General features: G+C 46.0%; 1 protein-coding gene and 1 long non-coding RNA gene across 2 annotated transcripts; one reads left to right on the forward strand and one right to left on the reverse strand.

Moving 5' to 3' along the window:
• Positions 1–18,430: 18,430 nt before the first annotated feature.
• Positions 18,431–37,619, forward strand: LOC134486750 (uncharacterized). The gene is made up of 3 exons (XR_015686454.1): positions 18,431–18,619; positions 36,620–36,726; positions 37,544–37,619. It is a non-coding gene; the product is annotated as an uncharacterized LOC134486750 (long non-coding RNA).
• Positions 37,620–37,945: 326 nt separating this feature from the next.
• Positions 37,946–52,048, reverse strand: Akr1b1 (aldo-keto reductase family 1 member B1). The gene is made up of 10 exons (NM_012498.1): positions 51,945–52,048; positions 47,003–47,170; positions 46,286–46,402; positions 45,267–45,344; positions 44,856–44,978; positions 44,352–44,458; positions 43,959–44,040; positions 43,363–43,446; positions 40,903–40,985; positions 37,946–38,338 (listed from the first exon to the last, which is right to left on the reverse strand). Exons 1-10 carry the CDS (start codon positions 52,008–52,010, stop codon positions 38,296–38,298), a joined length of 951 nt encoding a protein of 316 aa, NP_036630.1. The 5' UTR covers positions 52,011–52,048; the 3' UTR covers positions 37,946–38,295.
• Between the last annotated feature and the right edge of the window lie 19,846 nt (positions 52,049–71,894).

A 71,894-nucleotide genomic window follows, 5' to 3' on the forward strand; every position in this document is an offset into this window, starting at 1 on the left:
TGAGCCCTGCAATAGTCCTGTGGGATAGTTATAATTGGAATTATTGTTCATTTTAGGGGTTTAAAAAAAAGCTCTATAACTATGGAAACTTACGCCTTTTCCATATTCATTTTTAAAACCACTAACCTTTCCATTGTCTCAAAATCCAAGAAGGGGGCTGGAGAGGAGGTCCAGGAGGTAGGGGTACATGCCGGTCTTGCTGAAGATCTGCGTTAGGTTTCCAGCACCCACAGTCCATCCTGTGACCTAGTACCAGAGGAACCCCAACACCTCGGACCTCCATGAGCACCTTCAGTTATAACCCACATACCCACACCCATATGCACATAGCAGTTTAAAAGACAAATAACTTTTTAAAATGTTGGAGATTTGGGGGGGGTCTGGTGAGATGGCTCAGTAGTTAAGAGCACTGACTGCCATTACAGAGGATCAGGGGTTAGTCCCCAACACTCGGATGGGTATGGTGACTCACAACCGTCTATGGCTCAAATTTCAGGGTATCTGATACCCTCCTCTGCTGGCCTACCATAGTCCCTTATAGAAATTCATACAAGCACATGTACATTAAAGGAATAAATAATTTCTTAAAATCCAAGAAGGATAAATGAAGCGTAAAGGCAAGCAGAGAATGCCCACGCTCAAATCCACCTGTTTTCTAACATTTTCCCCATCTCTGAATTCACAATGCAAGAGTTAAGACATCGATATTAAGCGGCCACCAAGCAGAAGCACACGGAGACTGTCCACTTCCAGGCAGGTAGTTAGGGGTCAGTAATAAAAAGTAAAATAAAATCATAGATTGTGTGCGGCTAGCACTCCAGTGGGTTGCTATAAACTAGGCACAGGACTGGCAAACACAAGGGAGAAATGGTCCCATTTGACGAGGGTTCAGGGGAACCCAGTTGCAGCAGGCTTTCCCAGAAGAGGCCCTGGGAGAGCCTATTCCTCAGAAGTAACATCCCCTCAAGCAGGTGGGACCTCGGGCCTAACATTAATCCTGAGCCTACTGTGCTCCCTGCAAGCTAGCCAAAATGAAGGCCGGAACATCCACTAAGTGGCTGCTGCATCCAGATTAGCCTTTGGCTCTCAGCCTGCTCCTTAGATGCCAGCCGGCCAACTGAACAGCCCATGGCAGCCTGCTCTTTCCTTGGTCCAATTTCTAACCGAATATTGCGTCCTCGATGCTTGTACTGGATTCGGTAGGACTGGGTTAGAATAATGTCTAACTTTAGTTTTCCTTGTAGGAAGAGACTCCTTCAGCTGGGCTCTGCCAGGGTCTCGGGGAGAGAGCCTCTGCTGTGTTCCGTTCTGCACCGACTCAACCATCCTGTGTGCACCCAAGAGAGACAGCAGGCCTTTGAACAACGTGGTTCTTTTCGTAGTTGTCTGTCTTATGTTTTTGTTCCTCTCCTGGGTGGAGTATTACCAAAAGGATTAATGAACAAAAATTATCAGTACCGTGAATACGGAAACATGGATTCTCCAGGAGTGCGATTTATCGTTCGTTGCCTTCAGAAAGCAAAGTCATGGGACATCACCTGTCGCATGACTGCTTTTCATCCTGCCAAGAAGAAAGCAATGTTTTGCACACATCTGGGGCTCCCATCATCACTTTTAGGGGTGCAGATGAAGGAGGAGGTGCTAATCCTGGGAGCTTAAATAAACTCCACAGGGCCAGTGGCACTTAACATAGGATTTTCTGTTCAGGCCTGGACTTGGAACTTTTCTCTCTTGTGTAAAGCTGACATTTGAAGGTACACTTGCTCTACTGCTGGGAAAGTCATTAACTGAAACTTGAAAGTGAAATTTCTTCCAAAAGATAAGGATCTTTTACAGATCTTTGGATTGTCTGGAGAGCTGCCTAAACTCTGCTTGTAATGAAAGTGTGGGGTTGGGGTTTGAAAAGTGTGGGGGCTGGACAGGACGAGGTGATAACTTGAGATAAATGTGGCAGGCAGGCCTTTGGGTGGATGGTATGTTTCCAGACTTGACTATTTTGAGGAATTATTTGCTAAATGAGTGCATGCACAATTTCTGGGGTGGGGGAGTCAGTCCTTGAAGCATCCTGAGGTCCAGCGGAGACGCTCTGGACAGCAGTTAAGATCTCGAGTCCTAGCTTTGAAACTACCATCTCCGTGACCATGGGTATCTTAGGGTTTTATTATTGTGAAGAGACGCCATGACCAAGGCAACTCTTATTAAAAACCAAAACATTTAATTGGGGGTTGGCTTACAGTTTCAGAGGATTAGTCCATTATCATCATGGTGGAAATCATGCAGACGGATATGGTGCTGGAGGAGCCAAGAGCTTTACATCTGGATCCACAGCCATCAAAAGGGGACTGGGAGCCACACTGGTAGTAGTAGCTTAAACATAGAAGCCCTCAAAGTCTGCCCCAACAGCGACACACTTCCTCCAACAAGGCTATGCCTAATCCACCAAGGCCCTGCTTCCTAATAGTCCCACTCCCTTGGGGCCAAGCATTCAAACACATATGCCTATGGGGCCAAACCTATTCAACCTACCACAGTGGTAACCCTTCTGTCACCTCTGGCCCTCTGTTCCCTTATCAATCAAATGAGAAGACATGAGACCTGATAGGCATTTTCGTTCCCTCTGTGATGTGGAGATAATCCAGATTAGACCAGATTGAAAGTAAATAAAGGCAGGTTTATTAGGAGGCAACTCTTCACTGGGTTCGCCAATCTCACAGGTAAAGGTTAGTGAAGTCACAAGCCCCGGGTTCCGAAAGGGGATTTTATGGGCCTTAGACGTCAGCTAGCAGCTGGGACCGTGCTCATATATGGCTAAAAACTGAATCCTTGGCTGACACTCTTAGGGGGGGTTGCCAAAAACGCAAAGATGGGGCAGGGTGGTGGCGGTGATGACTTGTTAGTCTGGAGTTTTCTCTGTGCGAGTGGGATTGGGGGAAGGAGGACAGACGGGGTTCCCAGCTTGTTCCGGGAATGGGAAAGGGTTCCAGCCTAATGCTCTGTCTCTGGAGTAGCTCAAGATTTTACAAATGAGTTTATTTAGGAATCACAACTTTATAAAGGATGTCATTGCTAATGCCTTCTGTGGCATCCCCTAAAGTGTGAGGGAAACATGCCCTTCCTATGGACCATTCTTCATCTAAAAGGGGAACCTGGACACTCAGAGAGCCAGGCAACATCATCAGGATCCCCCACATTTCCCAAGGAGGACAGTAAGAGGAGAGGTAAGATGTCCCAGGAGTCAGTTAGGCACTGCCAACCAAATGTCACTTTTTTTTCCTGATTTCTCCCATCCTCTCTCTTGCCTTTTCTTATTAAGACTCCCCTCTTAGCAAAAGCTTTTGTTTAAGATAAAATATCTCTGAGGGACAGAGGCATACTAAAAGGAACTGGTGTTGAGACCCAGCTGGGAAACATGCATGTGTAAAGCTGTAACAGGAGAGAAAAGCCAACACACCTCTTCACTGTAAACAAGAGAGGGAAGTCAATCAACCTCTTCAGGGTGGTGGACAGAGACAGAAACAAGGCCTAGTGGGATAGCAGTAAAAATTCCAGACTGACATGATATCAGCTATAGGGACCAGCCTTCCCAGGTAGCCCTAAGATGTCTGTTTTTTTTTTCAGAGGATCTGAAAAAGGGAATAAAGTTATAAGCACTGACCTACCCCTGCTGCTGAAGAGGCCAAGAGTGGTTAAGATATGTTCCCCCCAAAAGGATTCAGTTCCCTCAGAACCCATTTATACCATGGAAAGAAATGAGCTCATGTCCCACATCCATCCATCCCTCCATCCATCCATCCATCCATCCATCCATCATCCATCCACCCATCCATCCACCCACCCATCCATTCATCCACCCACCCATCTATCCACCCACCCATCCATCCATTCATCCATCCATCCATCCATCCATCCACCCACCCACCCATCCACCCACCCATCCATCTACCCATCCATCCACCCATCCATCCATCCACCCATCCATCCATCCATCCATCCATCCATCCATCCATCCATCCACAAACAGCTTCCAAGAGTATGCTGTGTGGGTGAATCCTCATAGATCCAACAGAGAGCACAGGGCTTGAAGCTTCCTGGCTTCAGAAAGCCTGAGTTCTACTGAGACAGACACTCCATAGATATATATATATAAAAAAAAAAAAAAGCTGAGTCAGGAGCAAGTGGTGAGACCTGTTGGGAAGAGAGCAGAGCCCAGTGCTGGAGCATATGGGAAAGGCTGGTTTCATCCTGGGATGAGATGTGACATCTAAATTGACATTGATGTAAGAGTAAAGGATAAGACCTGGGCATCTCAGACGGAAAACTTATCCCAGTGCTGTGGGAACAGACCTCAGAAGGCCTGAAGCAGGAGTGTACCTTCTGGGTTCCAGGCTAGCCATCGTGTGGTTCCTCCAAAGGAAGGGAGGATTGACAAGGAGGAAGAGAAGGAGAAACAGAGAGAAACAGATATTTAGAAAGCAAAGTTTTAGGGGCCACTAGACTAGTCCCTGGGTCACACTGAGACCTTCGTTTCATTCTAGATGCTGGAGAGGGTGTGTGTTCTACACTGTCCAAGAGTCAGTCTGGCTAGTGTGTAGAAAAAACCATTGGAGGGAAGGCATGGGAACTCGAGATCCTCTGGTTCTTTCAGTGCTCCAGGCCCGAGACACCAGCAGTAAGGGGCTGGCTGGCAGCAGCAGAGGTATTAAACATGTCCACTTCCTAGAAACAGTTTTGCAGATGAAGCCAGCAGTCCTCATTCACCAGTGAGTTAGCTTTGGATTGTGAGAGAGGAAGTCGGCCATGGCTCCAGTGCTGGGCCAGGGCAACTGGTCAAAAGCAGGAGCCGTTCAAGTGAGCCATTCTTTGAGTTAGAGGAGACTGGAGACAGCAGTTCAGAGGGAGATGGAGGGAGCGATTGGGCATGAGAGTCCTGGGGTGGCTTAAGCCTCCGAGAGGAGGAGCTATGCAGCGGGTGAGAGTCCTGGGATTTTACAAAGAGAATCATAACTGATATAAATGATCACCCTAGGGCATAAAGATTTTAATGTTTATGCTTTTTGGGTACACTCACTCATACTGAAAGGTCAATCAATGTGGCTGTGTCTGTAGGTGGCTTTGGACCGGCGCACTCCGCTTTGTGAATACATGCCGGCATTTCTGCGTGAGAGGATAACCGGATCAGTCATTCTCAGCACTTTGACCAGATATGAGCCTCTGTATTCACTATCACCCTTTCCAAAAAAGAAGTGTCTCTACAGTCTGCTAAAATCACCACTCCCCAGGAGTTAAGGGTGCCCGCAAACCCTGACATGAGCGCCATGAACTAGGCAGCCATGCTCCCAATAACGCTAGTACTCTCTGGGTTTTATACACATTGGTATGTGTTGTCAGTTCAGCCTCGCCCTTTGTGGGCATGGAAGGGCTATGGTCATCGATCAGTATGCACTAGCTGATTGATTGAGTCCCTCTCAGGCTGTTCCTAGCTACATCACTCATTAGCTAGTGTCCTTGCGTGAGGCTGTTAGTCGTTCTGATGCCCAGTTCCATGAAAATAGCTCATGATCTTTCTGTGCTTCATTCTCTTTTCTTTCTTTCTTTTCTTTTTTGCTTATTTGGGAGACCAGCTCTCTCCCAGCCAGCCAGATCTGGGTACCGAAAGCTGTGGCACAGGGTCAGTTCCAGGTGCAGACGGAAACCGGAAGGTTTCTTGCTTATTTGAAACAAGGATTCATGTAGCCTAGGCTGGCCTCAAATTCACTGTATAGCTGAGGATGACCTTGAACTCTCAACCTCCTGATTTCAACTCACAAGTTCTAGGATCACAGCATCACACCTAGACATAATTAATAACAGTAATGGTCCCTTCCAGCTTTAAGTTAATATGAAGTATCTTTTCCTACCATTAGAACAGCCATAGGAGTCCTGCTGCCTTTGACTTGAAAATACCCCAGTCTTCCATGTACAGGGAGTGCAGATAAAGGCAGTATAAGAAAAGGAAATAGTAGCAGTTTTGCAGAGTCAAGGAGGAAGAAGGCCCAGGAGATGGTGGCTCAATTCCCCAGCAAACAACTCATATAAATGGGCTGATGATCGCTCTTGATTGCCCATGTCGAAATTAATAGACTTTAAAGAGACTTCAGAAATATGTTCTCTTGAGTTGTTCAAGAAAATCCATGCACAGAGGGAAGCAGAAATCTAGAAAGTCAATAGGCGTTATTGTCCTTGTTTCTATTTTCTTTCTCCTGCTTTTCGAAAATAAAGACCCAAGAGGGGATCGTTAAACAGGGTCTGATGGCTTCATTTATCATTAAGAAGCCATCTTGGTCCTCTCTCCTTGGCCTTCCTTTCAGTCTCTTTTCTTCCCTTGTTTATGTCCGTTGTTCTTTCGTCCATTTCTGTGGGTTATGGTAGGAAAATGCAGGGCCCAGCTCAAAGGATGGCTAAGGAAGGGCTCTTGGTGGCGTAGTGAATAGGTTAACACAATTCTCACGTGACATAGGAACATAGGATTGGACCAAGTGAAGAACTTCCAACAGTCTGAAGAAGCTTTCCCCAATATGTGAACACATGCATATGATCGGGCATGCACACACAGACACACACAGACACACACACACACACACATTCACATGCACACACACAAACATGTGCACACACATGGTCATGCACACATGCACACACAGGCATTCACACAAACACACATGAGCATACATACATGCACACACACACACACAGACACACACACACACACACACACAGACACTGTGAGTGCACACATACACCTGCATGCACACAAACACACAGGAGCACACACACACATATGCACACATTCACATGCACACACACAAACAAACATGTGTACACACATGGGCATGCACACTCTCACACACAGGCATTCACACAAACACACATGAGCATACACACATGCACACACAGACACACACACATGCACACACACACACACACCTGCCTGCACACTAATAATAAACAGATTAGATTAGGTACGAGAATACCTGGCTACATAAACAGGATCAATGCTTCTTGTTCTTCACTCAGAGGCGTCAACATCTACCTATCACAGTGCCAACTCAGATGTCCTCCTTCCCTTCTTACCCTGCCCCTGTGAAGTTGAACATACAGCTCTCTAGTTCTAGTTGTGTCTGTGTGTCTTCACCTCTCTGGGGCTCTGTTCTACCCGTGCCCTCACTGAGCGTAAGCAAGGAGAAAGAGCCAGGCCTTTTCATGTTTCCTGTATGGTGTGTGGCTGCAGCTGCATGTCCCTCCTGCAGCTTTGGAGTCACAGCGGAAGTCTGCAGATGTGAGAGGGACAGTCGATGTCCTTAGGAAACTGAAGATGTGAATTTCTAAGCCCGGGGGACCTTCGTTCTGGGTTTGCTCAAAGTCTATTTTTACTTCAATGATTTTAGCTACAGCTGGGACTACGTTTACCCATTCACTTAAAAATGCTTCATTTCCCTTCCTCTCCTTTATGTCTTTCTCTGTTCTGTCCTTGGAAGTGGAAGTGAGTTATGTCGCCTCTGCTGCTCAGCACGGAGGCCCCAAGCGCCTTCCTTCCTGGGTACAGACAGGTGTTGTAGAACCCACTGGCCTGCCCCCAGGGAACCACTAGGAAATTTGCTGTGAATGCTGACCAGTGAATAGCATTGTCTGCTGAAAGCATGGAAGTTTTTTGTCTTGAATAAATGATTGTGGTAAGAATTAAATAAGAGGTCTGGAGAGTTGGATCAACGCTTAAGAGCCCTTACTGCTCTTGTAGCCAACTCAGGTTCCCAGGATCGGTTCCCAGCTCACAGCTGATTGTTACTCCAGCCCCACGGGATCCTGCCACCTCTTTGGGCCTCCACGGACACCGGGGATGCATATGGTGTGCATATAGACACATAGGTGAAATACTCATACATATAAAGTAAAACATAAATAAAACCTTTTACAAAGATTTTTTAAAATAATCAAATGAAAAGGTTTGGCACCGAGGAGGTAATCAGTAAATTATAGATCTCTCTCTTCCGTTGTCTGTAAAATCTGTTTTAAGTCCTGGCCAGAAAGCAGGCAAATGACTTCTTGTAACCTAGACATTTCCAGGCTCTCCTAACTTGCCTTTCATCCTCCTCCTTGTCCATGCCTGGAAGCCAGTACAAAAACTATCCCCAAAACCCGCGGTGATAGTGAGAACACGCCCAGCCCCTATTGCAGGCAACCTAATCCTCACGGTGTCACCGTCTGTCTAAATTACACAAAGTTACAGAGGATGAAAAGCAGATCAAAATGAAATTCACCCCGAACCGGCAGCGCGAGTCCAAACTCCCAGCCTCCCCTGGACACAAAAGAAAGCAGAGCAATGCTGCCCCCAAGTGTTCATACTCTGAATGACAGTTTTTAACTGCTGGGTTTTTTTCGTTAACTCCCTAAATCTAATGTGTAGCTTCAAACTGATCCAAGCCCGCCCGCCCCCTCCCCCAGTCATGAAAGTACAGGGTTGACAGAAACAGGTAGCGGCAGCCTAGTCTCATATATCTGATGCATGCACTGAAGTGAAGGAGATGCTCAGATGCAAGTGGGCCTTCCTTTGAATGGGCTCCCTTCGGCCCCTTCCTGGGAGGAGGTCACAGCACCATGGGATCTTAGCTTATTCCCTGTGAAGTGTGGCTGGTGAACAGCCACCGTGGAATGGGAGCCTCAAGGCACCCTGAAGGCTGCTCAGGTGTGGTCCTGGCATCCATTGTGGACCTGTTGGTGGATGGGAAATAAAAAGAAAATAGATAAAGATGTCCATTGGTGACATTGCCCTATTCCCGTGGTTATATATCCCCCGAGTGGCCCATTTTAAGATACAATGTAGCATCCCTGAACATTCACAACCAGTTTCAACCTCAAACAATGCCCTAAGCTTAGACAATGGGAGCATATAATAAAACCATTAAAAATGGATCGTCTGTTTCTAATATAATATATTGAATTATAAAAATATATGAACTTCATTTTTAAACCCAATCATGCCTTTTGCAAGTTTCCCATAACTATGAAAATCAGCTCTTGTGAGCTGGTAGGAGCTGGTTTTGGTATTCCATCAACCTGAGCTAATAATCATTCTGTCATTAACTTGAGGCCAATGAGAGAAGCCATGAGCGATCTTGGGGAAGAGGCCATTGATGGAGCTGCTGAGAACAGCACTCCTCTTGGCTGGCTCTGAGGCCACCACTGGGTGACAACAGAGTTCCACCTTACTGAGCCCCAACTCTTGACCTGGTTTTGCCTTTTCCATTTTTGGGTTAGGTCTACTCTGGCTTCTCTGAGGGACTCAGAGATACAGAACAGCCTGCCCAGTGTAGTCCTGGGCCCTGGGGAGTATATCCATTTAATGGTGATTGTTGAAAGAATCAGATAGTAGAGAAGGCTGTGGCCAAAGCATGGAAAGACCTGGCTTCTGGTCTTCATGACGCCATTACTAAGTTGTTCAACTTTGAAGTCTCTGGGCCTCTGTGTCCTCATCTGGGAGACAGAGTAGTGGAGACATTTGAATCTGAAGTCTCCATCTTTGAGATCTGACTTCCCTGTTGGGTCACAGGGTAAAGGAATGTTCTAACCCACATGAAGAGGCTCTAATCAATGGAAAACTCTACTGGGAGCCCAACTTGTCTATTCATGGCAGGAGTCCAGGGGCATGCATAGGACACCCTGGAAATTCCAGAGAGGGGCACGTCTATGCCAGGTGACCACAGCCTTGGATTGCTTAGGAAACATGTCAGGGAGAGTTCCAGCCAAGTCCTTTCTCATCTCTCCTGGGAGATGACCTTGGGATAGGAAGTCACGGGGAAGAGACGATGGTGTAAATACCACAGAATGTTACTTTTAAATGGCAAGCTTTATCAGGGGTGAATTACACTTCATCCTTTAAAAGCAAGGGGATATTTAACAAGTCAAGAATAAAGAGAAGGCTCTTAGGGACAAAGAGGGGATGAAAGAATGTTCTAGAAGTCTCTATACTTAGTCCTAATAGAAAGTCTCCTCTTTGGAATAGGAATTGTAACAGAATGCATTTCTTTATTTCTTGATCAGCGCTCCAGTGAAACTTGGCTATCCCATGATAGAAGAGCAAGAGGAGGAACGTGGAACTCCATCCTTGTCCTAAGGGAAGGGGAATGGGAAGGGAGGGGTGGATCCCGATGGCTCTTGCTCCAGACCTGACTTCCTTTCCATAGGACCCCAGCTCCTGGTTCTTTAGGCGGTGTCTGGCCGGGTTCTGGGCCTCTTCCCCCAGCGACCTGTGGCCCCTGTAGGAAAATTCCCTTTCCCTTTTGTTGAGCTGGGGCTGAGATGGAAGTTTCCAGAGGAATTTTTTTCCCTCAGAACCCAAGGGGTGGAAAATAAGCACAAAGTTCTTAGAGCAACCCTATTCTGGTGGGTTTCCACAGTGGTGGAAGCACAGGCCCAGGCTAAAGGGAGGGCTAGTGGGCTCTTTCTCTGGTCTTAAACCTCAGCAGTGTCCCGGTTGCTGCCAACCCCTCACTGCGTTCCCCATACCACTTTTGGGCTGGGGCTATGGGGCATGTTCCTGAAGTACAGGCAGAGCCTTTGCTCCTAACACCATTCAAGTGGGTTTCAGAATCTCGGGGGTGGGGAACAGATCCAGCCAACACCATGTCTACCGTCTGCTCCAACTCATCCATCCTGTGTGTTCTTCTTCCAATGAAGACCTTTGCTAGTAGGCTCTTGTGTGTGGCCTGTAGGCTAGTCCAAGGCATAAGGCGTCTTGGAAACTTAACAAGTGTTCCCATGGCTTCTCAGGACTGGGGACTCAGAATGGACTCTTTTGGGTCAGAGGGTCAGGCTTGTTCATCTCTTGGCCAACTGAGTAGAACCCAGGCTTTGGAAGGCAAGGAGAGGCAGCCCACAGCACCTTGTCTTTGCATGCTCACTGACATCTCCTTGAAGAAGTTGTAGGGGGTGGTGTGGTTCAGGTGGGGCTGGTCCAGGAGAGAGAGGACCTAGGAGTCTAAGCACTGGTTGGCTCTCACAAGCAGAAATTCATAGGGTCACCCCTGGGCCCAAGCTTTCGTTGGGCAGAAATTATAGAGCAGCTAAGCCATTGTGGACACTGCAGGAGGGGAATCTAGATTTTCATGGAGTTTCCCAGTTCCACATACATCTCAGCCCCCAGGATCTCTGATACTCCTGACTCAGTCCTGGAAGTCACTCGCTAACTGCACTACTCAAGCATCAGCAGACCTAGGCCCAGCAAGGCACTGCCTACCAAGGCCTCTACCCAGTGGCCTCAGGACAAACATCTTAGGTCTTCTTGGCAGCACCAGTCCTGTGGCGGGGTAACAGGAGACAGGATGAGCACGTTCACTTCCTCTGTGAAACCTCCCCTCAGGGGCTTCCTTCTGCCAGGTTCAAAAAGCACCGTTGTGCTCAGTGACTAGATTTTTCAGGGTCCTCCCCGCCCCTCTCTCTCCCATCATTTTTTCCAAAGGATGTTCCAGAGAACTGGGATCAAGATACTGAACAGTCCACTGTACCCTGAGTTCTGACTGGGTTGATCCCAGTAGGCCAAATGCAAACCTTCCTTCCCTCAGAAAAAGCCCTATGTTTTTCCCCCTTTTCTTAACTCAACTCGGTCTAAGAACACCTTTAAAAGGTCCCCCCAGCCCATTCATCGTTCATTCTTTAAATGCAGTGGAGGTTAGAATTTGGATCCCCATTCCCCTCAGTTTTGTTTGGGTTTTGTGAGGTTTCCTTTTATTCTGCATCCAATGGGTAGAGCCGAGGAGATCTGTCTGGCAGGAGCAGGCTCAGCTCACTTGGAGGCAGGTTAGAGTGAGGCCCAGCAGAGGCTGCTCCTTGCTCTGATGCCTCTGGAGCAGGGGTAGGGACAGAGGATGGGAAGAGGAGGGGAAGTTTGCCTTCCCCCAGCGGTGTCTGGCCCTACTCAGATGTCCCAGTTCTTCGATGAGATAGCCCAGTGCCTTCTTTCCTCTCGTTTCTTTGATTATTAAAATTTCTTGAGACTGGCTCATTTACCATGGGAATGCTCATGGTAAAAGTGGGGGCGGGGGTTCTCACCCTTATAGAGACATTCTAAAGTCTTTCAAATTGCAGGCCTGGGCAGGCTTGGTAGAGCCAAGACATCAGAGGGAAAGATGGAAAGAGTAAGGCTGGCCTCTGACCAGCTGATGTAGAAATTTAGCCCTGTCGGGGAGACCTATCTCCCTCCTTGGTGCCCCATGGCTATTGACAGCTGATATCATAGACTTCTTTGTTTCAAGAGATTTGGCCTAGTCAAACTGAATAAGACCCTGTCCCTGGGATAGACCATGACAGCCTTACAGAAATGTGATTCTCCTGGGTCAAAGGTCCTTTTCAGGACAACTCTGGCCCACAACTGGAACACCTCAGCTCACTCCACCCCACCCACTTCCCATAGCACTGCCCTGGAGCTTACCTCAGATCCTTGATTTGTAGGACAGTAGGATGTTAGCCTCCAGTCAGTTCCCACCTTCCTCTATCTTACTATGCCATCCTCTGGGCTTCTTCCTTAGCTCTAGCCAGTGCCCAGGACCTTGGTGACATTCTTTACATTTTCAAAATTATCACACGAGCACTGCAGGCCTAGAGAATGGTGCTTCTGCAGTCTGAACTCTGAGGAGGCAACAGTATGGTAGTCAGACACTGTGTTGCTAAGACAAAATCCTGCAGGCAAAGAACATAAAAGGAGGATTTGCTTTGGTGCATGGTTTTAGAGGTCTCACTGTGGACGGCTGACTTCATGGCTATGGCCTTAAAATGAGGCTAAAAGTCATATGGAAGGCACGTGCTGGAGAGTAGTGGCTTACGGAGGACAAGAACAGAGTACAAATAGGGCATGCGCCTGCCCAGTGAGCACTTCCTTTAGAGAGGTCCCACCTCCTAACTTTTCATACTTCCAAACAACATTGTCATGTTAAGAAGCCATGAAAGGATTCATCCAATGATTAGACCAGAGGCCCCAAGAACCCAGTCATTTTCCTACATCCCATGAGTTGTCAGCCAAGCTCTAGGCACATGAACCTGTTGGGGGTGGGGCTTTTGCCTGTTAAAGTCATAGCAGGCAGAAAGAAGGGACATTCTTGAATGGTGTCTTAGTTAGGGTTTTACTGCTGTGAACAAACACCATGATCAGTGCAAGTTTTATAAAGGACAACGTTTAATTGGGCTGGCTTACAGGTTCAGAGGTTCAGTCCATTATCATCAAGGCAGGAGCATGGCAGCATCCAGGCAGGCATGGTGCAGGAGGAGCTGAGTTCTACATCTTCATTGAAAGGAAGCCAGGAACAGACTGCGCATCCTCAGGCAGCTAGGAAGAGGGTCTCCACAGTGTCACGCTTCCTCCAACAAGGCCACAGCTTTTAATAGTGCCACTCCCTGGGCCAAGCATATGCAGACCATCACAGATAGGATACAAGCAGAGGAGAGGGCACTGTCTCAGGATAACCTGGAGGATACCCCTATAATCCCATAATTGCTAGTCCACGGCCTCCGCCATGGCCATCTGCAGGACATTTTGGTCCTAGGCTGACCACCCAACTGATGTATTCCTCTAGCTTTACAGTGGAGGAGCAGGAGAGGGGCAGAGAAAACCTGTAGCGCTGTGGACCCTCTGTGAAGATGCCAAGCAGAAGCTTGGAGGAGAAGCTATCACCCTAATGCATGGCCTCAAAATGGAGACGTCCCTGTACGGTCGTGTGGCATTTGCTTCGTGTTGGACAGTGTGGTGGGTAGTTCACAGGTTGGTCAATCCTTGTAATAACTCTCTCTTGCACAAACGATTTTGCTGCCTTCTTCGGTAGATGCTGATACTAGAGTTCAGAGAGGTTAAGTCACTTCCCCAAGGCTCTAACCAGCAAATGACAGTGCAAGACTCCACCAGTTCCGTCCAGCACCTCACCAGTATTGCTCTAAAAAAAAACTATGTCTCAAAGCGAAAGTCCCAGAATCAGGCTAGGAAAGAATGTTTCTCTCTGGTGGGCATCTCCTCCCCTCCTATCTCCAACCTCTTGTTCCCGCAAGGTGGATCACAGAAACCAGAATTATTCTTGTAAGCCCCTCAAAGAGCACTTGCGTGGCCAGACCCCACCCCTGAGAATCTCCAACTTCCAGGTTCTGCCCAAAGAACACTTTCACAACCATCTGGATCCAGTCAATTGACGTGCAAGTAGCAAAACTTTGTCTAAAAAAGTAAAAAGCCCAAGATTAGGCCACATAATCCCGCCAATCCCAGGCTATCCTGGAAGGCTCTGCCCCCAAGAAATCCTATATAAACCCCGCCCCCAAGGCAGCCACACACCTGTATTTTTCTCAGTAAACGCCTTGTGTGAGGTTATCGTGCCGTGTGACTTTATGGTCCGATTTCCTCCACATCTGTTATCTGTGGCCCTGGTTGGGGCGCAGGAAGCTTTTCTCTCAGTTGATTGGTTTCTGTCATATGCTGATCTTTCAGCCTGACTCACTCTCCACCTCCTTCTCTCTTAATTCTTTACTAGACGTTTGGTTTTAGCTGTGATGGATTTGAGGTTTAAAAAACCAAAAATACGGCTCAGTGGTTAAGAGTACACCCTGCTTTTGTAGAGCACCCAAAGTTCCCAGCACCTGCATCCAGAGGCTCACACCTGCCCGAACCTTCGGGAACTCAATGTCCTCTTCTAGATTCTGTGGGTAACTGCACTCACAAACGCGCATGAGGGTGCACACACACACACACACACAAACACACACACACACACAACACACACACACATTTAAAAATAAAATTAATATTTTTAATGGTGCTTCGAGAAGTTAAGTAGAAAAGATGTGATTAAATGAGCCATTACCACAGAGAAGGATCCTTCCCAGAGACCCTTCAGCAGGACAATGTAGCCAGCCAAACTATTCCACAAAGATGCCATCCATCAGTGGGAGAGGGAATCCAGGGGAGGATGCAGGTGAAAGCTGAGTGGAGAGAAGTTATGCAGCTGATAAAGGAGAGACGGCAAGAGAGACAAGGAGGCCAGCAGGAATTGCCGGCTTCTCAGCTGGGCAAAGGGCAGTATCCGGAGTCAGTGGTGGGAGGGGAGATTCTACCAGTGAGATTTGCGCTTGACCCCAGCTCCAATTTCTGCCTGGCAGGACATGTACCACACTTTCCAAATGTGCCCCCTCCTCTGTGCCACTTCAGTCAGAATCAGAGGCATCAGGGGTGTTCCTTAAAGGGGTCGATTCCTCTCGGCCCACTTGGGATCTCAGTGAATAAAAAGAGCAAGAATTAGAAAAATCTTTGATATCCAAGATTCACGAATCTTCTTTCCTGCCATTTACCTCAATTAACTTTGATGTCGGGAACATAGGAAAAAGAACAGAGTTGGAGAGATGATGTCTTAGAGATGTTTGCGGATGTGTAATAGTTTTATGTGAGGCGATAAACCTTGAAAAGCTGTTATGGCTGGGGCAGGCGGAGCTGAGAGGGGAATGTATGTCCAGGGATCATTTGAAACCAGATGCAATTTTTCTCTTTTGTCTTCTTTGGTATATGACCTTTACACATAAGCAGCCCTAGGAGCCCAGCGTCTAGGAAGAGATCAGAACTTGTTACAGAAGAATTGCTTAGAGAAAAGGCCGAGCTCCTATTCACTTTTGACATTTAAAGATGAGCGGGGCCACTCTCTTGAGTCTGAGATATCCAGAGAGATGATTTGCTAAAGGCCTTTGCCTTCTGTTCCTTTACCGCCCGGGATAAACAAGGCCCTCTTCTGTTATTAAGGCTGAAGCGGAAAGTGGAAGAGGGTAATTGTGGCACAAGGGATGTCAGGGGAAAAACACAGTTCAAAGGGAATGGGAGATAGTTTATTCTGGAGTCGGGTGTGAGTCACCACAATTGGGAACACAGATGTAGGTTACTCCAGATTTCAATGTTCCAAAGTGGTAGCATTTCAATGGAGTCTTTATGGTAACAGAACAAAGAAAGCCATAACTTAAGGTACTGTTCAAATACACTGGTGGAAACATTGAGAAGGTTAAAGAAAAGGAGAAAATCTCTGCTACAGGCCTCAGATGCTGCCTGATTACACACTTCCTTTTGGCTGGTGGAAGCATTCCAAAAGGTTGTATCTGTTGGCTGTTAGTCACAAGGATGTTAGGGTTGGCACAAAGGGGACAAGAAGTGGTTATTAAAGCAGCTAAAGGTGGTGTCTTAGTTAGGGTTTCATTGCTGTGAAGAGACACCATGACCAAGGCAACTGTTACAAGGAAACATTTCATTGAGGCTGGCTTACAGTCTCAGAAGTTCAGTCCATTATCATCGTGGCAGGAAGCATGGCAGTGTGCAGGCAGGCATGGTGCTGGAGGAGCCAAGAGTTCTACATTTTGTTCTGAAGGCAGCCAGGAGAGACTGTTTTCTGCAGGCAGCAGGGAGGAAGGTCTCTTCTACACTGGGCAGTGCTGGAGCATATGACCTCAAAGCCCACCCCCACAGTGACACACTTCTTCCAACAAGACCACACCTATTCTAACAATGACACACCTTCTAATAGTGTCACTCCCTGTGGGCCAAGCATTCAAACAGATGAATCTGTGGAGGACCAAACCTATTCAAACCACCACAGGTGGCCCCATGGTAAGCTGAAACTGACCTCCACCCTCTTCACATTCACCAACTCAGTTAATCAACCTTGTAGAGGGCTCTGTGGAAGGCGGGGGTTGGGGGGTGTGTTTGGGAGAGCTTTCATTCACAAGGAAGTAGAATAGAGCCAGGTCCCTTTGAGACAAGAAGGAAAATTGGAGGCTGGGGCAGGAAACAAAAGACTTCTTCCATGAGTGACACTCAAGATGGGGCTCCATTAGCCAAGAACCTCACTTGTGCACAATGAAGAGTCTGAGAAAGCCCATCGGTATGGAGAGCCAGGAAGCCTTCTAGAAGACCCATCTACGATACTCAAGGCCAAGAGCCTGTTCCAGTAGAGCCAAGCTTTGCCAGCTGAGAAAGCTGAACTCTTTTAAAAAGATTTATTTATTTATTATATATGAGTACACTGTCGCTGTCTTCAGACACACCAGAAGAGGGCGTCAGATCTCATTACAGATGGTTATGAGCCACCCTGTGGTTGCTGGGATTTGAACTCAGGACCTCTTAACCGCTGAGCCATCTCTCCAGCCCAAGGCTGAACATTTGAAGCTGAGAAAGACTCAGACATCTAAGGAGCTTTCGGAGTTATCCAGCCCAATTAAACCTCACAAGCCATAGGCCTCATTTAACTTAATTTTAAATTTAATGCATTTGGATGTTTTGTCTGCATGCATGTCTGTGGACCACATATGCGCCTGGTGCGTGTGGAGCTCAGAAGATGGCATTGGAGCCCCTGGGACCAGAGCTACAGATAGTCGTGAGTCACCGTGTAGGCGCTCAGAATCGGACGAAGGTCCTCTGGAAGAGCAGCCGATGCTCTCAGCATGGTGTCATCTCTCCAGGCCCCCTTACATAAAACTTTCCTTCTAATACTGCATATCTGAGGTGTAGCCTTTGAATTCCATGGAGGAGTCACAGTGCTAAGAGTAGAAGATGTGGGGAGATTTTGACTTAGGGAATCTGGGAGCAGGGGGACCAAAAGTGAGGAACAGGAGCTTCAGCAAGCAGCTGGAAGAGGGGAGTGCCTATGGGTGGTCAGCGTTGCAAGGAGAGAAGCTGGAGTATGACTTGGAAAGCCAGGGCACAGGGAGAGAACAAAAAGTACAATTTCATGTTGCAAGAGGAAGGGCTGATAGAGATGGGACAAGATTCACTTGGTTAATAGCCAAGGGGCTTAGGTTCACCTTGGTCTGTTTCAAAACTGGGTGGGATGTTACCAGTGTAGTACACTGAACACTACCAACCAGAAGACCAATGTAATCTTATAAATGAAGGTCGAAGGGAAGCCGGGGTCACCCCAGGAATAGTTCCCAAAGCTTTGTCAACCTAAGTCCTTGTTGATACAATTTTGTTGATACATTTCTACCCCTTGACCAAAATATCATACTTAAAACAGTAACAACTAAAAAATAAACCACACAAATGTTTCCCACAGCCCTGACTCTAGTACTCTTACAATATTTTTGCGGCTGCACTCGACACATGCTGCATTATATTTTATTTCCTGCAAATAGCCACAGCCTCCCAGTGCTGCACGCTCTTCTGGAACCCGTCACTCTTCGCCCTAGAGTGGTGTTGCTCTCCCTTCGCCGTGACAACCAGATGAGGCTTGGTGATTTTCACCGGAGAAGAGGGGGAAGTGGGCTTGTGTAATTGTCAAGGTCGGGTTGCATGAACTGCATCGGTTTCTGCTTGGCTCTCTTTGAGACTTCTGCTCTTGGAGTCCAGCCATGATGTCCTGAGAGAGCCCGAGCCAATTATAATCCCCTAGTCAACAGTCAGCCAGGGTCTCAGCTGAGGCCAGTACCAACTGCCAGGCACTGAGGGAACAGGCCTCGAAGTTTCTGGTGATCCCAGCCCTAGCTAAGTCCAGCCTCACGGGCCCAGACCAGCCTGTCACACTGCTTATTCAGTTGGAATTGCTGACCTCCAGTAAGCGGCTGTGTCGTGCCACCAAGTTTTAAGGTAATTTCTTTAACAGCCGAGGTAGCTGGAGCACACAGGGTTCTGTTTTCATAACTATCGCATTGATTAGCATAAACATTTTCTCATGTGGCTGGATATTCATCATAAGTGCTCAACTGGGTAACAAAATATTTTGAGTTGATGTGGTGTGTTTATTTAAATATTGTGCTATTCTTGGCTATTGAGAAGGCTTCTCACCTCTCACTATTTAGCTGCTGGTATAAAACGTTGTGTGTAGAGACGTTTCTTCTTTACTGGATTGCCTCACTGGGACAAATTCCCAGAAGTAGAATTACATTTGGGTGTGAGCATTTGCCTGGCATCCCAAACGGAGAACCAAATTACTTATCAAACACACCAATGATCTGCCATCAATTATGCTCAGCAATACCCACACAGAAAATCACTCAGATTGGTTTGGAACACACACACACACACACACACACTCACATAAATATATAATCACATTAATGGCATACCTTTGCCATATTCAGACACCCTCATCAATATTGCTAATTTAATCAAAAGAAATTGAATTTTATACAGATGGTTTCTACAGATTTTTTTATATTTAAGAGATTGTTTTCAATCCTACGCTGAAGTGTCTACATGTATTCTACATCTGATAATGCATTTTTCAGAGCCCTTAAAAAATCATTTTTTTTTTAGGCAGACATGGTGGCATACACCTTTAATATGAGTATTTGGGAGGGAGAGGCAGGCAGATCTCTGTGTGTTCAAGGCCAGACTGGTCTACATAATGAGATCCAGTCTTTAGGAAAAAGAAAAAAGAAAAAAAGGGAAAAAGATAAAAAACTTTTAAAGCTACAAGTCACAATCAACTGATAGACTATGAGAATGCATTGATTGTACTAGGGTAAGCTTATCTCCCTTCCAATTAGTGAACTATATGAAATGGATTAAGTACCCCCTGACCAGTAGGACAAAGAGATTTCATAGGATAGAATAGAAATAGCAGAGCCCTATGCACTCAATAAACCTCTTTTTCTCCTTCTCTCACCCCCCCGTGTGTGTGTGTGTGTGTGTGTGTGTGTGTGTGTGTGTGTGTAAAAAACTTACTGTTTCAAGGTAAATAGATATTAGATCATTATATAAAATATATATTCTGGGCCAGGAGAGATGATTCTTCCGTTAAGAGCATTTGCTGCTCTTCCTAGGACCTGAACACAGTTCCTAGTACCTACACTGGGCAACTCACAACTGCCTGTAACTCCACCTCCAAGGGGTAGGAAAGCCCTGACCTCCATGGATATTCATAGGCGCATGTATAGACCAGCACACACAATCACACAGATGCATGATTCTTTCTTTTTAACATTTCCCTTTCTCTTTTTTAAAGATTTGTTTATTTATTATATATAAGTACACTGTGTAGCTGTCCAGAAGAGGGCATCAGATCTCATTACAGATGGTTGTGAGCTACCTGCATGGTGGGTTTTGCTGGGTTTTGAACTCAGGACCTCTGGAAGAGCAGTCAGTGCTCTTAACCACTGAACCATCTCTCCAGCCCCAGACATATAATTAAGAATAGTAAAAATATTTTTTTAAGAAAAATATTCTTAGTGCAATAAAAATATCTTTAAAACACCAGCCTTGGGCTGGCAAGTTGGCCTCATTTGGCAATCTGAGACCCTCAATTCAAGTCCTGGGACCCTCATGGTGGAAGGAAAAAACTGACTTTTGCAAGTCGTACACTGACACACACACACCACCACCACCACCACCACCACCACCACCACCACCACCACCACCACCACCACCACCACCACCACATCACCACCACACTAAATGTTTTAAAGATTTAAAATATCAGCTTTATAACTCATATTTACTGCCCTAAATATGGTTTCTAAATCATGGTCTAAATCACGGTGTGCATGTTCAGTTCTTCTGGGTTTCATGAGGTTGACTCCTGACTACTTTGCTACAAATGGCACAGCTCATGCGGTTATGCAGCTTGACACAGAGTTTGGGAAGCACATAAACATCAAAGACACTTGCTTCAGATTATGACCCTAACTGAAACAGCCTCTTCAGTGGCCTTCTTTTTTTTTTTTTTCTTTTTTTCTTTTCTTTTTTTTTTTCTTTTTTCTTTTTCTTTTTTTTTTTCAGTGGCCTTCTTAACAGGCTGTCCTTGGGCATGTACCCAGCACAATTCGTACAGTGAATTGGCTGCACGTGGCCACTGCCCCTTTTGGCGCAATCCCCTTGTTACTTCATTTTTGGTCATCTTAGAGCCAAGACCCTCTTTTCTGTTTTGATGTATATTTCCCAGACTGCGACTTCCCTTTTTATATAGAATTATCTCTCTTTTGCGCTGCTTCAACTTTTCATGCAGTCAAACCCAGCCATCCCTTTCTAATGTTCCTGTCTAATTTCCATTGAAAACAGAAATTCATCTTGTTTCCACTGAGGTGATAAATGATTGAGCCCGTGATTTGTTCACTCGGTTCCTACCAAGGCATTCACTCAACACCCCTTGAACTAGAACTTTACAACAGCTCAGCAAAATGCAAATGAAGAGCTGTGGCACAGATGCTATTATGAAGCCAGGAAGGGGAGAGCCTATGAGGATCGTGGGCGCATGCGCCCCACTCCTCACTTCCAGCCATTGGCTTCTGCGTCATCAGCAAAACAGTTTGTGGTGCAAATGCTGACTGAGCAAATATTGTAATAATAATGAGTTGACTACAGCAAGAGATGGGAGGAAGCATGGTTGTAAATTTCAGGACCCATTCAGGACCCAGAATGAGACTCGGGAGTTGAGCTCTGGGACAAAATTATCATAGCAGAGAGCACAGAGATGATGATGACTATCGAATAATTTTTCTTTACTGAAGAAAAGCTCATTCCTCCTCGCCATCATCTGTGGGGTCTGCCTTTATTCCTATTTCATACATGAGAAAATTGCGGGGCAAAAGGTTTTGTGACTTGTTGAAGGTCGACAAGTTAATAGGTATCTGGAGTTTGAACCTGAGCCTAAGCTGTTCATTACTACGTTCTAAAGGAGAGTTGCCGCAGACCACCCAGGGGAGTGTGTCAGCAGAGGGACCAAGGCTTGGATTTCAGGTAGAGAACGGATTCAGCATGACAGACAGACACAAACTCGAGGTGTGTGCTGCTGCGAAAAGCTTTACTTCTTAGCATAGATTTAAGCAGTTAGAACAGGTACATCATAACTGGCAGTCATCCAGCTCTTATTCATCACCCCACCAATGTCCCTTGCAAGGAGGAAAGCAGAACGTGCAGTCTAGAAACAATTCTCAGCCGCAAACAATAGTTTAGAAAACTGCAGTTATACTGCCAGACTTGTGGGCACCAGGTATGCATTCATCATTTACCTTTGTTTTAATAAAGTTTAAACTCTATATTTATGGCCCGTCAGAATAAAATGGAAACTTTTGTAACCATTCTATAATTTCTTTCGTTTCTTGCTCAGTGTTAATTTTTCTTTTCTTTCTAGTTAACTCTTGATAAGTTTGTTCAACTTGTTGGAACTTGTCTATGATCTTTCTAAAAGAATCGTTACTGTTTTGAATCATGCTAAACAAAACTTTTCCAAAAGGGGGGTAAGGCTTTTCTGGAACAGTCATGTTGTTAGTAACTGCAATTAATTTCTCTCCTATTTGCTGGGAGCTAATGGATACAGCAGTTGAAGTCATCGCAGCCGTTGAGTTTATCAGGATCATGATGGTGTGAGACGTTTCCGTCTCTGAACTTTCAGTTCCTGAGACGTCTAAAGGTACATGAGCATCTTCCCACACTGCTATATTCTTAAAATCAGATATCGTTGACAGGCTTAAAATTGCTAAAAATCGCCAAGGCTAGAACACAGAAGGCACCTCCACCGCAAACATAGACCCCAGTCATCATCTATTTGTAGGGAGACGGCCAGGACCTCCAGGAGGCCAAGCCATTCCAGGCACATGCCTCTGTTCTGGATAGAAAGGAAGCACAAGACCTTCATGTCATGCAGACTCCACTGGAGTGGGTGTGGCAGAGAGGCCCCTGTGCAGATGGACCAAGGGCAGAGGAAGGGAGATTCCTGGAGGCAGAGCTGCTTACAATTCAAGGGTCTTAAAGGGATATTTGGATTGCTCTGTGGGGATCCACCACAGTGCCTCTTTCACTCTGTGGAGTTTCCTGCAATGATCCAGATCTGAAAAATGAAAAATGAAGACTGTCCTTATGGATATAAGACTGGGTTTTACATTCCACCAGTGGCTTCCCTGTATTCCATCGGATTATGGCAGTTCCTAGCTGAAGTGGTTTCAATGGCTCAGAGCAGGTCCAGCAGCAGGTGCATAAATCTGGACCCAAGTGTGGCCTTCCCATCTCTTCATTTGTGAAGAGGGGACAATCCTACTCTTGGGGTGGACACACAAGCTGGCCCATGGCGAGCGCTATTCTCGTATTTGTCAGTGCCTGCCATGGTCGTCTCTTCTGAACGGGTATGTTCTCATTAGCTGGATTTGTCATCATGCTTGGGTTCCAGGAGACCATCTACAGCAACAGCTGCAGACTCAGGGTGAGGTTTTATTTTGGTCCTTAGAAGTCACTTTTGCCCTCCTGGTGTTTCGCATGTGCTTCTTCAGTTTTAGGATGCATGGGAGCTGAGTGGGAGGGCCAGAAGTTCTTGTTTACTCCTGCTATCCCAGCATAGTTATTGTTGGTGCCTTCCCTTCGTAGTCAGAAATACCCTCGATGCAAAGAAAAGCCATATGGTCAATCTATTTGGAGAGCAACAACACTCCTACCTATGGATGCTATTATGGGAGCTTTGTCAGAGACCCAAAGCTTCAGAGGATGGTGGTTTTGTTATTGTCTCTATGTGAGAGCTATAAGGGCTGTGTGGCTTTCTTTTAATAATCCAAGGAATCCTTCTAAGAACATCTCAAGTGTGTACTGTTAAAGGAAGAGAGTTACATCATTTTGAAAGTCTGCTATCAAAATATTGAGAAAACTCATAGCGTAGTAATAAATATGTTCTTATTAATGATCAAATAATAGATCTGGTGACAAGCTTAAAAGCTACGGTAATTTCGAAGTGGCGATGAGCGTCAGTGGTACACATGAAAACAACTGGGGGATATTCTCTCTCTCTCTCTCTCTCTCTCTCTCCTTCCCTCTTTCCTTCCTTCCCTCCCCTCATGCTTTTATTATCATTTATAAAGATTTGCCTTCGCCCCTTCTCTTAGTTACTTCTCTGTTGCTGTGATAAAGCACTATGACCAAACGCAACCCAGGGAAGGAGTTTATTTCAGCTATAGAAGGATAAGAATCCATTATGGTGGGAAGGCACAGAAGCAAGGGGCGGTCATGGCACCAGGAGAAGGAAGTTAAGGACCTCCATCTTGAACCATGAGTACTGGGCAGAGAGAGTAAACTGACGTAGGGCGTCTATGAACTCTCAAAGCCTGCCTCAGTGACATACTTCCTGCAACAGGGCTACAGCTCCCAAACTTCCTCAGACAGCGCCATCCACTGGGGGCCAAGTGTTCAAACGCTTGAGCCTGGAGAGGGCAATTCTCCTTTATAACCACCATGCTCCTCTAAACACGTGAGTTTAAGATTGTGAACATGACAGTGAGTAGGCAAGAATGAAGAATGCCATTGGAAAGTGAGTTTCGTAAGTCAAACGTGCCCATCAGCAGGGAGAGAGTACAGATAACATTTTTGTAAGCCTCAGTTTCTCCTTTGGAAATGGGTGAACCCAGACCACTGCTGAGAGTTTTAGTAACTTAAGGAAATCAGTGGATCTAACCCAAACTCAAAAGGGACCCCCTAACTTAGTAGTGGGGATTTGGGCCCAAGGAACATTGACTACGTGTCTTAGAGTACTCAAAGGCTTATAAGGTAGGTTGGAGAAGGAATAGACACTCTAGTGAGGGCAGGAATCCAGAAAGGAAGGGAGAGCCCAGGAATAGGCCAATGAGCCCAGTGAAGAGGAGGAGGACATCAGAGTCTCAGGTTGGCAAGAGAAAAAGAAAACAGTAGACACACTGCAAAGGGTAGTGAGCAGCTCCAAAGAGGCAGAAGTAAGCAGAAGAGTTAGTAACAAAATAGGCACCAAGAGAGGGAATGTCCATACAATTTGAGGTCTTTATTTTTACAAGGCGTTTCAGGAAAGTCCTAGACAGTAAAAGTAATATAATGGGGCTATTACCAGTCATGGTTTGCATTAGTGAAAAAGGTCACATGATCATTTCTCTTCATATTTTACATCTAACCATCGAATCTCATTCCCCTCTAGTCAGTATTGACAAATCTATAGAATTCTATCCAGTTTCAAAACCACCACATATGTGTGAGTCAAGCATAAAGCTCGGGGGGTGAGGGGGGCAAACTGCACGGGGATCAAAAGGAAAAGGACCAGAGTGGTCATGAATTTGGTTTCTGGACACAAGAAGAGAAAGAGGGGGAAATGACATATGGGGTCATTAGTGTGTGGAATGTTGGGAGTAGCAAGGCATGGTTGGCCTGTCATATGTCTGTCTACTGGGACAACCTGTGCGACACATGCCCTGTAGGCATCATGTATTTTCATAATAGCCCCCTTCCTTCCTCTAACCTGCATGCATTCAGCATATGTTAAGAGTTTTTCTTGTTTTGTGGGAGCAACGCTACCTCCCTCACAGACTCTCGGTGAGGTTTGGAGATGGCGTATGCCAAAGGCTTCGTGCTGTAACCACTCTGTTCTCTGCTAGTGGCTTTGACAGTGGTATGGCCAGGAAGGGTCTCTCTGAGTACACTCGCTCAAACAGAAGTGTTGATCCAGTTCAGCCAGCAGAGGGAGGCACATACCAGGCCTTTGGTGGCTTAAGCTTAGGAGGCTAGGAAGTGGCAAGCATGGATGGAAACCTCCTTTGCCTCACACAGCCTGAGCAGGAAGAACAGGCTCCTTTCTGCTTGGCTTTGGCTTGTAGCCTTCTAAAAGGCACTCAGCCCGAGTGCTTGAGTTAAGCCCAATTAGAGCACAGGGGCATTGTCAGGTGAGTTCTGATGAAACAGGCAGGCCAGGGAGCAGACAGGAACCAGAGAGAGGGCCACGTACTCCACCCTACCCAAGAGGAATTTAATCATCTAAGTGGACAGAGTAGATGCTGGGTCAAGGAAGACTTCAGTGGTGTGCAGTAGAGGTCAGGTATTTCTTCTCCAAGCCCTCTGTGCTGTCTAATTCTTCACTTGCCTTCTTGCGAGTAGGAATATCACCTCCTTGACATATAGTCCTGGGGTCCATCAGGGGTCATACAATAGGAATCCTCTCCTGTCCTCTGTCACCATCAAGCAGTTATTGCCTTATGTTTCCCTGTAGGCAAGACTGCAAAGGGTTTAGCTAGCTCTCTCTGTGGGCACACAGAGAAAGAAGACTCTACTGTGAAAAGCTCTCAGGGAGAACTTTCCCTCGGGATGGAGACCCTCCAACTCTAAAGACCAGACCGAGACACCACAGGATGTAATCAGCAAGAGGATTTGGTTTATTGTCGGGATACACAGGCACAGGCACCTGCGGGCGCTTCAGTCACTCGGGGGACTGGCGCGCGCCACAGAACCAAGGATGGGCTTTTTATAGGATTCTGGGGAGCAGAAGCAAGCATACAGAAGCAGATGCATGGTTACAGGGATATAATTGGTGGATTCTAATGTGGCAAGGGTTTAGCCCGGGGGCAAGTTTCCTAGCTACCTTCCTGGAACATAACGACTGACTGGGCCCCCCACCAGGGTGTGGGACCTCTCCCGGGGCTTTTCTCATTGTCAGGTGCTCAACCGAAGTCGTCCTGTTGCCAGGCCTTCAACCAAACATATCTTGCTTGGCAGCCGCTGTGTACTCAGTGTTCTAACCTTTCCCTGAACCAGTCATCTTAAGTACAGCCTTGCAAAATGGCGTTACTGCTGCTAAGCTGGGGTCTTTCAACTGTAAGGTAGAAAGGTAAGACGTTATAGGCACGGAGATCTTAGCCCATCGCTTCTACTTTTCTCCAGAGAAATCCAGGAAGTGAGATGCAATTACATAGGTTGTGTATCATTGTGCATGAAGTAGGTAGGTTGGTCGTCTTCTGTAGAGTGATTTCTAAAGGAAAATACCATACCGCCAGCTTCCAGGTAACTCCCGAGGAATCATTTCCAGATCAGCACGCTAGAGACAGAGTAATCTTACCATGCCTCTTAGTATGCAGAAAAAAGTTGACCACATAACTAGGCCTCCATACTCAACACCTACTGAACATTACCCAAGTGAGGGAAGTAAGCAGACAGTCCTAAGGCATCTAACTTTGTTTTTCATGGAAGATTTTTTTTTCTTAAACCTTTTTTAAGAGTCAGAATTTGAAGGTGGAGAGATGGTTCAGTGGGTAAAGGTACTTGCCTCCAAGCCTGATGATCTGAGTTCGATCCCCAGGTCCCACATTGTCAAAGAAAGGAACTAGAATTGAGTCTCACAGGTTGTCTTCTGACCACCACACAGTTTCTGTGTCATTTGTGTATATACACATGCACACACACACACATTCAAATAAAGTAAATAATAAATAATCAGAGCTGGGTGTGGTAGCACACACCTTTAAACTCAGCACTTTGGAGGACAGGAGAGTCTTTGAGTTCAAGGCCAGCCTCAGCCTGGTCTACAAAGTGAGTTCCCAGTTGCCAGGGCTATATAGAGTGACCCTGTCTCAAAAAAACAAAACAAAACAAACAAAAAGAACCAGATCCCTTTTCAAATGAGATGGTGTATAATTAAACAAAGTAATCAAGGACTTTGTCTGATTGAGGTTGGGGATGGGAGGGGAAGAGAAAACCCACATAACATTTTCCTCACTGCTCCACAATCTAGAGGGGGGGCCTCAGGCCTCCTTGTGGTTTCCCTTTGGAAGGTGAAACAGTGGGTCTGCGGTCCAGACTGTTCCGCTACTTGATGACTGGGTATCCAAAATGATGTGCTCAGACTAAGAGGATATCAGTATAGGTGACTGTCTTGGTTTATTTTCCTGTTGCTGGGACAAAATACTCCATCTTAAGAAAGAGAAGGTTTATTCAAACTCACAGTTCTGGGTCAGACCATCATGGCAGAGAAATCGAGGAAGGGTCAGGAACTTGAAGCAGCTGGTCCCATTATACCCACAGTCAGAAGGGACTCGTGGATCTCTGCATGACACCTGCTGCTCAGCCCCCATCTCCACACTTATTCAGCCCAGCATCCCCTTCGGGGAATGCTGCCCACAGTGGATGGGTATTCCCACATCAGTTAATAATCAAGATTACCCCAACACACACTGAAATATACTCAGAAACCCATCTCCCAATGATTCAAACTTTGGTCAAGTTTACAGTTAACTCTACCCGTAACAGAGACATATATACATATCACACACACACACACACACACACACACACACACACACACACACACACACACATCCATCTATATGAATGCTGGACTCAAGTCCATGGGCTAAGCCTTAGCTGACTCAGTTACGTAACCACTCAGACCAGCTGGGTGCCCTTAACATAGTCATTAAACCTCTCCTCTACAGAGCCTCAGATCTTTGAGAATTTTTACAAAGACCAATGACCCAATGCAAATCTACTGAGTCATGCTAAATCTACTGAGTCATGCTGAGTCTACTGAGTCATGCTAACTGGGAGGGAAGCCACCTCTTTCTCTTGGATTCTGAAGTCCAGGCCACTAAGGCACTGTTGCAGGCCCATGTAGACTACCCAGTGAAGTGGGCTTGTAGCCACCTCTGCTCTATACATCTACCCCACTTCTGACATCACCCAGAGCTCGGGCCTCAGGACCTCTCCACTGTGTTGAATTGGGTAGGTCCCTGTGCCTCTCCCGAGGGAACCAAGAACAGGTGGAGGACTCATTTTTTTTGATCCCCTTTGACTTGTACTCCAAATTCATCAAAACTTATCTGACTCTTGGGCAGGGCTCCAAGGTTGGTCTTTTCTTCCCTGAGTTTCAACTCCCTGCAAGATTGAGGCCCTGGGGGTTGGGGATTTAGCTCAGTGGTAGAGCACTTGCCTAGGAAGTGCAAGGCCCTGGGTTCGGTCCCCAGCTCCGGAAAAAAGAACAAAAAAAAAAAAAAAAAAAGATTGAGGCCCTGTTAGTTCAAAAATCTGTCGCTTCATCTCTGACCACCTCTCTCACATCCTCATACCATTGAAATGACTTCTACCTGATGGAGAATTTTGCTTCTTACTCATGAGTCAGCAAGCTAAGAAGGACCAGAGAGAAAATCAGTTTAAGAAGATAATTGCTTTCTTCCTTTCTGCTTAGTCACAGGCAACTGGACACTTAAATGTTTCTATGTCAAGAGTTAAGAAGGCAGGGGTAGAGTAAGGAATTCAGGGGAAAGGCCGCAGACTTAGAAGTTGCCATTTCTGACAAGCTACGAGATCTTCAGCCTCTTACTGAGTTTTCCCTGATTTCAGTTCATCTGGAAAGTGAGACTCGTGATACATAAATCCCACTAAATTGATGTAAGGACAAACAAAATATAGAAAAAGTTCATTTTTGTTATTAAAAATGAGCTATGGATCTGAACATAGAATTCTCAGAAGGAGAAATAATAGCCAAGAACTATCATTGAGAGTGTTCAATATCCTGAGCAATTAGAAAACATGCAAATTAAAAATGCTTTGAGAGTCCATCTTTTCTGTCTAGAGTTTGTCTTCTCGGAGTTGCTAAGGTCAAGAGAAGAACTAACAAATGCTGGTAAAGAGGTCGGTCGAGGGAAACCCCATTTAGTGACCGTGCAGCCTTGATAGCAGGGCTTCTCAGCTTCCTAATGCTGTGACCCCGCCCCCACCATAAAATTATTTTTGTTGCTACTTCACAGCCATAGTTTTGCTACTGTTATGAATTACAGTGTAAACATGTGTGTTTTCATATGGTCTTAGGCAAACCTGGTGAAAGGGTCACTCAAAGGGGTGGCAACCCACAGGTGGAGAAACACGGTTCTATAGAAATCAATGTGGAGAATTCTTAAAAAGCTAGAAGTAGGCCTACCATGTGATGTGGCTATTCCACTCCTTGACAATGATACCAAAGGGTTGGTCATCCGACTACAGAAATACCTGCTCAGCCGTGCCCATGGCCGCTCTATACTTACACATTGCCGCTGGCAAATGGAACCAACCTAAATGCCATTCCGTAGACCATGGTGAATAGACAATGAAATCAAGCACAGACATATGATGAAATTCTAAAGGAAAAAATGAAATCATGAAATTTGCAGGTACGCGGATGGATCCAGAGTGTACTGTACTGAGCAAGGCAGCCTAGACCCAGAAATATACACCACACATTCTCTTCTTTGGTTCCTAGCCCCAGATCTTTGTATTTAGATAATAGCTTGAAATAAGTGCAGCAGACAGAAAAGTAGAAAGGGACTGTGGGGGCGGGGTAGGGAGTTCTAGAGCAGGGGGTGGTAGGATAGTAGGTGCCTTGAAGGGGTCGGGGATGGAAGAAATGAGGGGAGGACTTTAACAGCATGGGGAAGGGAGGGTAATATAGTCAGAGAGGAGGGCAGAGGGATAAATAACATGAGAGATGTTTGGAAATGGAGGAATGTTTTATAAAATTAATAGGTGGATAGATAGATAGATAGATAGATAGATAGATAGATAGATAGATAGATAGATAGATAGATAGAAAGAAAGAAAGATAGATAGATAGATAGATAGATAGATAGATAGATAGATAGATAGATAGTTTATATGTCCCCAAGGGTGCTCACCTGAGACCCATAGACTGACAAAATTCCCATGCCAGCTTAGGAAACCTCCCTTTGAATTGTTGGTTGGGGGAGCCCAGAGACTCTCAAATCAATACAGGCTTTTGCTTTTGCCCTTGGCTGTCCCTCAGAATTTAATCTAAAAGATTTATACAATAGTGTCTAGATTCTCTGTAATCCATTTTGAAAATAAGCAACTGGAGAAATGTTCCATTAGGTACAGTGCTTGTTGTGCAAAGAGATCCCCAGAAGCCTTGTAAAAAAAGCAAGATATAGCAATGCCTCTGTGTAACCCATTGCTGGGGACAAATGTGTGAGTGAAGACAGACAGGTCTGGGAACTTCTGCTTGGCCATCTGCCTGAATCAATGAACTCTAGGTTTCCAGGCTCCCTGTCTCAAAACATAATGTAGAGAGTATCCAAGGCAAACACCAAATGTCAACTCCTGTCACCATACGCATGTGAACAAGACACACACATACCACACGAAAGCTTATTTCCACCACACACACAACAGAATAAAATAAAACAATGACGATGGAAAATGAACATACATGTTCTCGGGTTAAGACGTCAGTAGTGGGGTTGGGGATTTAGCTCAGTGGTAGAGCACTTGCCTAGGAAGCGCAAGGCCCTGGGTTCGATCCCCAGCTCCAAAAAAAAAGAACCAAAAAAAAAAAAAAAGACATCAGTAGTCCCACAGACACTTATACATACTTCCCTCATAACAAGACTGAGCACAGATGTTAACAAGATTGTCCCTTTGCTCTGTATAGCTTTATGACCTATAATAGTTTAAATGTATGTTATTCAGTTGGCCTATTGACAGCCTTAGTATAAATGGAATTTTACTATTTTTCCTGTATATACATTCAGATTCACTCACAAGGGAAGCAAACAGCTACGGTTTGCACAATGTGAGGCTATACTGTGATAGGCTGATGTTGACATAGATGTTCTTTACCACACTAGGGACATGCTCTCCTATTCCTTGTTTACCAAAAGATATTTATCATAAAGTCATTTGAATTTTATCTTATGCCTTTACACACACAACTTGTCCATCTGGGGAATTGCATTACTTTGTAGCAGTAAACCAACAATAGATTCCCCAAGATAAAATCACATTGGTCATTTTATACATTGTTCACTATTGGTAACTACAGTTCGTTCAGGATGTTTGTTTTTGGTGAGATTAGTGTGTGGTTTCCTCCCACTCCCCTTTCTTGAGGTGTTCCACTCAGAGTTTGAAAGCACGCAATGGTTAGTTTCTAATTGTCAACTTGACACAATCTAGAATCATCTATGGTCTTAACTAAGAAATTGTCTGGATAAGATTGACCTGTAGGCATGGCAGTGGGGGATTGCCTTAAATGTTCAATTGTTGTGGCTAAGACCCATCCCACTGTGGGCAGCACCATTCCCTAGAAAGTGAATTCTGACATGTATAAGAGCAGAGAGACAGAGCTAGCAGCAAGCAAGCATGTGTGCATTCATTCCTTGTCTGTTTGATTGCTGTTATGATGTGACTAGCTGCTGCAGTTTTTGTTTTGACTTCCTCACAATGATACAATGGTGGACTGTAACCTGAACTTGCCAACACCCCTTTTCTTCTCCAAGTTCTTTTTCGTTAGTACATTTTACAACAGCAACAGAAATGAAGGTACACAACACTGTTTTCTGAAAGAATTGGCATGACATTGTCATTGTCTAAACCTGAAATGTTACATACTTATATAAATCCATTGATTATTAAATTTTGAGGATTTCTGGGGATGAAATCCAGGGCCTCACACATGCTAGGCAAGAACTGTTCCACTGAGCTGTGTCCTTAGCCCAGATCTTCAACTATGGAAAGATTTTAAAGCAACCATTCAACTTTGTTCATGGATATGAGATTATGAGTTTCCCTACATATTGTCTGCACAGTGAGGTCTGACAGGTAATGTCTTTATATTTCTGTATATGCTTTCTACTTTATGTTAGGTGGCAGTCCGGGAGTTAGACTTAGCTCAGGAGTGAGAAGTTTACCTGGAAATCTCAGCTCCAACATTTTCCAGCTATATAACCTTGGCTACTGGTGGTGTGTTGGCCCCAGAAACTTTATCTGCAAATGTGGTTAAAAACTTCCTATCACTGTTAGAGGGTTTAGTGCATATTAATTTATATCAAACTCATAAGTAATGATCAGGCACCACTGCTAGTATTTATTGTCAATTCTCTTTAATTTTTGACTTGATTGTTTATCTGTTTCAAGTTTTCGGAATGCATTTGGGGGGGTAGGGAATAGTTTCTGGATAATTTGGTTACAACCTTATGGTTTTGTTTAACAGCGGCCAGAGAATATGAAAGTGATATCAATTTTTGACAAACTGTGAAGGCATTTTTGGCCTAGCATATTCCTGGTTTTCATAAACATCTTATTTATACTTGGACGTGAGTTCTCCAAGAATTAGGTTAGTAAAGATGACAATTCAGTTCTACACTCCGAGAATAATTTTATCTGTTTAATGTAAGGAAAGTATGTGGCTACCGTTGAACAGGTGAATAATTTAGATCTTCTGCCCACAATGACTACTTTCTAAGTGTTTCCAAAATTTTCTTATGAGGTGCTTTATTTTAGAATTCATAGAAATTTTGTGCAGATAGGGCAGCAGTTGTCAGATACCTCACACCGACTTTCCTGTGGTGAACAATTGACTTGGCCTCACTAGTGAGCCGATGTGGATAAATTTGTGAGTTGAGGTCTATGCCACTTTAGATTGCTGGTGCTCCTTCCCCGTCTGAGGACCTCATCTACAGTCAAGGTGACCCCCTAGTCTGTTCTAGTGCTTCCTGATTTAGATGACTCTGAGGACCGGTCATGTGTTTTAGAGGGTATCCCAGCTGCTATTCATCTGTTTTTGTTATGCTTAATTACTATTAGGGTTTTTGAGTGGAGGAAGAATAGACTGAGTGTACTGGCTAGTTTTATGTTAATTTGACACAGGCTAGAGTCATCAGAGGAAGGACCCTCAATTGAGAAAATGCCTCCATAAGATCAGGCTGTAGGCAGGACTGTAGAATATTTTCTTAATATGTGATTGATGGAGAAGGGCCCAGGCCATCATGGGTGGGTGATGGATTCTATAGGAAAGCAGGCTGGGCAAGCCATGTGGAGCAATCCAGTAAGCAGCATCCCTCCGTGGCCTCTGCATCAGCTCCTGCCTCCAGGCTCCTGCCCTGTGTGAGTTCCTGTCCTGGCTTCCTTCCATAATAAACAGAGATGCTAAAGTGTAAGCCAGATAAACCCTTTCCTCCCCAAGTTGCTTTTAGTCATGGTGTTTCATCACAGCAATAGTAGCCTTAGCTAGGACACTGAGTGACAGTCTCATCCTATCAGATTAAGTTCCTATCATCAACATGACAGAACCCTGTAGATGTCAGTTTTGCTTACTCGGTGGTATGTTGATTCGTGTAATCACTATAATTTTATTTTTCAAGGACTTATTTTTAATCACTTTAAACTATGCGTCTCTGTGGGCATGGGCACATGAGAACAGGTGCCCATGGAGGCCAGAAGCATCAGATTCCCTGGAGCTGCAGTTATAGACAGTTGTGAGCCACCTGATATGGGTGCTGGGAATTGAACCCAGGTCCTCTGGAAGAGCAGTATATGCTTTAACATCTCTCCAGCCTCTGTGATTTTTATTTCATTCTAATATCATAATATTATGATACAGAAAATTAACGTCTACACGAATAGCAGGTATGCCCTTGCCACAGCCCACGTCCATGGTACTATATACCAAGAGAGAGGACTGCTCACATCAGAGGGAAAAGAAAAAAAAAAAAACAGGAAATCTTGGATCTCTTGGATGCCCTGATGAACCCAGCAACTGTGAGTATTATTCATTGCCCAGGACATCAGAAGGGAAGAGACTCAGTGGCACAGGGCAGTAACCAGGCAGATGCAATGTAGTAGACAAAAATCCAGAGACCCAGATTCTGTCCCCCTTTTACACTAAACAGCTAATGGGCTTTGGTAAGTCACCCTCTGATCCTCAAGGATGTTTGGTTTTGGTTGGTCCTAATCTGAACGTATATTCTTCAAAGATTATGTATATGTGTATTAATGCTTCTGAGTGTCCTCTAAGCAATATGCAGTTCTCAGACTGTAAGTTTTGGTAGCCTCAAGGTGTACCCAATACATCAGGCTGGCTAGCCTGTAAGGCACTGTGGAAATGGTGATATATACCCTCTGGATTCGGTTGTGAAGGGCGTCATGGCTTCCATGTTTTATTGAAGTCACTTATTCGGGGAGAGTCAGCCATTGTGTGTGGACACCCGGGTAGTTTTTGAAAAAGGTACATGTGGTCATGAATTTTAATACCATTATCCTAACTTCTTCTATCGGCCTTCAGATGAAGATGTAGAACTCTCAGCTCCTCCTGAACCATGCCTGCCTAGATACTGCTATGGTCCCACCTTGATGACACTGGACTGAATCTCTGACTGTAAGCCAGTCCAAGTAAATATTGTCCTTAAAAAAGCTGCCTTGAGATGGCTCAGTGGTTAAGAGCACTGACTGCTCCTTCCAGAGGTCCTAAGTTCAATTCCCAGCAACCACATGGTGGCTCACAACCATCTGTAATGAGATCTGATGCTCTCTTCTGGTGTGCCCGAAGACAGCTACAGTATACTTACAGATAATAAACAAACAAACAAACAAACAAATAAATAAATAAATAAAGTTGCCTTGGTCATGGTGTCTGTTCACAGCACATCCTAGCTAAGACAGTGCACGCACTGAACAAGTGAGCAACTCTGTCTGTACCCAGCATCGACATGACTGGCTGAACCACCTTGAAAGTAGATCCCAGCCAAGAATCTCACAATCACATCCTCAGACATTCTCCACCAACGAGAAACTCTGATGTAGATCTGCCCGGAATACCAGCAACTCTGAGAAATGAAGGTCTATGTTTGTTACAAACAAGAAAGGGCTTTGAAACTGTGTTGCAGGTCTCTCCTGGGTAGGAGGCTTTGGGAAAGACGCTTCTGGCTCCATGCCGGGTTCCTCCCTTGCTTGAGGCTTTATGTGCAGTTTATATGTTGAAGGTCCAGGCAGGAGCAGAATGAAATCAGCTCCCCAAAATGAAACTAAAAATGCTGGTCTGGAAAATCACCAGACTAGATGTTCTTCACAATTCTTACCATGTCTCACATCCTTGGCTTGGCCTTCACTGACTGCTCCTTATAAATTTCATCCATGAAACGATCCTTATGAAAACATCACAGGCAGCATTTTCTTTCTTTCTCTTTTTTAAGTCAAGTTTTATTTTAGTGTTTTTTTCCTGTATCTCTTTTTCTCCAAACAGGTAACATTGTTGTTCATGTTGTTTTGTTATTGCTGCCCTTGATATATTTTTTTAAAGATTTACTTATTTATTATATACACTGTAGCTGTCTTCGGACACACCAGAAGAGAGCATCAGAGCCCATTACAGATGGTTGTGAGCCACCTTGTGGTTGCTGGGAATTGAACTCAGGACCTCTGGAAGAGCAGTCAGTGCTCTTAACCACTGAGCAATCTCTCTCCAGTCCCAGCATTTTCTTTAGCATATATTCTTTGTGCCATTAAATAAAACCCTAGAGAGGTAAATACAGTTCCTCAGGTGCTGCCCCTTCCTGTGTGTGAGTTCTTGCACCCCTGGATAATATTTGTGAGCTGCAAAGGGACCATGGGTTTGCTTCTGTCATTTTTAGTTATGATGATATTAATATCAGGAATAATGGCTGACCATGTTTGTAATATTTTTCCGTGCGTACACACACACACACACACACACACACACACACACACACACACACACACACACGGATGCCATGGTGTACATTTGGAGGGCAAAGACAACTTGTGGAACTCAGTTCTTTCCTTCCACCATGTATGTCCCAGGGATCAAAGTCAGGTTATCAAGCTTGGCAGCTTTACCTGTTGAGCCATTTCCCTGGCCTGGCTGTCATGTTTGAATAGCTGTGTGTGCAAGTTTTCATAAGTTTAATAGTCATGACATCATTTAATCCTTATGGTCATCCTAAAGCAAGCATTTTATAGACAGAGAAGACAAAGGTTGTGTGATGGTTTATATATGCTCTGCCTGGGGAGTGGTAGGATTAGATGTGGCCTTGTTGGAGGTGTGTCACTGTGGGTGGGCTTTAAGGCCCTACTCTTGTCTGAAATTGAGTCTTCCACTTGCAGCCTGCAGATGAAGATGTAGAACTCGAACTCTCAGCTCTCCTGCACCATGCCTGCCCGGACTCTGCTATGCTCCCTCCTTGATGATAATGGACTGAACCTCTGAACCTGTAAGCCAGCCCCACTTAAATATTGTCCTTACAAGAGTTGCCTTGGTCATGGTGTCTGTTCATAGCAGTAAAATCCTAACTAAGACAGGCTGATAGATTAATTTGCCAGTCAAGCAAGTGGAATTGCAGTTGAAAGAATATAGAGAACCCTTGTCCTTGAAGAATATGGGCTGCCCCAAGCAAAGTAGCTCTTCTCGGGGTTTGAAATACACTGGAGATTCAACTCCTCTTTCATTTACTGGCAGTGCTAAGTTTTGTCTTAAAATGAAAACTCTTCCCAGTGAAGAGGTTTTCTGGTGTCTTCTGTTCAATAAAGAGAATTAGCCACATAATAACCTGATAAGAGCAGTTATCAGTAGAGTATGGACCCCAGCAAGAGGAACTGGACTGCTGTGATGCTAGAAGCAGGGCTCAGACCAAGGCCACCCAGTAGCCTGTGCAGGTGGAACTCTTGGTTCCAGTTGTTTAGGTTCAGAACATCATTCTTCCTCAGAAGAGGCCTAGCAACTGCTGCCACCCAACTAACTCCCTTCAAGAATGGCATAAATATCAGTACCATGTAAGGCAGTCATGAGACATGATCAGATGGGCCTATAACCAACAAACTAAGCCAGGAACAGAGCTGCTGGCTTTCTGAAGCCTCAGGCCACATTGTGTATCCTGCCTCTTCTACCTTCTGTCATTTGAACCCTGGATGAAGAACTGCTACCACAGAGACCAGCAAGAGTATCGGGTCCCCAAATCTGTTTTCTGTAATCTTAAAGTGTACACCACATCCAGCTGATGTCAGCTTTTTATGCCTTTCTTCTCTTTCTAGATGATGGGCTTCACAAAATTGCCCGTTGCCCTCAGGCCTTCTGATTCAGGCCTCAACAGGGAGGACCACCCAGGTAAAATGTGACACCAGGGGCTTTATGCCATAGCAAAAAGTCCTGGTTGCAGTGACAATCACCCAGAACACGTGTAGACCCTTAAAGTCCTTGGGTATAACCCAACTAAGATTGCTCAGTCTCCAGACATGAGGCCCAGACACACTCTGTTTGAGCTCACCATGTCACCAGGATGCTACTCACCACCCTGACACTCTGCAGTGTCGTGCTAGGATACGAGTTCTCAGTTTGTTCACAGCACTGGCCTGTGCTTGGCACTCAGGCTGGGTGTGGGGCAGAAGGGGTGCACTGTATTACAGCGCAAAAGCAAAACAGACGACCACCAAATTCACAAAAGCAGTTTTTATTTGAGGCAAAAAGTCTGACCCCCATAGGACTGGAGTTCTAAGCACTCAAATTTAAGTGTTAGTGGCATGACTTGGGCTATAAATCTTGCTTTCTCTTTGGTTGGAAAAGGTACTCGTGTTAAAGTCCTCCAGGTGGGAAGAAGACCAAGAAAGGCCGAAGAAACTCCTCAGCTACTGGTACTGCCCTCCACATTCTACGTCAAACTAACAAACTCTCACCATCTGGTCTGCAAGGTGCCACCCAGTGCAGAGGGACACTTGCAAGGGCAGATGAGGCAGAAAGAACATGTGTTAAGTCGCTTGGGGAGGAGCAGGATTCGTCCACCACAGCTTCAGACTTCTGCGTGGAAGGGGTAATCCTTGTGTTTGGCACAGCTGTCAGAAAAGAATACATGCAATTTACAAGTTAAAGACTTCCTAAAATTAATTGGGTTCACTTATTTATTTAGTGTGAGTTGCTTCTCTCCTATCGTGTGGGTCCTGGATAAACTCTGTTTATCCTCAGGATTGATCCAAATGTCTGAACACTCTGCACCACCTTGCCAGCTCTCAAGGAAAAAGATTCTGTCTGTAACGAACGAGTCACCAACACAGAGAAACGGAGTCTCACTGTGGACTGAGCAGTCTTAGAGCCTTCTGATCTTAGGTACAGCTACTCAGGCTCTGAGCTCCTCTTGTCTTGTGATGTCAGGAACTGCATCATGTGACAGGCTGCACTAAGCCCTAGCCTGGAGCACACTGGGCAGCAAGTCCTGCGTGGGAACTCTGAGGAGCTGGCAGGATCATACAGCCTCATGTCAACTTTCTGCTGTCTTTTAAGACAGGGTCTGGTGAGGCGGGGCTGGCCTCAAACACACTGCTTAGCTGAGGATGACCTTGAAGTTCAGGTCTTTCTGACTCCAACTCCCAAGTGCTGGGATTACAGGCGTGTGGCACTACACCCAGTTCATTTTATCAGCTCCTGAACACAGGACCAAAAGAACAGAGATAACAAAGCAGTAGAAGGGTTTACGAGCTGTACCTCACTGAACCCTGAAGGGCAAGTCAAACAGCCAGCCACTCACAGGAAAGGAGAGGCCCCTCTGTGACATCTGGAGTGAAATGAGCACCTAACAGCAGCTGGGGATGTACTGCAGGAACAGGGCAAGGGCTGGCATGGAGCCAAGGTTCACAGTCTATTTGGTAGGGCCAATGGCTTATAATGGGAACAAAATGGCAAGAACACTAGAGAAACTAGGCAGGCACAGTGTCAAAGCCTGAACACGTGTGTGTGTGTGTGTGTGTGTGTGTGTGTGTGTGTGTGTGTGTGTGTGTGTGTGTGTGTGTGTGTGTGTGTATGTGTGTGTGTGCGTGCGCGCACATGTTGGAATCAAAGGACAACTAGTGTGACACACACACACTCACATTAAAAAAAAATCCAGTTAATTCTGCAATAAAAAATCAGAGACAATACCATGAAGTCCCAGACAGCTCCTGCTCTTTGGAGAAGAGCAGGAAGGTAAATCAAATATAAGAAAGGTCATTTCTTTCTTAATCAAATCAAACTAAGAAAGGTTGCGCTACTCCTCAGAAGATGAGTATGTTTTCGTCTGAGGCTGTGCTTCTCTTCTAGAATCCAAGCAAAAGTGCACTGCTCGTTTCTTTCCACACCCCAGAGGATGAGGATGAGCCAGGCCCCGGGTATGCAGCTCTCACTGAACACTCAGATCACTCAAGCTCCCCCGCAACTGCCTTTCTTCGCATCCTGGACTCAGACACCAGCAGCAAGAGCTCAGTATAGCCGTGTGTGTCCACAGGAGGGCTAGCATGTTAGGAAAGGTTTGCTGGGAGCACTAGAGCCCGCCCCTGCCCCAACCCCAACTGCAACCCATGTCAACTCAGTACTGTCCAAGCACAGCTGCTTCTAGAATAGTCATGGAAGGTGCAAGGAGGTGAGCAGACACAAAGGGTTTGCTCTCCCCACAAGCTTTGATGTCAGCATCAGCAGTACCAGGGAACTCGCAGGGCTGAGTGACTTAACTACTACAGGCTCTAGGAACCGGATGGATGCTACAGGCAGGTGATTCGCTTCTCTCCTGTCCGTTAGATCCAAAGTAAAAGATGATTTTCACATTAAAAGGTTAAACGTCCTTAGTGTAATATCAGAAAGGGTCCTGTTTCAGAGTCCTGGGCTAGTTCTGTTTACAGCTTACTTAGAACCTGAGGACTCTGTGATGGCAACATGTAAAAAGCCCGAATCACAAACCTTACTGCCTATAGAGACCGTAGAGGTTGCGGCCACCACCAGGCAAACACCGAGTTATGCAGATGGCGAGTGAAAGCAAGAGAGTGTGAGTGAGAATCAAGACAGGAAGACAAAGCAGGCATTGGGGACACAGGCTGCTTCTTAAAGCAAACTCATCCCCAGGGATTCGGAGTCCAAACCCCATTTCAGAGGGAAGCAAAAAACCAGCAGAGGTGAAGCTGAAGGGCCCTGGGTGCCCAAGTGGCATTAAGCCATCTGAGTGGCATTACAGCCATCTGAGTGGCATTACAGCCATCTGAGTGGCATTACAGTCACAGGGTGTTTTGTGCCAGAGCTGGGGCTACCCTGAGCCCAGCACCAGGGTCTTCCTACCAAACTCCTCGTTAGCGTCATTAAGTCAATCGGTCACATGCAAACTCTTCTAGGAAGGTGGGTACCAGAGAAGCCCCTGGGACCATCTGAGTTCAGAAAAGCCAAAGTGGACCAACTGTGCTCCCAGGCAGGTCTCCTGACAGCCACCCTCCCCTGGCTTTGTGCAGTGCCTCCGGGTCTGTATAGATTAGGAGACAAGGTCTGTGTGAAAGCAGGGCGGGCTGCAGGGGAAGGACCCTGCCTCTGGGGCCTGAGAGATGCCTGTTAGTCTAAACATTTGGTGACATAGAATAGGTAGAACAGGCACCACACTGGAACTCACCTCATCAAGGCGCACACCCTCCAGTTCCTGTTGTAGCTGAGTAGAGTGGCCATGTCCTCATTGCTCAGCTCAAAGTCAAAGACCTTACATACAAACATGGAGGAAAGAAACAAAGTCAATAAGCTCACAATAAAACAGAGACAAAGCAGGAAGTTCCAGATGGCCCTCACTGCCTGGAGTGCAGAGGGCAGGAGAGGACATGGGACTTCAAGAAGACTGGTAATTATGCTCCAGAAGGTGCAGGCTTGTGGCCCTATCTGAAATGGCCTCTCCCTTCCAGGATTTCCAAGCAGAGGGCACTGTTCAGTCATTCCTGTCAGGCTCCTGAGCCGCTCTACTGTGATAAGCACCAGGGGAAATTTTACTGAGTGTCCTGACTGCTCCATTCACCAGAAGTGTAAGAGGAGACGCCTCAATAGCTGGAACACCCATTAATCCGGGTTCTGGGTTCTGCGCTGTGATGAAAGAAAGGCTCTGGGCTGTCCCCAGCAGGGCACTCCAGCTGGGGACCGAAGGACAATGCCTCGCGGATCCATGTGTGACAAGGCCTAAGAAAATATGTCAGGTTTTGACATACAGAGCAAGAAAGGCTTCCACGAAGACAAAAGAATGAATACAGGAATATGTAACAGACCCTAGCACACTGACTCCATGATGGAAGGAAGTACCATTCAAGTCATAAAACTCAGCAGGTACACAACACCGTCAGCCAAATCAAAGACCAAGCAAAACACCCAGCGAAGGTGAAGCTGAAGGATGCATTACAGTCATGGGGTGTTTTGTGCCAGACCTGGGGCTACCCTGATGTTAAATTTCAATCCCAGGGCAAGCGTCTAAGGTGCCTATTTAAGGTAGCTAAGCAGACCTGGCCTCCAGGTTCAATACCCTTCAGTCCCTACCAATTACAGGGTGTGGCGGGCACACCCACCTTCTACTCAGCTCTCCAGCCCCTCCCCTATACAGCCCGACGGTTCCCTTACTACCCACTTCGCTCCTTTTGTACCTTTGGCTTCCTGGCTGTTGTACTTGGTCCCCCTCACCCCAACCCCCCGGTTCAGGAGCAGTCATGTCCTTTCCTTTCTAATTTTTTTGTTTGTTTTTATTTTTAATTCACATCAATGTCCATAGTTCTGGAAAAGTCTCTACATGTGCTAGCCTCGCCTTCTGGCTTCTGCAGTTCTACCTCTGGCTAATTGTTCTTGTTAACTGAGGTGTATCACACCCAAGATGTGATTGTGTGCTTAAACCCTGAGAAAGGCTTGGGATCCCAAACACCCAGTGTAGTCACAGGCTGGCTAATAAAGACTTTCTACTTGTTTAAACTCATGTCTGCTTAGTCTTCTCCGGTGGATACCCCACAACAGAATACAGAAAAGAAGTTAGGGTACAGGGTGGACAACTAGACCAGACGGCCTTCCGCAGCACCAGGACTTGGAAATGGAGCTGCACCCTGACAACCCACTCCACTTGGCACATTCTGATGGCGGAATGTGCAGGACTAGACTCTGCTACATTCTCTTGTGACTGCAGCCATGGAGAAACAAGCAAAGTGCACAGTAAGATGAAAAACAGAAACAAACAAAAACGAAACACTAGGTCAGTGGGTTAAGATTGGTCACCGACATTCTTTCTTCTTTTTCAAGACAGTTTCTCTGTGTAGCCCTGGCTGTCCTGGAACTTGCTCTGCAATCCAGGCTGGCCTCAAACTCACAGATCCACCTGCCTCTGATTCCCAAGTGCTGGGATTAAAGGTGTGCGCCACCACCGCCTGGCTGTGTTTTCTTCCCTAATACTTTAGAAATGAATTATGGGGTGAGGTATTAACCCATTTCTAGCAGGACATGTCTCTCGTCCCACATCGTTACATGTAAGTGGTATGTATGGTCACGGTCACGAGGAGGAGGTAGGATTAGAGTAGCTTACTATGTCGTCAGAACCACTCTAGTGCCCATTGTGGACTCTGTGGGGCTGACTTTGAACCAGACTTCGGCAGAGCATCCCTTTGCTTTGACGGGCCAGAGGCTCCTGTGATGTGGTCCCAGGACCGTCCTGGAGCAGCTCTTTCCCAGCTAGCCTCTCACCAGGTAGCCTGAGCTGCTGCAGTGGTGGGGGTAGGGCATTCTCCATGCCTACACTCCTGGTGCCCAAGCATTCCCACCCCTGCTCATGACTGCTTAGGTCTTAACAGAGCCAGTGGATCGGTGTATGTCCTGGGCGTCCATGGACCCACCACCAGCACAGCAATGTTTCCTGAGCACTTAGTGTGGAACCAGGGCTATCAAGTGCTGTCGCGTGTGCACCACGAACTTTAGTCTCACCTCAGCCCTCACCATAGGCACTGTTTTGAGTGTAGTCAAGTGACTTGCTCGGAATCACACAGCTGGGAAAGGAAGGGGAGGACGAGAACCCCCAGGACCCACCTGCCATGGAGGAAAGCCAGGCCTGGAGCTGGGATTTTACCTTAAAGTTCTCAGCAATACGTGCTGGTGTCACAGACTTGGGGATCACGACCAGGTTCCTTTGGATGGGGAACCGGATCAGCACCTGCGGATGCAGAGGTGTGGAGTGTGTAAATACACCGTGTTACCATCTCAGTCAATAAGTGCACAGGCAAAGAGGTTGTGAGACGCCAAGTGACAGCCACGAGTTGGTGCAAATCTGACCCTACAGTCCTGCTCCATCAGTGGCTCCAGGCATGTCACAAGGCCACAGGAAGTCACTGCCTGGTCACACTACCCCTGGAAGAAAGAGAACACCTCCCACACCGCAGGCAGTAAGAGCTCTTCTATTAGTAACCGGGAAGAGCTTCTAAGAACAGCACTAAACGCTGGGCTGATGCCTGTGCCGCACATAGAGACGGTGGGGACAGGCACTATTGTGCCAGGGCCACGTGTCACTTAATTCTCTCAATTTCTACATCTGTGCCCCTGAACTGCATTCTAGGACTCCAAACCACACTTCCACAGAGGGCTTCAGGCTCAGCCCCCTCCACTCCTGACTGACAGGGACCACTGTGAGTGTAGAGTTCAGTCAAAAGTACCAAGAAGCATCCATACCTGGGCTGTAGTTTTATTGTACTTGGCTGCAATTTCCTTGATCCTGGGATCCTCCAGGAGAGAGGGGTCCTCAGGCTTGGCCCTGGAGCAGAGAGATGGGGAAATCAACAATCTTCACCACTGCCACTCAAGGCAGCCGGCCACCTAGCCCTGATCCTCCCACTGACTCCTGGGTGGTTGGTCAGGCTCCTAGACCGAAGCTGGGTCATGATCTACCTGCTGACCCTTTGCAAAAGAATATATATCCATCTCTTGCTCCTAGAAACATGAACCTCCCAGGAAGCCCAGAGGACCCACGGAAGGCCTGCAGCCAGCACAGAAGCATTCTCTCTGACAACCAATCATTCCCTTTGGTTATTTCTTATCTCCAACAGTGCTCCCACAGAAGCTCACCAGGGCCTGTCAGGAGAACCAAGGGGACTGTATGCAGTCACCACGATGCCTTTGCAATGGCAGTACTCAATCAGCTTCTCCTGAGTTAGGTATGGGTGGCACTCGATCTGCAACACAAGCAGGAGGGGTGACTGTGGCAGTGGACACAAATTCATGTGACGTGGTCAATGTCCCTTTTCTCCCCACACAGAAATGTCTGCCTCCCAGATAAGCTGGAACAACTCTCCACATTTCCCAGCTGATGGCCTTCACATTAAGAGCAAGAATAATTTTGTTGCCAATGCTCTATGGCCATAAGCCCATAAGGCCTTCCCTGGCCTTGGCCATTATCAATAGATAAAAGCCTGCAGCTCTCACCAGCTACCCACGGCTTATGTTAGAAGCCACGTCTTTGCTGACTGGCCTCAAATCCTATCCCTGCAGAGCTTCTACTCTCTGTGGTCCACAGGCTAGAGCCAGGACTGGTAAAACAGCATGCCAGCATCCTCCCTTGGGGACGCTTACCTGGTTAACAGCAGGCTTATACTTTAAGCCAGGTTTGTTCAAGATCCTCTCAATCTGAAGAGGGTTGAAGTTGGAGACTCCGATTGCTTTTACCAAACCTTCATCCACTAGTTGCTCCATAGCCTAAAAAGAAAAGAGATCTGAGTTCTAAAATGAACTCCAAGAGAACAAGAACCAGAAGCATGTTTGTGTCCAGCACTTTACAGGTGAGCCCTCCCATCCGCGGCCAGACCCTTCTATCTTTCAGAAGCCAAGAGGAAAACTGGACTGGCTTTCACGAGACTTAGCAGACAGACACAGAGACGGAATGATCTAAGCACAGGACATGGCAGAGCAGATCACTCACGCCTGGCTTGCACACAATAACAGGGTACCAGCAATAAACACGGGTCTCAGCCAGGGGCATCTTACCGTCCAAGTGTCCACAAAATCGGTGTCACTAGGAATCACGTTTCCCGATGCATCCAGGGGGAAATAGTCAGGCCCAGGCTGTCAGTAACAACAAGCACACACACAAAATCATCAGTGACACTTCTTCACAGACTTATTAATCTCACAGCACTACAAACTGTGGAAGATGGTAAGAGGTATATCTGGTAGCCAAGATGAAAAGGAACCAGAAAGTGACCCCGATGGGAATCCCTGTCATGACTGGAGCTGTGAGGGTGTCAAATGGAGATTCAGACATATCCAAGTCTCTGAGCCCAAGCCTGACATGGAGAAGGGCCTGTGGGCAGGGTAGGGAAACTCAGGCACTGTGAGTCTCAGTGGCTCTCAGACCTAGAAAGCTATCACTCTGCCTCTCTCTTTCTGGCTTGTCATAAAAAACACAGGGTGAAAATCTAGTCCCTCGAGCCCCAAGAGACCATGGTAAGCTAAAACAGAGTGGAGGATAAAACCAGTGACCTTTCCATCTGGGTCACCACACAGAAATACAAGAAGTGACTCTGAGATCTGCGGGTCACCACACAAATGAGACTGGCATGCAACGGAGGTGCAGACTCGTGTGTGTGTGTGTGTGTGTGTGTGTGTGTGTGTGTGTGTGTGTGTGCGCGCGCGCGCGCAGGCGTGCATCACATGTAAGCCCCAGAGGAAACTCAGCGGGGCAGGCTTCACCTACAGCCGTGTGCAACAGGGACAACAGCAGTCCTGTCAGCCATATTTACTGTCAGTTTTAAGTTCTGGAGGCATTGAGTGAAAAGAGTGGTGTCCCCCAGACTCCAAAGGCTGCATCTGAGCCACCAGCGCTTCAGACAGTGCAGAGAGGCCTGAAGTTGGTTTCTAATACGTTTTAGGTGATGACGCTGATGCTGGCCCAGAAGCACACCCCAAGCAGCAGAGACAAGATGAGTCAAGCACCTATAAGGTGCTGAGAAGAAAGAGAAGACCGCACCTGAACCGCTCGGATCCAGCCCCCGTGTGCCTCTCACCTTGAAGCCAGTTGGCCAGTGAATAAGGTAGAGGTCCAGGTAGTCCAGCTGCAGGTCGCTCAGCGTCTTCTGGCAGGCCCCTTTCACCATGCTCTGGTCGTGGAACGTGCACCACAGCTGGAGCCAGCAAACGGCACAGGTTACCCTGCCATGCCAATGCCTCTTCCCGGCTGGGAGCCACACAGTCCCAAGGCTGAGGACACACATGCTCTCCTCTCCCCATAACCATGACGCTAGGAGTAGCTGGAGAGTTTCCAGTTCATACTGCGGATCCCAACTTCCCAAAGGCAAGTGGGGTGGTCAGGTCAAGAGCACCTCACAGAGACTAAACGAGGCACGGCTGTAGATCAGGAGGTGCTAAACACATGCTCTAGGTCTACTTCCCAGCCAAGCTGGTCCACATGGAGCCAGCATCGCCCTCCAATCTGGGCTCCTTTGTACATCCACAGCCTCTAGCTAAAACTAAAGGCCAGCAGTGAAACCCAGTTTGTCAACTAACTTAACTCTGTCCCTGAAGTCACTCCTTACAAGGGCAAGTCAACCCCCAACCAGGCTCTCATCTACAGGCCCAGCAAAGAGATACACAGGTGGACAAGTAACAGGTCCACCACCCGCCCAGCACTAACCGCCATCATGTTAAGGGTGGACCTGACTGGCAGCTGGGTCCCCCTGGCTGGGAGTGAACTGGACCCCAGCATCCTCACAGATTGGTGGTACCTTGCTGACAATGAAGAGATCCTGGCGCTTCACCACCTGCTCCTTGAGCTTCTCCTGGAGGGCCACCCCCACCTCCTTCTCATTCTGGTACACCTGGGCGCAGTCAATGTGGCGATACCCCATGTCGATAGCAACCTTCACAGCCTCGGTCACCTGGCCAGGAGGAGACTGCAAAGGGAGGAATGTCAGTCATCGATTAAAACCCAAACCAAACAGAGCCGTGCCTGCCCAGAGCCGAGAAAGGACAGTGGGGTTAGTAATCCTGGATCAGGCTCCTGTTCTGAGGTTAGGCCATGTCAGGCCAACACGCATTTATGCTACAGCATTCCAGTCAGCCCCCGACAGGGGTGTCAATTTCACCTCAGCAGAGCCTGACAGCCACAGGCCAGCAGCCTAGGTATGATCCTCTGAAGGCAGAAGCATGAACACTGTGAGGTTTGGGGTAGCCTGGTCAGAAGAAAGAAAAAAAAAAAAAGCACTAGCCAAGATCTATGTAACAAAAGGCACCATTTCACTCAAATAGTTCATGGCATTTATCACAGAACAAGAGCTCAACTGCTGCTGACCCAGGAGGTGGGCACGGACATGGACACGTGGTCTCTCAGAGGTAACAGCAGACAGAAGTGAGTGGAAAGGGAAGATGGCTCCTTGCAAGATTATCACCTGAGCTTGGTAAGGAACGTGAGAAGCCTGGCCACTGAGGAGGAGGAAGAAGAGGAGGAGCCTGCATAGTCCTGAGCTTCACCAGTCCCCGGACTGCACAGCACTGTTACCCATCCCCAGGCTGCTCTTGCCAAGACTAGAGAGCCAAACAAGACCCTGCGCTGGGCGCCGCTGAACGAACACAGCACATTCCTCTGGCGAGCTGGGGCAAAATCGGATGAAAAAGAAAACTCCCCAAGGCCATCAGCAGCTGCCAACGTCTGTTTTGTCTGGAGCCTTGTGAACAAAACAGTCAGGGGATAAAACAGCAAACAGCAGAAGAAGCCCATCCCCAGCACCTGTGGGCAGTGGTCTTTGCTCCTCACCCAGTGGGGAAGGACCTGCCCGGTGGAAGGGCCACAGCGTTCTTAGGACTGAGTTACCTTCACTACGTGCCTTTAGACTGCTTGGCCCCCCTCTCATTTCCCTGGAGGACCCAAGAGTGCACCTGTAGCTTAGCTTCTCCACAGGTTCCTCCTGTGGTTAAAGGAACTATCTCGGCCTATGCAGGGAAAGGCTCTCCCGGACAGGGCCCTCTGGGGCAGCCAGACACAGCCATGGCTGGTACTAGCTGTGAGGGAAAAGGAAAATCCCTGATTGAGAAAGACCACACAAGAGGGGCCTGGAGAGTGTGTGTGTGTTTCTCCTGCCTCGGACATACGATGAATTTATAGCAGGATCCAGGGCCCTTGTGCTGACTCTCATGCTCGCCTTGTAGGAAGCCTACTTAGAGCCTGGCAGAGCTTGGCTTTGGATAGAGCGCTGGGCACAAGGTCCAGGCTGGGCAAAGCCACCCGACATTTGCCACAGCCACTCACACAGAAGCAGGAACATGGCGTGAGCCGAGCGGGGCTATGGTACTCCATTTCAGGACCTGCGCCCACCCGCTGAGGAATCATCCTGGAGTCCTTTGCTGGGAGAATGAGGGCTCGCAACTCCTTGAGAGAATGGGGTCTCAAACGTCTCAATTCTGGTAACCTAATTTATAACCCAGAATGGAATCCAAACCGTGAATCTAGTGACTGTCATGGCTATTGCAATGAGGCCCCCACCCCTACCCCAACTTTTCTGCTTGCCTTCTGCGTGAGGTTAACCTGGCTTTTCTGTTCCTCCAAGCTAGAGTGCAGCATGCACTGAGACTACACTGTCGCAGACCAACACTACACTGAGCGACGTCGTGGAACATCTGACGCCAAACCAAAACCCACAGGAAAAAAATTCTGTGTGATGTTTTCACGGAAAGACAAAGACAGATAAAGGCTCAAAGCGCAGGTCAGGAGAAAGAACACTGCTTCCAGGGGCTTCCTTCCCACACAGGCCAGAACCCTGGTGGCTTAGTAAACAGGCTTAAATGTACCACCTCCCCAAGTCTCTGACAGAAAACCCCCAGAATGATCACAATGTGCCACCTTTCATGCCCTACCCAGTCGCCACAAAGAGCACTTCCCACTGCTGGATTGAGAGAAACCAGCCTCACTTGTTTGTTTTGATGGTATAACCTCGCCTCACAGTTCAAGAACTTTAACGGTGATTCCAAGAGATGAAGACTGAACCCTCAAGAATGGCCTTTTCCCCAGCCTGAGAACACTGAAAGCCCACAGCCTAGTTTAGCAACAACACTAATAAAACGTGTTCTACTGTTATCGGTCAATAAAGCTGTCCGGATTTTAAGACACATCTCCACTCCACAGAGATGTAGCTCCAGGACCGGCCCTGCATAGACAAGATATATTTGATTTTTTTTTTTTTTATCTTAAATATGGAAAGGTTGAGGAGTGTAGCCTGGTCACTGGCAGGCCACCAGAAAACCAAACTCCTACTTCAATGAGCACAGCATTTCTCCCTGACCACAGGCTCTAGGACTGTCAGTGGACACTTGCTTTAACTCATGAAATGGCAGGAGGACCCTTGCACAGTTTTCTTCTAAGGACAAGTACTATTATCCCAGAGAGGCAAAAATCACACTCAAAAAGCAAGCAAAGAAAATATATCACAGCTTAAGAATGCCATGTGACCCTGTGAAAGGGAATACAGGGCGTGAGCACATATATAGTAGTTTTATCTGAGATACCAGAATCCAATTGGGATACAATTAGGCCAAAAAGAAAAAAAAAGTTCACCTCAAGAGACTCATGGTTTTGAGGCACAGAGGGCATTAACTGGAAAATAGTCTGAGAACACAGCTGTCCCTACATTCCTAGCAGCAATTCCTAGCCTATGTGTGGAAGAGACAATGGCCGTGTCCTTCAAAGATTTTCAACTAGGTCAAAACATTATCAGTAAAAGGGCCTGGTGGTCTGTATCAGGCCAGCTCTGCCTTAAAGGCCTCCTGACCACACAAAACTTAAAACAGTATTTTAATGTAATATTGTATATTTAGCATGCATTTGGGGGGTCCAGAGGGCAGGCAAGTTGGCCAGGAAGAAATTCCATGCAAGTAAGAGTGTCTCCCAACTGCCTCAAATCCTCACCTCCCAGGAGAAACAGATTCCCTCAAGGGAAGAGTGGATCATACCCTGTCAGAGTCCCGCTGTGGTCTGTGAGGTACCAGGTGGCCACAGATGAAGTTCCAGAACAAGAGACCGCACCCACACACCCTCTGTGACCATCACAGTGACTATGATATACTGTGTCATCTATGAAGGAACGCCACACATGTGCAAGGAAAGTATTAAGTTGATATTCTTTTTTTAAAAAGGGAAATCTGGGGGCTGGGGATTTAGCTCAGTGGTAGAGCGCTTGCCTAGGAAGCGCAAGGCCCTGGGTTCGGTCCCCAGCTCCGAAAAAAAAAAGAACCAAAAAAAAAAAGGAAATCTGGAAGTCTCGGCTGTCCTCCTGTCTCTCACTGCCACCCTTCGTCCCTCCACGCTCTCTGCACCAACCTCCCCCTGCCCCCAGACACAGGCAGACATTTTCTTCACCCTGCCCTAACTCAACATGACTTCTGGATCCATTCTACAAGCCAGGCGCTGCGGGAAGTGACAGGAATATCTGTGAAGGCGGCAGAATGATCTATACATTAAAATGTATGTAATTTTAAACAAACACCCAGCTCTCTGGGGCTGTTGCATCCGCTCTAGCCACCGGCTTATGAATGTTTACTCGTGTTTACCCGAGAACTGATCTCAAAATGCTTTTCTAAAGTTATGAGCTTGGTTTTTAGAGAAATGGGACAGAATTAAAGTATCAGCATCCCACCCATGTTGAGGGTCGTGTATTACAAAACCACTGTAGTTATGTGTGCCTTTACTGTGCTGTGTTTATTACAGCAAGGAAACCATCTTTCTTATCCTTCCAATGCATAGAATTTAATCTGGTATGATGGTTCTCATTCAATCACATCTTTACAGTCACCAAGGACCCTTTGGAAGGAAACGAAAGCCGCACTTGCTAATCTACTGGCTTAGAAACACATTCAGAGAAAGACAAGTCTATGACTTGTTTCTTATTCACCATATACATTACCCACTTTAACTGTAGTCTGGGTAGAAACAGACTGTCCAGTTTCAAACCATCTGAACTCAACCCTGCATGATTTTCTCTTTCCTTCACTGTGTCTAAGTGCTTACATACAGCCCAGGTTCACCCATACTCCAGGTTCTTAAAGATCCAGGTCACAGCAGTAGCTTAAGAGCTGGGTTTTTCTGCTTCAGCAATACCACCAAAACTGGTTCCTTATTTTTCAAATAATCAAATCAGTTATAATTTTTAGTTTTTAATTATCGGTTCTTTCTTTTTGTATTTCACTCTAACGTATCAGGCCGTCTTCTCAAGCCTGCTGTGTTGTGTTGGGGTTTGGGGAGGGTGGCACCCAGCAAAGCGGAAACCAGATTAATTCTAGAGGAGTTCCGCACCCGTTAAGAGCTGCACTCAGCGATTTAAGGAAAAGAGAAACAGGCTGGTTCACTGCAAACTCTCGCCTCCTAATTTAATTATCTCAGGCCTATCGGCCCAAGTGGCTCATTCCCGAGAGGGCAACATCTGCTCCAAGTGAGGTCAACTCACTCGTGAGTTTGGGGTGCCAGATGACAAATCTAGAGCCCTGCTTCAGTTCCTCTCACCCCCGTGGGTGTGTCTCCACCTGGGGCACCCACGCGGACTCGCGCAATGCTCGCCCAGAGCCCCACACGCGGGGCCGCGGCCGGATGCGCCCACAGGCCCCAACCACCCGAGCCCCGCTCCGCGCAGGCCGCTCAGGGTCACCCAGCGGGTGGCGGGCCACGCCCTGATGAGCACCTACCTTCCAGGTGCCCAGACCCAGGGTGGGCATCTTGGTGCCGTTGTTGAGTTCCAGATGGCTAGCCATGATTGCTGCAAGTTACGCACAACGACCCGCAAGAGTGCAGCGCTGGCTCCGGCGCGCACCTTTAAATAGCCCCAACAGCCTGCAGAAAGGACGCCTGCGATTGGCGCACGGCTAAGAGACGGCGCCTTCTGATTGGTCTCTTCCGTGGTCCTTAAAGGGTCAGCGAGGATGCTTCTTTCCCTAGGTCCTAGAGGCACGGAATTCTCCAGCTGCTCTGCGCCCCACGTGGCAGAGTGTTTGCCTGCTGTTGAAGCACCAGACTAAACGCTCTGAAAATAACCGGCAGACTAGAGATAAGGAGACTGGGAAAAGGTTTTGGTTTCATTTTAGAGGCCAGAAAAAGACGCTTGTGTTTTTTTCTAATCTCAGAATAATACTCTTCTGGAATCCTGCACATCTTGTTTTGAAACTGATGGAGCAGATAGGCGTCAGGTGTACTTAAGAGCTTTTTTTTTTTTTTTTTTTTTTTTTTTTTTTTTGTCTTATGTTAAAAGTTAAGCTTCAGGTGTATTTAAGCCTCCCCCTCCCTCAGCCCCCTCAATTGAAATGATTGTAACCAGCTTTGCAAAATACTACAAAATGCCCGCTTGTAGTAGCTTTCTACCATTACCAGTGTCTGAACATGCTCAATCTGGTTCAACAAGCCTTGATGCGAAACCCAGCAACCGTTAGCTATAAACCCTCATAAGCTTGATCTCCGGATCACACATAAATGATTTGGGAAAGTAAAACTGTTGAGCGGGCAGGTTCCAGTATAGCAAGTTGACCAAACTCTCTCTGGAAGAAAAGTGAACAGGCAGAATCCCATACTAGGAAAAGTCCGTTTTCATACAGCAATGATTCCAAGTTAAGGGGACACAAAATAAATGAATCAGTTGGTATTGGGTAGAAAAACAAAGACTTTCCCTGAAATAATCGGAGTTGCCCCAAGAACAATGGCGGAAATTTGGCACTCTTCCAACACCCCTCTGCGTGATGCTCTGTTTTGTCTGAGTCTCCTTCTGCTGGGTCATGCTTCAGTCGCCCCCCTGATTATGCAACACAGACAACTGCATCTGCAGAGTAATGAGTCAGGAACCCCACCTCTCTAAGTGCCATTCTGGTGATTTTCCAGTTGGTGCCCTCCTAAAAGGTGGCATTCTTCCACTCCCATCCCCGGGAAAATTTATAAAGAACAGATATTTTCCACTTGGATTTTGTTAACAAAACAAAACCCCACAGCTGTTGGCATGTGGAAGTTCTTGTGTAATTTTTCTCTAAATAGTAGAATTTGAATTTGAGTGTAGTGTTGGGGATTAGGTTTGTGTAAGATAACAGGCGACCTGACACCCGCCACTTGTCCTCTGTGAAATCCCTCTTGGCATAGAGACTTCTCTGCCATTTGAACTCCCTGGATCCAAACACCAAGAGCTAATGACTTGTGAAGCAATGCGCTTGCTCTGTGCGGCAGCCCACCTCTCTTTACTTGGCATTCAGAAAGTGAGGGGGAAAGGACTGAGATGATGCAGTCCACCTGGTTGTTTAATGAGATCCTGTCTCAAAGATAAAGGGGACAGTACCACCACCACCAAAGCACACATCTTTGGTGACAGATAGGTGGTATAACAGAAGAGTCATCACCAGTTAGAGAAATGTACTATGCAGCAAAAGCTTTGTTGTTGCAAAATAAACTAAATATAATGTTCGATCCTCTAAAACAGTATTTTGCCTGGGCTACTCAATGTAGACAGATGTACCCGTGGAAGGGCTACTCAGTATAGACAGATGTACCCGTGGAATTCTCCTAGCAGGCACAGGGCTAAAGTTGACACACTGTTTCATTAGTCTCCTGGCAACTCCCATTACCTCCATAATCTTTGTAAAATTTATTGGGCATGTATCAAATTCTTCTTTAAAGAAGAATATAGCTGGGCGGGAGTAGCACACACTTTTGATCCTAGCACTCAGGAGGCAGGCAGATCTCTGTGAATTTGAGCCCAGCCTGGTCTACACACACACAGACACACACACACACAGACACACACATACACACACACACACACACACACACACACACACACACACACACAGAGAGAGAGAGAGAGAGAGAGAGAGAGAGAGAGAGAGAGTGTTAGAGTGTCCAGGACAGCCAGGGCTATGCACACACACCCTGTTTTGAAAAACAAAAACAAAATAAATAAAACTATTAAATAAATAAGAATATAGGCAGGCAAAAAAAAAAGGGGGGGTTGGGGATTTAGCTCAGTGGTAGAGCACTTGCCTAGGAAGCTCAAGGCCCTGGGTTCGGTCCCCAGCTCCGAAAAAAAAAAAGAACCAAAAAAAAAAAAAAAAGAATATAGGCAGGCATGATAGAGCATGCTGCTATTCCCAGCACTCTGGAGGCAGAGGCAGGAGGATCTCTGTGAGTTCCATAGAAAACCCTTAAAAGTGAACTTCCTTTACTAGGAAGCTTAACACACTCAGTGAATTCCCACCACAGGCATTTCTTGAGAACATGCATGCAAGCATGCATGCATGCACGCACACATTCGCACATGAGGGGGGTGATGGAGGGGAGAGAGAGACTGTAGTTATAAATGAGAGAGGTGGATACTGCCTAAGACTCTATTCCCAGGGGATGTTACTTGCTCCTACTTGTCCCAGTACTGCACAGACTTCTTTGTGTGTGTGTGTGCATACAAAAACCAACGCAGTGCACATACAGTCAATCTGCAAACATCCAACACTAGCAAGAAATAAAGTTTGGCCATTAAACATGAAGACAGTATAGACACAAAGAAGAGTGTGTTTGAAATGATGCTAAAATAAAAATGGACACAAAGTATATAAACAGGAGTTTACACACAACACAAATGTTTAATGACAAGTTTAATAAAGATCAGGTAGAGAAGACATACAACTTTTGAGAAAGGAAGAAGGCATAAGAAAAGAGGATACCATAGGTCAGACTATTTCCTTTGTAAACACATTTCTTTTTGCAATTAAAAAACAATCTTGGGGGTTGGGGATTTAGCTCAGCAGTAGAGCGCTTGCCTAGCAAGTGCAAGGCCCTGGGTTCGGTCCCCAGCTCCAAAAAAAAAAAAAAAAAAAAAAAGCCAATCTTTAGGGTTGGAAACATGGCTCTGTGGCTAAGAGCACTGGCTGCTCTTCTCTTCCCAGGACTCACATGAGGATTACAATTGCCTGTTATTGCAATTCCAGAGGATCTTGATCCTTCTGGATTCTGCAGGCACCTATACACATCTTGTATATATTCATACACACACACACACACACACACACACACACACACACACACACACACACGTATATAAACAGTAAATCTTTTAAAAAAATCTATTTTTAAGGACAACCTCCTTTTAGCTGTCAAATGCCCACAGTATAAAAGCTTGAGTTTCTTGAGTCCACAGTACTATTCATAATGATACAACTTTGTGAATATACTAAAAACCACTGCATTGTATATTTTTTAAAATGAATTTTAAGATGTATGGATCCTGCCCCCATAAAGCAGCTATGTGCAAAGCAGCCAAAGTCACTTACTGCACAGCTCGCCTGGGTGGGTGGAAGTGAGCTTACTTTCACACAGTCACTTGGGACGCAGGGTATAGAGGTTTCCTCTGTTTATTGTTTCAACCCAAATCTTCAGAGTTTGTGCCAAGAGAGCTAAAGTTGGGGGAGAGTCTCGCATTGTTCAGATCTGGAAACAGTGCACATCCCTTCCATTATCATGTATTGGCCAGACTTAGCCAACAGGCCTCGTGTCCTAGTTTGCTTTCTAGAGCTGTGATAAACACTGACCAAACCCACATGGAGGAGGAAAGAGTTTATTCACCTTCAGCTCCCGATCAGAGCCCTCCATTTAGGGAATTCGGGACAGGAGCTCAGTCGAGCAGGAGCAGAGTCATTTCTTGTTTCCCATGGTTTACTCAGCTTTCTTCCTTACATAACCCAGGACCACTTGCCTAGGGGATGTCACCACCCATAGTGGGTTTGGCCCTCTCACTTTAGCTACCAATCAAGAAAATGCTCCCCAGACAGGACAATTTGATAGAAGCATTTTCTCAGTTGAGGCTCTCTCTTCCCAACTGACTCTAGTTTGTGTCAAGTTGTCAAAAAACTAACCAGCCCACTTTGCCTATCTGCAACGGTCTGAGAAAGTGTCACCATTATGGGTTAGAAAGCAAGGGTACCTGGGAGAGAGGGAAGGCCATGAGGCTCTTCCACAATGACAAAACTACTGAGCTTTCAGCATGCTTGAAGCACTGTATTAGCACTGTACAAATGTTACCCGGAGGAAAGGCTGTTGCCAATTGTAATACCTGCCGTGATTATAACACCACAGAGGTTACCTATTCCATGAGCCGTATGTACACACTTTCTACTTCATTATCCCTGACTATACTATATGTAACATGTAGCAGAGCTAGGGCATCAGTCACGAGATAAATTGCTAATGTCTTGCTCAAAGTAAATGTATGGTCATGATTTGAGCCCAAGGAATTTGACTATAGAACTGTGGTGACCAGTGTTGATTTTTAATTTGGCAGCATCTAGCATCACCCGGCAGCTGGGCCTCAGGGAATGCCAGTGTGTGGAAAGGGTGCTAGTTTTGATTATAATAATTGTTGTCGTGGGTAGGACCATTCCCTAGTAGAGACAGGAACCTGAGCACCAGTACACATTCAGCACCGCCTGCTTTCTGATAGTGGGTACCATGTAACCAGTTGCTTCAAGCTCCTGATGCCTTGATTTCCCTAACAACCTTAAGTTCTAAGTGGAAACAGACCTCTTTTCCCTTAAGTTGCTTTTGTTAGGGTATTTTATCACAGAAAAGTAAACCAACACAGAACCCAGCGCTCAGCGACAGCAGTGACTTTCAATTTGTTAAATCATGATTCACAGTAAGGATTAGATCTCATAACACAAGATATATAGACATGTGAATAAAGACACCTTAAGAGGGGTAGAGTTGTGGCTCAGTGGCGGCTAAGAACACTGACTGATCTTCCAGAGGACCTGAGTTCAGTTCCCAGCACCCACATGGTGGCTCATACCATGTGTATGGTATGCTTCTGTTCCTAGCTTCTGTTCCAGGGATTCTACGCCCTCTTCTGGCCTCTGTGGGCATTGCATGCCTGTGGTACATCATATACATCCAGGCAAACACTAATACACATAAAATGAATGAAATCTCAAGAAACCTTAAGAGGTAGGTATATAACATGTTGTGTGGCTGTGTGGTCTATTCTTTACGTGTGTGGTATATTCTAGTGTTTCATACTTCTGTCTGTCTGTTTTCTTTTCAGTGCTGAGCTAAATTCAATCAGAACACCAGATTTCATAATCCACTAAAGAACTGCTGCCCACAATGTGAAAACTGTTGCCCTTCTTTCTCTTCAGGTTTTCCCTGAAGTCTTAACTCTCGCATCAGGAAAGCTGCAACAGTATCACACAAAGAGCACAGTGACAACTCAAGAGATGACAGGAGATGTTCATCATGGGCTGAGGTCTGAATACCTTGTGCAGTGATTGTAGAGCTAACCTGAAGGCTACGGGGTCTTTAGGAGGTGGAGCATGGTTGGTGGAAGTACGACATAAGGGGCGGGCCCTTGGGGATTAGAGATTATTCCTGCCCAGGATTCTGACTTGCTCTTTGTGCAGGTTGTTTGTTGATTTGACCCAAGCTAGGCTCATCTGGGAAGAGGAAACTTCAACTGAGAAAATGCCTCCATCAGAATGGCCAATGGGCAGGTCTGCGAGACATTTTCTTGATTGATGATTGATGTGGATAGACCCAACCCACTGTGGCCAGGTGGTCCTGGAATAGGCACATGCATGCGCATGCGCACACACATGCGTAAGGTAGTCCTGAAATTCACGCTCGCATGCACGCACGCACTGAGCAAGCCATGAGAAACACGCCAATGGCAGTATTCCTGCATGGCCGCTGCTTCAGTTCCAGCCTTGAGTTCCTGGCACGGCATCCCTTTATGATGTGTCAGACTGTAAACTGACACAAGTCGTTTCTTCTTCTGGTTGCTTTCGGTCATGGTCTTCATCACAGCAAGAGAAAGCCAACTAGGACACTCTTGCTGCTTCCTGTTCCACCATTGGCAAACTACTGCCTCACACTTCTGCTGCCACGGAACTACCTCACCATGCCTTCCCCAACATGATGAACTGAAATCCTTGTGAGCCCAATGCAATCCACCATGTTGTTTCTGTCAGGTAGTCACAGTAACTAACACAATGATTGTCTTGCCGTATCTCTCCTTCCACCCATCCTTCACTTTTGTCACGAGAACCCTGTTGGTTTTTTAGATCAGGGATACAGGACATGGCAAGAGAGGAGGAAGCAGCAGTCACAGGGCGCTCAGAGAGCTTTAGCCCCACCCTCGAGGGAGATGAGACTCAGAGATATAGGAAATGGGTCTTCGGGAGTGCTGGCTCCAGTGAGTCAATATTTGTTCGTGTTTGTGAGGCCAGGTTTAAAGGACAAACATCCCCGAGTTAACTGTAAGTATTATTTCCTCCAATAGATAGGGGAGGACAATGAAAACAAAAGGATAAACCAACCAACATGTGGATTTTGTCAGTCTCACCCTGACTCTGGCAGGTTGGTGTGGATGACATCATCCACTGTTTGTTCCATTCCTCTTAGCAAGAGGGGCTTCCCATGCTTTACCCCTACAACCTCCCCCCAACCCCCAGAGACAACTACCTACATTTCTTTCTCTCCTTTCAGAATAATTATACTGCGGTTTGTTGATTTAATTTTCCCCAATCCAAGCACTTGTTAAATGGCTTTTCCTTGAAACTTTGGTGAAGTGGAAGTTTCCAGTTGTGTCTTGTGATGTAGACTCACATGATGGTGATGTCTCCTTGAGGCAAGACCCATGAGAGGACACGTGCTGTTTGGATAGAGTATAAGTAAGACCCAGCAGACAGGGTTCTTGTATGGCTAGATTGCAACGCTTCATTCGTTGGTCTTGAGTCTTTCCTGATCTTCCATTCACCGAGAGAGGCACAACAGATTGCTCCTGGCGTTTCGGCTGGTCCTGGTCACTTCTGCTGACTTGTAGTGATTTGGCAGAGGCCTGGCAGTGTTTTCTAGATTGTTCCTCTATTGCTGATTAGTGTTTGGTGACACTTTTAAACTGGATTGGTGGTATCCGGACAAACAGAGAATGGAATTGCCCCAAAGAACTACTTCTGAGCAGATCTGCATCCTTTTGTCCTGTTTCCCATCTTTTCTCCCCTACCCTTAAGCAGGGTCGAAGCATTTGAGAACCCTTATTAAAGTAGGGTTTGAAAAATCTAAGCCTACACTTTGGTATTTCATTCAACCTGGACCTTTCTTTTGCGTTCGATTTCTAATTGTATTACAGTGTTATTCATCTTGATTTTTGCTCCGCTTAATCGATTGGTTGATTTTGAGCCTGGTCTTCCCATGTAGTTCAGGCTGGCTTTGAAGATGTGACCCTTCTGCCTTAGCCTTCAGTGCTGGAATTACAGGTGTGTGCCACCACACATGGCTTGATTATTGAAACGTGTGGGCCTTTCTCTAACCCTTAAAGTTTTCTCAGAAGAAAATACCCCGCTCACCACATGCCACTTTGATCATCAGAGGAGTAAGAACTGAGTGGCAGTGGTAGGGATCTTGGCACTGGGCAATCATTACTGCCTGGCAGTAGTTCTTGGCTGTTGTATTACCAAGAGTCGACACCTGTATGTGTCTGTATGTGTCTATTCCCTTTAGCTTCTAATCATGAAAGCTCTAGAAAGAGCAGGTGAAGCCAGCATTTCAACTAAAATGACTTTTCCACCCTCCTCCTTCTCTTCCTCTTCCTCCTCCTCCTTTCTTTTTTCACAGTCCTGGTCCACCCTCCAACAGTTCTTCATCCCATCCCTCTTGTCTCGGAGAGGGTGCTCCCCACCTCCCCAAGCCTGCCCTTTCCCTGGGGCCTCAAGTCTCTCTCAAGGGTTAGGTGCATCTTCTCTCACTGAGGCCAAACGGTAGTCCTCTGCTATATATGTGTCAGGGGCCTCATACGGCTAGCGTATGCTGCCTCGTTGGTGGCTCAGTGTCTGAGAGATCTCCGGGGTCCAGGTTAGTTGAAACTGCTGGTCTTCCTATGGGATTGCCTTCCTTCTCAGCTTCTTCCAGCCTTTCCCTAATTCAACCACAGGGGCCACCAGCTTCAGTCCATTGGTTGGGTGTATCTGTCTGCATCTGACTCTTTCAGCTGCTTGTTGGCCGTCTCAGGGAGGCAGTCATGCTAGTCTCCTGTCTGTAAGCACACCATTAGCATCAGTAATAGTGTCAGGCCTTAGAGCCTCCCCTTGAGATGGATCCCATGTTGGGCCTGTCACTGGACCTCCTTTCCCTCAGGCTCTTCTCCATTTTTGTCCCTGCAGTTCTTTTAGACTGCATGGACAATTTTGGGTCAGATTTTTTGACTGTGGGATGGTAACTCCATCCCTCTACTTGATGCCCTGTCTTTCTACTGGAGGTGGACTTGGTAAGTTCCCTCTCCCCACTGTTGGGCATTTCATCTAAGGTCCCTCCTGAGTCCTGAGCACCACTCACCACCCAAGTCTCTGGTACATTCTAGAGCCCCCTGCCCTGAGGTTACCTGTTTCCATTCTTTCTGCTGGCCCTCAGGGCTTTACTCCTGATGCCCTCCCCCCAGTACCTGATCACGCTCCCCTTTTCCCTTCCTGTCCCCTTTCCCCCTAGGTCCTTCCCTCCCTCTGTCCCTCATGATTGCTTTCTTCCTCCTAAGTGGAGTTGAGGCATCCTCAACTTGTTAACCTTCTTGAGTTCTGTGGATTGTATCCTAGATATTTTGTACTTTTAAAGCTAATATTCACTTATTAGTGAGTTTATACCATGCATGTCCTTTTGGGTCTGAGTTATCTCACTCAGGATGATATTTTCTAGTTCTATTTTCCTGCAAAACTCATGATAACCTTGTTCTTAAGAGCCGAATAGTATTCCATTGTGTAAATGAACCACAATTTCGATATCCATTCTTCCACTGTGGGACACCTGGGTGGTTTCCAGCTTCTGGCTATCATAAATAAGGCCGCTATGAACATAGTGGAACATGTGCCCCTGTGGCATGGTGGGGTATCTCTGGGTTTATGCCCAAGAGTGGTATAACTGAGTCTTCAGGCAGATCTACTTTCAATTTTCTGAGGAACCTCCAGATTAATTTCCAGAGTGATCGTATCAGTTTCCAGTCCCACCGGCCATGGAGGAGTGTTCCTGTTTCTCCACATTCTAAGATGACTTTAAGAACACACACATTAATTGAAAGAGACGCAGCATACTTGTCCCAGAGTGTATGTGGCAGTCAGAAGACAACTTGTGGGAATTAATTCTCCCTCCTTCCACCAAGTGAGGCTTAAAAACCCAACCTAAGTTGTCATGCGTGGCAACCGGTGACTTTACCTTCTGAGTCTTTCCACCAGCCCAAGAAAACCTTTATGAAATTAAATAAAAAATGTAAATTGCACTTACTAATTTCTTTTCGGGGTGAGGATGGTGTACATGTGGGAGTGAGACGACAGCTCCTGAGCCTGTCCTGTCCTACCTTGAGGTTTGCATGGACTGAACCTGTGTCGTCAGGCCTAGAGGCAAGCGTCCTGATGTACTGAAGCATTTCACCAGCCCAACGGAGAGAGGTTGGTGGGCTACTCTAGTTTAGGAAGTATAGCTAGGGCTTACAACTGCTGCTATGTGCTAAGGCCTTGTGGTTCTGTGGCAAGAACCTCGAGCGTCTGACACTTCCCGAGCGAGAAGCTCAAGGTTATTTAGTGGCAAGCAAAGAGACCTGTGAAATGGTGCAGAAAAACAGGGCCTGGGCCAGAGAATAGCACACACCTTGCTCTTTGACTTAGGAAGAGAGTGGTAAAACCAACAGAATGTCCTACTAATTGGGGCGCTGGTCTCTGGGTGGGGCAGAGGTGTTAGAGACTATTAAATCCAGATGCAAAACTAAAAAAAAAAAAATATTTTTTACCTCAGAACTGCCTATCTTGGCCTTGTGTGTGCATGTGTGTGTGCCTGTGTGTGTGCATGTGTGTGTGTGCACGTGTGGTGGGGGATGAGGGTGTGCAGAGGTTACGAGTTAGCCTCAGATGTCATTCCTCAGGTACCACAATCTTGTTTTTAGAGACAGGGTGTCTGTCTCACTGAGAGCTGAGGCTCACTGGTTAGGCAAGGCTGACTGACATGCCATAGGCAACTGTCTGCCCCTCTCCACCTCCAGAGTGCATACCACCATGACTGTCTATTTATGTTGGTGCTAGAGATCAAAATCAAATCCCCATGCCTGTGTGACAAGTGCCTTACTGATCTGTCTGACACCCCAACTCTGGAGTCTTGGCATTTTTAAGTGGGCCATGAAGCAGTTTCTCTCTCCCCATCTGCATGGACTTTGTGTAGAAGGGCTAGAACCACAGGCATGTGTAGGTGTATGTGCAAGGCTCCTATAAGAGATTCAAGTGCAGGTCCTTAACACTCATAGAGTGAATACTTAATCTGCTTGGCTATCTCCCCAACCTGAAGCTGGCTTTTATTCTGAATGTAACTTAACAGGAATGTGGAAGGATTTCAACAGGGAAATATCATGTTCTGATATATATTATAGAATGGTCATTCTTGATGCCATGTGTAGCCTAGATGTGGGGATGAGGTACCAGAGGGGAAGGGGAGAGACCCACTAGTAGCAGCCTGTAGTGCTCTAAAAGAGGTGAGAGGGTCTAGGTCATGGGTGATGTCACACTCTTAATTTGCTGGGTAGTAGTCAGGGATGGGATCTAGCATGCAGGATGCCAGTTCAGGAGGATGCTTGACATCAGCACCCATGAAAGGGAGGGGTCTGAAGATGAGGGAGCATAGGTCCAATATAGCTTTTTATTGATGTACTGAGAGCTATGGTGTTTTCATAGTCCAGAGATGTCCCTGGTTATACCAAGATGACCATAAAATTCAGCAAACCATGAAATTTGTTGTGCACTGAGTGTGGGCCATATTGGAAGAAGTGTGCCATTGGGCAAGGCAACTGTCTATCAGAGGGTCTAAAAGATGAAGGGCGTGTGCCAATAGAATTCCCAGGCATTCTTAACTGTGTCACCTTACAAAGTGTCACCCCATTTAGAGACAGAACAGTTAGTTCTGAAGAGTACAGAGGTGTAGGAATGGACAGCAAGGTCTCCAGAGCTTTACTGAAAATAGCAAAGAGCAAGGACTCCTCCTGTCCAGCCTTGGACCCTATTACACTATACACAGAGGACTACACCATATGCAAAGGACTTTGATTCGATGTGTGGCTTCCACTTCCTGACTTCCTGATGCCTGATTTTCAGAGTAAAACTCTCACCTCAGTGAGTGTGCTTTATAGACTAGAGCATCCATGAGGGAAGGTATCAGATGAGAAACCTGTTTTGGTGGTCTCCATTGCTGACTGAGTGGAGATCTGTCAATAGTAGGAGTCATGTCAGCCTTTTTTTTTAAACATTTATTTATGTATTTATTTTATGTATATGTGTATACCATTGCTGTCTCTAGACACACCAGAAGGGAACATCAAATCCCTTTACAGATGGTTGTGAGCCACCATGTGGTTGCTGGGAATGGAACTCAGGACCTCTGGAAGAGCAGCCAGTGCCCTTAACCACTGAGCCATCTCTCCAGCCCTAAGTCATGATTCTTGCTTCTAGCTCATGCACAGCCACCATCACTTGCACGGCTCTTCCTCTTCTCATGTGCCTAGCATACCAGCCATGACCAGAAGGCTGATGCCAAAGCCAAATCAATATTAATGGCATATGCCATGCTGGATTATCTGCTACGGCATTGACATGACATGTATTTTTCTAGCTCAAAAGCAGTGCATAGATCTATAAAGACAAAAAGGGCCCAATCCTTCTCCAAGGAGACTGTGAGTAAATATCCTAGGAGTGCTTCAGATGGTTGTCAACCTTGGTGAGAGCCAGGAGACTTATGCTTTATTAACAAGCACTTACACCTACTACTTGTCTTCTCCCAACTCATTGTCAGAGATGCTCAGACTGTGCGTTTTTTCCTCCTTCCTCTCTACAAGCTTGCTTGGAAGATGTTTCACCAGCCAGAGGCCCAAGGGCCTGCATTCAGTCTCCTCTCATCGTCTCTTCTGCTGTAATCACGGCACTGGAAGAGTTAACACCGGGCAAGGGAATGAGGGCAGCGTGGGAACAGGGGTGGGCTATCTCAGCCTCCTAGCAGGCCTTTTAAGTACTGTGGAAATGAAATCCATGAAAGAAGTCTTGTTGGCTGTTGTGAGAGTCATCAGTTTCATCAGAATGAGGACTTTGAGTCATCATTTTTTCTTTCAAGAAGTTTTTGTTAAGGAACGAGAGCACACACCAAAGAAAAGCACTGAGTGTGCAGAACTGGAAGCTCTTGGTGGGGCCTGGGGACCTGTTCTCCCTCATTGGAAAACAATAGAAAAGATGATTGTTAGATCCATCTGGCCAGCCTCACTATTTGTAAGGTTAGCCACAAATCATTTATATGACTTGTATCATTTTCGTTAGGGAAATAAAAGTCTAATGCCCACAAGTTTTTTTTCTACTATATGTATAATTTGGAGTATATCTATTTAGCTTATGATTTTGTTAATCATGGGGGCTGGGGGGGATATGTGTCACAGTATACAGAGAACAACTTTCAGATGTCAGTTCGCTTCTGCCACGTGGGTCCCAGAGCTTGAACTCAGGCTATCAGGCCTAGCAGCCGATGCCTTTACCCACTGAACCATCCCATCAGTAGAGGGTGTGTATTTTAATATATACTCACCCACAGAAGATGGGGAGATCATATGTAGAGAGGGCAGGGGAGAGAGAAGGGAGATAGGCTGGGGAAGGGCAATCTCTAGGACTTGCCAGAGATCTGGGATGGCAAGAGTCCCCAGAGGGTCTATGGGGGTGAGTCTAGCTGAGATTCCTTGCAGTGGGAGACATGGATCCTGAGGTGATCATTTCCTGTAGCCTGGCAGGACTCCCAGGGAAGGATAAGGACAGTGAGCTACCCACAAAGCCTTCAGCCCAAAACGTGTCCTCCCTACAAGATGCGCAGGGGCAAAGATAGAGTGGAGACTGAGGGAATGGCCAACTAATCTCTGCCCCACATGGTGACCCATCTCATGGGCAAGGACCAATCCCTGACACTATTAGCAGTACTCAGTTATGCTAGCATAACTGTCCTCTGAGAGGCTCCACCCAGCAACCAATGGAAAGGAATGCAGAGACTCACACCCAAACATTAGATGGAACTCAGGAGGTCTTACGAAGGAATTGGGAGAAAGATTGAAGGAACAGAAGAGGACAGGGACTCCACAGGAAGATCTACAGAGCCAATTAACCTGGAACCTTGAGGGCTCCCAGAGACTGAGTTACCAACAAAACAGTGAACACAGGCTGAACCTAGGCCCCTGTATATGTAGCAGATGAGCAGCTTGGTCTTCATGTGGGTCCCCAACAACTGGAGCAGGGGCTGTCCCTAAGCCTGTTGCCTGCCTGCCTGCCTGCCTGCCTGTGAATCCCATAGTCCTAAATGGACAGTTTTGTCTGGCCTCAGTGGGAGAGAATTCGCCTAGTCCCAGGGCAACTTGATATGTGTGTGTAGGGCAGGTGGAATTGACATACAGAGGGGAATTTCTTCTTCTCAAAAGACAAGGTAAGGTGAAATGTGGGGAGTACTTGAGAAAGGGGGTACTGGGAGGAGAGGAGGAAGGGCTGATATTGGGTTGTAAAGCAAATAAATAAATCTAATAAAAAAAGTTTTTCCCACTAAATGAAGTCCATTCAGAGGCTTAATAAAAAATCTGTAATTACATTGATTCTCTCTTCCTCTCCTATGTGTGTGAATATGTGTATGTGTCTGTGTATGTGTCTGTATTTGTACCTGAGTGTGTGCCTCTGTGTGCCTGTGTGTGTGTGTGTGTGTGATAGGACAACTTGTAGGAGTCTGTCCTTATCTCTCACCATGTGGAGCTCAGGGATCGAACCCAGAATGTCAACCTTGGTGGCAAGTCCCTTCGTCAGCTATTTTGCTGGCCCAACCTCATTATCATGTTGTTGATGATGATGTGTATGAGTGTTTTACCTGCATGTACATCTATAAGTGTACAACATGCCTGGCTGGTGCCCTCAGAGTTCAGAAGAAGGTGTCAGATCCCTGAGAACTAGAGTTACAGACAGCTGTGAGTTGCTGTGTGGGGTTCTGGAAACCCATCTTTACTGTTTACTACATTTTAGGACACAGCCGTATAAACCTGGGAACATTCGGAAATGTCTTCATTTTTAGACCATGTCTGACTATGTAGCTCTGGCCTGTTTGAAAACTCATTACATAGAACAGCTATGGGCAATTAAAATAAACTCCCTTCTAGAATGTTACTTTACAGTTTGTTTCAATCAGTTGCAAGCTTTCTTGTTCACTGAAAAAAAATGAGGCCAAGAACAAAACTTTCCTGAAGGAAGAAATTTTGGGATTTGTTGTGTATAAGTTGAGATCAAGACTGTCCTCTTTTGACACAACCTAGCCTCTTAATGGAGAGTTCTCTAGGCCAGCTTGGGCTGTGGGCATATCTGTGAGTGAGCGTCTTGATGGTTCATGAATGTAGGAAGGCAAAGACCATTGTGAGTGGCACCATTTCATAGGCAGGGCATCAGAGGGGGAAACCTAGCTGAGTACTAAGCAGTAACCAAGCAAATTTCCACACGTTCATTCTTCTTTTGCTCTTGACCTTGTTTTGTGTTTACTCCTTGGCTTTCCTACAGCAATGGACTGTTACCTGGAACTGTAGTCCAAAGGATGCTTCAAGCTGCTTTGTAAAAGAATATATTATCCCAGCAACATAAATGAAACCAGAACAAAAACTTTCAGTGTCCGTGGGAGAGCAGTCCCTACTGTCCCTGGAAGTCAAAGCTCAGAATGACCTCAATAAAAGCTTGCTGCCAAGATCTGATAAGGCCAAGGGAGAGCAAGAAAAGGAGCTGAGATAAGAGTTTTCACTTGTCAAAAATAGTCAGGCTTCTGAAATCTCTGCTAGGCCTATCTGTGTTCATCATAAAGTTTGGTTTTATCAAAGAACCTTGCAATGCCGATTTAGCACGGACCTCTCTTCTTTGAAACACTGATCACACTCCTTGCCTTCCCTCACATCATACCTTATCATTGTCACATATCTTCATACAAGTCCCCATACCAGTTTAGCCACAATCCACCTCGTCTATGATATTTTCCTCTTAGAAACTGTCCACCCACCAACCCCCACACCTCTCCTTGGCCTTAAATTCCTGCTTGCCCGTGCAGGATTTAGAGTTGAGCCTCATCTCTCCTCCACTGGAGTACACAGAGGCAGTGGTTCTGAAAACATTCCCCCTTGAGTTTTAGTAACTTCCTTTGACTGATGTTTTCTTTGTCAGCGATGCTTAACTTCATCTCGTGGATGGACTAGTATAGGAATCTCCTGAGCGTGCACGGATAGGCAGGGATACCATCGGCAGTACCGCCCTCCCTGAAGACATGACCGTGGGATTGCCACTGGACGTGGATGACGTTGTGCCAATGCTCTGGGCCAGTTGGCGGGATGAAGTGGTTACTGGAGCTGTCTGTTTTCCGCCTTCAATTTCTAGTAGCCAGCAGTAATTTCTAAATGCTTGCCTCACCTATGCTAAGAGAATAAGAAAAAAGTGTCTTTGCTTGCCCTGGGCTGGAATTATAGACTTTGGGATATCCAAGCAAATGGTGATGGACACATTCAGTGGAACCCAAAGAGGAAGGAGAAGCCTGGGGATAGAATCAGCTGCTTGACCAGCTTCTCCTTAACTTGGGTTTTTCATTCATTCATCCATCCATCCATTCATTCAGTCATTCCTTTCATCCCTCCATCACTGAATATGTATATATGTGCTTGTGTTCGGTTTGATAAATAAAATTTTACATTTTAAACATAATGTTTATAAAAATACTAATGTGCACAAAAAGTTACGTAGTTCTCTATTTTCTTTAATGGGATCCAGTCTGAGAAATGACACTTTAGACACTGCATTTACATTGACCAGTTGGCTTTCTACCTTAGCAATCTCTTTCAGCAGACTCATGTCTGCACTGGAGAGATGGCCAGAGGTTAGGGGCACTAGGTGCTCTTGCAGAGGATGGATTCAATTCATACACCATGGCTGAGTGGTTGATAACCGCCTGTCACTCCAGTTCTAAAGTGACATTCTCGATGGCCTATGTTCACCCGTGTGCACACTGGCAGATAAAAAAAAATACATACATTTACAATAAAAAGATCTGGGCCTAATAGAAATAAAAATTAGAGCTAACATCACTGCTAATCCTAGGCGCTTCTTAGAAGATCCATTCACTCACTTGAAGAAAGAATTGATGAGAATTTATACATTAATATTTCTTTGAATTTTTTATTGAAAACTCATTGCTTTGCTGGTCTTCCCCTCATAATTATTATGTTGTGATTCTTACACAATCACTAATCAAACTCTACCCTTCTCTTCTATTGAGCCTTAAAAACTAGACATAAAATTCTCAGTGAATTTCCCACATTTGCCCTTTATCCCTGAAATGACAATAAGGCTCTATGATCCTCTCAGATGGGACATAGATTGTTTGATGCTATGCTGAGGAACCCATATGCTACAAAAACCCTTAACAGATTAGCAATGCACACTTTAACGAGGTACATATTATATGAGAACACTTTTAATAATTAAATTCTTGAAGTGTATGCAATTAACTTAAATCAGACATTGAAAGCAAGAAAACTTAGTTTTTAAAGCTTAGTTTTTAAAAGAACACAAAAGCAAATGAGTTTAGGAAGTTAAATACTCCAGGGAGTGACCAGAAGGATTCATCTTACGCTAACCATAGTTATCTGCTGACCGACTGAGTGAGGACTGGACCAGTGAGCTGGTTTACTTGGTAAGATTATCTGGATGGTTTCTTTTCAGGTGAATCAATTATTTAGCCATTCACTGAATCAATTATTTAGCCATTGATAATGGAATGCTGCTCTAATTTTTATTTCTATTAGGCCCAGATCTTTTTATTGTGTATATATATATATATATTTATCTGCCAGTGTGCACATGGGTAAACATAGGCCATCGAGAATGTCACTTTAGAACTGGAGTGACAGGCGTTTATCAACCACTCAACCATGGTCTATGAATTGAATCCATCCTCTGCAAGAGTACTGAACTTCTAGTTGGAAATTAAGAAGTTTTCACTACTTAAAAAAAAGTCAGAACAACCCTTTTGGAATTTGATGCACCTAAATATCTTAGTTGTAGTGAAACCGTTATTAGCCGAAGCATTGCAGGACCTGATTTTCCTTTCGGTTGTAATACCAAAAAGTTTCTTGACAAGCCTTCAGTGAATGTCACACCTTGCCTAGTAGTTCTTCTCCAATGTGCCATTCCCAGTGCCTGTGTCTGCCATGACTTCCATCTATCCCTTTAGTGTAGATTTCACTGTCTTAGCATACAAGCCAAGAATTGTATACAGGATTTCTTGCAGAATCTTGGCAGAGACAAGGACAGAGGGAAAAGATCCATCAGCTTTCTGGATTTGTCTGGTGTTTATACTATTGTCCCTTACTGGATTTTTGAAAGCAAAAATTTTTAAGAGTTATTTTTCCAGGCAGAGGTGGCATAACCCTTTAATTCCAGCACTCAGGAGGCAGAGGCAGGCAGATCTCTATGAGTTTGAAGCTAGCCTCATTTACAGAGTGAGTTCCAGGATGTCCAGGGCTACACAGAGAAACCCTGCCTCCCAAACAAAACCAAACAAAAATAAAAAACAAAAACAAAAAACCCCAGAGATTTATTTTATTTTTAATTATATGTACATACGTGTGTGAGCATGTGTGTGAGCATGTGTGTGCTTATGCGGGCAGGCACACAGTGGAAGCCAGACACCCTGCAGCTCAAATTTGCAGAATGTTGTGAGCTGCCTCATGTGAGTACCGGATGGAGGCCAGGTCCTTTTTCAGAGCAGCAAGCACGCTTAGCCACTGAGCCATCTCTCCAGCCTCATTGGATTTTTGAGGATGCATTTCCCTAGGAATTAAGGCCCCTCCCACACTGTTTGATCGACTGATTCAAGTCCACCCATCCTTCACATATGCGTTTCTTCCCAAATTTCAGCCCATTCTATTGTAAATCTCACACATCCAAAGTGACAGAGCTTCCTTCTGTGGCTAGGAAACAGGAATTGGGATATGAGATCTTTAAGCAAAGACAGCTAGTAAATATTTAATGCTTCGTTAAAATAGAAAAGTTAAGTAACAAACAATGACCTCGCCTACCCAGTGTTACCCAATAAGTACGAGAATGAGAAGCAGACTTTCTTCTCTTTGGACTAGACTGAAACAATATTATCTTTGAAAAATGACTTTAGCATTGGGAAAAAAAAATCTCTCACTGGCCTTTAGCTGCAAGGAAAAGTATTACGGAAACCCATCTTTCTCAGTACCATTACTAAAATCTATGTTTTAAAGCACTGAGTATTCTAAGTAGTTACATTTATCTTGGCCCTCAGAAGGCTGTCTGATAAAATCATTGACTCTTGAGTCCCATTGACTCCATCAATGGAAGTGCAAGTTGCTTGGTACATACCTAGCAGACAAGAGGGCTAATCGTTCAGAGCAGCTCATAAGTTAAGGCAGGAGAGTACAGCCATCCCCATTCCAAATCATATAATCCTATGAGATTAATTTAAATTTTTTTATTTTTTAATGAGTCTGAGTGTGTGGAAGGGCGTTGTTTCTGTGGAGAAAGAAGGTCATTTTGTGACATTTCTGAAAAGCTTCAGAAAGTAAAGAGCTGAACCAGACTGTCCGTAGCTGTGCAGATTTACTTCCGGGTCTTCAAGTCCATCCCATTGATCAGCCTGTCTGTTTTTATGCCAATACCATGTGTTTTTTAATTAACATTGCTCTATAATACAGCTTGAAACCTCCAGAAGTTTTGTTTTGTACAGGATTGTTTAAGATATCCTGTTTTATTTATTTATTTTTTTATATGAAGTTCAGTATTGTTCTTTCAAGGTCTGTAAAAAAGTGTGTTGGAGTTTTGATGGGAATTGTGCTGCATCTGTAGATTGCTTTTGGTAAGAAGGTCATTTTTTCTATGTTAATCCTACCAATCCATAAGCATGGGAGATCTTTCCATCTTCTGAGATCTTCCTCAATTTCCTTCTTCAAAGACTTGAAGTTCTGGTGTCACAGCTCTTTCGCTTGTCTGGTTAGAGTTACACCAAGGTATTTTGTATTTGTGGCTATTGTGAAGGGCTACTGATTTCCTGTTTTAGTTATTGTTGTATCCAGCCGTATCCTTGAAGGTGTCTGTCAGCTGTAGGAGTTCCGTGGTAGAACTTTTGGGGTCTTTTATTGTTGGGGCCTGCCAAATAAGGTGGTAGTTTACCATTGTCTGGGCAGTTCTCTTGAGCTAGGCACAAAATGGAGGACTCCCTTTACCAGCAGGGTTTCTCCTTATCTGACCTTGTCTGGGGAGCCCGGAAACCCCCCACACCCTTTTCCTGTGGAATGTCACAAATCACTGGTGAGGTTATGAGTTCGACTTCCTTTCTCCTAGTAAAAACCTGTCAATCAAGCACCTTGGAATTCCTGGAATGCCTCTACATGCAAATGAGGCACCCTAAACTGTAGGCAATGCTATGTGGCTCCCCTAGATATCCATACTCCTTCCCCAAAACTATATACTCTTGATTCATCACGATTAAAGTTGAGCTATCTCTCTGGACCTGGTCCTGGTAGTCGTTATGATTGTTCTCATGGGCCA

This window comes from Rattus norvegicus, chromosome 4 (assembly GCF_021556685.1).
Source record: "Rattus norvegicus strain SHRSP/BbbUtx chromosome 4, alternate assembly SHRSP_T2T, whole genome shotgun sequence".
Lineage (NCBI taxonomy): Eukaryota > Metazoa > Chordata > Mammalia > Rodentia > Muridae > Rattus > Rattus norvegicus.

What these genes read in the sequence shown, in the direction of transcription:
- Akr1b1 (NM_012498.1), bottom strand. Translation starts at nt 52,010, where the DNA reads ATGGCTAGCCATCTGGAACTCAACAACGGCACCAAGATGCCCACCCTG. An exon ending in ATTTTGTGGACACTTGGACG is followed by an intron (nt 44,979 to 45,266) that starts GTAAGATGCCCC and finishes TTTTCTTTTTAG; the next exon opens with GCTATGGAGCAACTAGTGGA. An exon ending in AGGGTGTGCGCCTTGATGAG is followed by an intron (nt 38,339 to 40,902) that starts GTGAGTTCCAGT and finishes CTTTTCTGACAG; the next exon opens with CTGTGCCAAACACAAGGATT.